The sequence below is a fragment of the Cupressus sempervirens genome, chromosome 5 (genome assembly GCF_028749045.1).
Source record: "Cupressus sempervirens isolate cs-2001-9-10 chromosome 5, ASM2874904v1, whole genome shotgun sequence".
Lineage (NCBI taxonomy): Eukaryota > Viridiplantae > Streptophyta > Pinopsida > Cupressales > Cupressaceae > Cupressus > Cupressus sempervirens.
Genome location: NC_143122.1, coordinates 612,320,079 through 612,392,167, shown reverse-complemented (window position 1 = coordinate 612,392,167; position 72,089 = coordinate 612,320,079).

Sequence of the window (72,089 nt, the reverse complement as noted above, 5' to 3'; positions counted from 1 at the left end):
AGGAGACTTTGCCAACAGTAGCAAATCTAAAAAAGATAAGAAGATTGAAGAAGGAATAACCCATTTGGTAAGAAGAGAAGAAGATGGTAAGTAAATCTTTAAATGTTGGACTTGTGATGAATATGGTCATTTTGCATCTAAATGTCCTAAGATAGAAAAAAAATTTAGAGGAAAATTTAAGCCTAGAAGAGACAAGGATAGAAATTTCTTATATGCTAATGAGAACGAAGAATCTGATGAAAAAAATCAGAGTGAAAGTGATGATGAATTAGCGTTTGTGGCTATTAAGGAAGATAACCTTGATAGAGAAGGAATATCTCTAGTTACCCAAGTCGAGAAGAAATCAAATTGGATAATTGATAGTGGATGTTCACATCACATGACTGGTGATATGAACAAATTCATTAAGTTTAGAAATCATGATGGAGGTATTGTTAGAGTTGGTAATAAAGCAACCTATCCTATTATAGGGATTGGATCTATCACTCTTGATGTTAAAACTAACACTAACAATGTTTAGTTTGTTGATGGGTTGAAACTTAATTTGTTAAGTGTTGGACAATTGGTAGAAAAGGAATATCTATTGTAGTTCACAGAGAAGACTTGCATTATCAAAAAAAAATATGGTAAGCTGATTGGCACTAGAACTAGATCCAGAGGTACTATATTTCAATTGAGTCCTAAAATAAAATGTATGGTTGCAAAGGTTGATAACCATTGGTTATGGCATAGAAGGTTCTATCATATAAACTTTGATAACATTGTGAAAGTTAGTAGTACATTTACAATGAGAGATTCACCTAAGATTGTCAAGCCCACTAATGTTGTCTACAAGGAATGTGTTTTGGCTAAGTAGAGGAAAGTGACTTTTCCTAGAAAGAAGTTCTCTACTAAAGAGAAACTGGAGATTGTCAACAAAGATCTAAGTGGTTCTACAAGAACTAGAGGATTCTATGGTGAAAGTTACTTTATGATTTTTTTGATGATTTCACTAGAATGATGTGGGTAGAATTTCTTAAAGAGAAGTCTAAAACTTTTGAGAAATTTAAGATATTCAAGAATAGAGTTGAAAATGAATCTAGTGTTAAGATTAAACGTTTAAGATCAGATTGAGGAGGAGAGTTCACTTCTACAGAGTTCAACATGTTCTGTGAAGAAAATGGAATCAAAAGATAGTTATCTTCACCTACAACACCTAAACAAAACGAGATTGCTGAAAGAAGGAACAAATTAGTAGCAAAAGCAACAAGAGCGATGTTATTTGAGAATGATGTCTCAAAGGCATTTTGGACACTGCAATATATACTTTAAATAAAGCACAAAATAGAAAAGTTATGAGCATGATACCTTATGAGTTATGGTATGGTCACTCATTTTCAATCAAGTGTTTGAGAATTTTTGGAAGTGTTACATAAAGAGAGCTGATGATATTGGTAAGTTTGATCCTAGAAGTGATGAAGCTATGTTTCTTGGTTATTAATTGAAAAGAAAAGCATGTAGATGTTTCAACTATAGAAATAAGACAATAGTTGAGTGTGGAAATGTAAGGATTGATGAAAAGTTTGGTACTAAAGAGAAAATAGTAGATTATAATTCTGATGAAGAAGATGATAATTGTAGAATTGTTAGATAGAATGTTGAAGGTTTTTTTTGAGACTAAGAATGATTTTCATTATAAAGTATCTATTATGAAAAAGAAGTATAAATCTATGATTGGAAGATTACAATATTTGACTCACACCAGACCAGATATAGAAAATGAAGTTGGGATTATGGAAAGATTCTAAGCCAATACAAAAGAGTATCATTATGCAATAGTAAAGAGGATATTCAAATATATGAAAGGTACATCTTATTATGGAATATGGTATGCTAGATTAAGTGATTTCACCTTGTGTGCACATACTAATGTAGATTGGGAAAGGAGTATAGATGATAGAAAGAGCACCAGTGGTGGAGCATTCTTTCTTAGAGGAAGATTGGTTTCTTGGTTGAGAAATAAATAGGACTATATATCTCAGAGCACAATTGAGGCAGAGTATTTTGTATTAGAAAATAACTGATATCATGTTATGCGGATGAAACAAATGTTGAAGGATATTAGAATTGAGTTTATAGAACATATTATCATTGACTATGATAACAAAAGTATAGTAAGTATGTCTAAGAATCCAATATTACATTCCAAGACTAAGCACATATCCATAAATTATCATGTTTTGAGACAGAAGGCAATAGAGAAAGAAATAAGGCTGGAGCATGTAAGCAATAAAGATCAGTTTGAAGATATCTTTATGAAGCCTTTTTCTTAAAGATACTTTTGAGTAACTAAGAGGTATGCTAGGGGTTATGCCCCTACCTACTTCAGAGTAGTTGATGCAAGGAGTGCATCACTCTAGTAGTATAGAGCACTATGATTAAATTGGATTTAATGTTGATGCTTCCTATATGAGGGAGTATCTAATATGTACTGAGTCATGAAGGACTCTAGGTATCTAGTATTGAATAGTGTCTCTAGAAACTCAAGTTGGTTTGATGATTTGAGTAGCTGATTAACAGTTGGTATTGTGTTTGACACCTTTGACATTGATGTCAATGAGGGAGAGAATGTACATGAAAAACATATTGAATGGATGTACATAAGAACACATGCACCTTTTGAGATGGCAATGGGGGAGAGTTATCTCTTTAGGGAGATTTAGAAATATTCATGTAAGTGTGTTGAAGGATGTGTAAGTGTGTAGATGCAGATAGAGAGTATTGGAAGTTGTTTACTATGAACAACTATTTCCAATCCTAAAAGAAGAAGAAGAACAATACAACGTTCCTGGAAGATCTCAGATTGATGAAGATGACTAGAGAAGAAGACAAAAGCATAATACAATTTGATATTCTTGGAACTTAGATGTTTTTCATCTATGTTGTCATCAATGAAAAAGGGGGAGATTGTTATCATGAATGCTGATGATACTACATTTGGGGAGTATCCTAAGCATTGAAGAGTATTACTCTATTTCATTCATGACTATATTTGTCACTAATGTCAACACAATAGTAATTCTATTAAAATTGAAAGAATAATAGTCAATAATCTTAGTATGTGTAGGAGTTGAGAAATTTTTAGATGATGCATAGTGGAGGAAATGTTCTTGAGGTTTTCCTAATGATGTGGTTCAATGGACTAAGTCTGATTCGATGTTATACAGAAGCTACATTTGTTTTACTAGAAGCAGTAAAGAAATAGAGCATTAGAAAATAGAGTTCAAATGATCTATCACTATCCTTCATCTAAGATGTAATAAAGATGATGTGTAGACATATGTGTTAGAAGACAGTAGCATGGTGACAGCAGTGCATGACATGGTTTCACATGTTTAAATTTTTGTATAGACTGTGAGCTAATAGTATTGTTGTAATTGTGAATTAATTAATTATCTTAGTTTAATTAACTGAGAAAGCTTCAAGGATGCCTCAAGGAATTATTATGAAGATATGGTATAAAGGAAAGTTATTTTCTTTTCTTGAAAAGAGACTTGGATTAAGAGGATTAAGTGGAATGCAAAGTATTAGAGCGCAACTTGAGAAGGAGTGAAATGCTTATTGAATGCATGTAAGCAATCCAAAGGATCATTGGATGCAAAATATGAGATCTGGTTACTGTAGGACAAGACTTTTTATGCAAAGAACATTAACAAATAAAGTAAACATTCACAAACCAAAAACTAAATTCACATATATGCTTAGACAAAGAAAGCAAACAAGAAGTGCAAACCTCACAAGAGAAAACACTCCATGCTTTCTTGATTCTATAGATGTGTCCTTTTGCTGTGGATGTATGCTCAAGATGCTCAAAAGCTGCTTCAATGGAGATGGGTAATGAAAAATTGGTAGCTTTGTGAGCTCTCAATTTGGCATTATAAGGGTAAGATTGATGGCTTTGGTTCTCAAAATAGCATGGTAACTTTAGCTCAAAGATTGTTGATGAAATGGCTTGGGATGAGATTCAATTTATAGGCTAAGGGGTAGAGGGATGGAGGGCTTAGATGCAAGGATGGATGAAGGCTTAAGGAGGGCTAAGATGCACTCAGAGGGGAGCACATGGATTGTGCTTGTTTAGCACCAATGGGAAGGTGACACTTGTCACAAGGAGGATGAGTGTGAGAGGGTAGGGTAAAGGGTTGGTTAAAGGCATGATGAGTGGGGTTGAGTATGTAAGAGGGATGTAAGAGGAATGAGTGTGGTATAGGGAAGAGTGTGGAAGATGGGTGTAAGAGTCATGAGTGGGCTTGTAAGAGTCTTTTATGTTTTGTAAGAGCACTCATGACTTAGTGGTTGGGCTTTTTGAGGGGAGACTTTGGTTTGAATTAGGAAAGTCTTAAACTCTTTTAGGGAATGTGACAACATTACGGGGTGGATTAGGCTTGGGTTTAGGATTAGATTAGGGATGTTAGAGATGTACAAGTGGATGGCATTAATGAGGGTGGGTGAGTTAGTGGCTAAGCTTGGTTAGTATGGGTAGATGGGGTGGATTAGGCTAAATGGAGGATTAGAGATAGGTTAGGGGTTTTTGAATTTGAGGATTTCATTTATCAAATAGATTTATTTAATAAATGGGGATTTTTGGAATTAGATAGAAGAATAGGATTTAATTGATAAATAATAGATTATTTGATTTATCAATTAGGACTATAGATGATTAATTAAATTAATCAACTAGGGATGGCAAAGGATTAATTAAATAGGAATTTAATTAATGATGCCTTTAGAGATGGCTAAATTAGATTACCAAAGTAGTGTAATCAAATTTAGGTGTCTACATTTTGCCCCTCTTTGACATAGTGTTGAGACAACACTATTTCAAAGAAGTTCGAATGAAGACGACACGAAGAAGATGTTTTAGCAACAAGGTTGCCCCAGTCTCGGATAAGAAGAGGAGAGACTAGACTTAGATGATGCCCCCCCCTCAAGAAGGTGGCAGGGAGAGAAATGAGGCTCGACAACTTCTTGAAAAGTACAAGAATTTGAGATGAGCTAAGACACAGATTGGAAAAGAGAAGGGGTTGAATTAGCTCAAACTCTCACTATGGGAGAATGATGAAGGGAAATCAAGGGCACAACAATAAAGCAAGCTTAAGACTTTCCAGGATTGGGGGGGGGGCGGGGGGAGGAGGAGCGGAGCACTATAAAGGAATCCATGGTAGGGAGATGGATGGTATAATAATAAAGCTGATGCAATAGGATTTCAAAGAGTCAGATTGGCAGAAGATGGGTTTCAAAGATCCCTAGGACTAGGATTGTGGATCTTGAAAGATGAGGCTTGGTGGATTGATTTGATTGGTGGATCCCTAAGACTAGGATTGTGGATCCCTAAAGCTAAGCGTGAGGAGTGATTCAAAGAGATACTGATGCATAAGCTGGGGTAGGAGCGAGAGGCGCAGGATATAGACGGGGGATAATGGAGATGAAGGGAATCCATTGGATCTTTTTGAGCGGGGGGATACTTCAAAGAGAAGTACCACCATGTAGTTGAGCACTAGATTTTCTATAGGACTATTGGTTAATTGCCAAGGTTACCAAGAACATCAAGGCCTTTTCACCAACCTTCTAGAGGACTAACGAACTGACTCGAAACAAACACGCAAGGATTGCCCCAGTATCACACATGAATCCCAGAGGAAGCAGCGTGGAAATGACACTAGGTAACCCACAAGAAGAAAAAGAAAATGAGCAAAAGACCTAATCAAGACCTTACGCTCTGATTGCCCCATTCGCAGCATACCATGATATGGAAGATCGTGGCAACCTTGAGGAGGGAACAAGGAGATTGCTTGGAAAAGATATTTCAAGACCCAAAAGGGAAGATCCCAAATCAAAAGAAAGAGAAAATCCAAAAGAGAACTGTTTGCCAACGAGATGGGTAGGACAAGGTACTAACGGACCAAGATCAGACATGAGGAAAGCTATATCCTGTAAGGATCTATCATAGAGCACCTAAGCTGATGGATCTAGATGAGTGATGTGTCTGGCAAGATGAACTAAGAAGGATAACACTTTGGTGACATGAGATCTAGCTAAAGGATGCATTGGAATAGCTAACCAAGGTGTGTGATGTGTGCAAGGTGTTGATCAAGGACAAACTGACACGAACGCTGGATAGATACAATGGTACTAAGCTAAAGAGGATTTACAAGCTGACAGACCAAGATATGTTACAAATGTACAAGTTTGTTCATGTTTTGGTCTTTTGTGAGATGGAAATATTTGTGAAGGATGGGATGTCTATAATAGTTGATAGGTGGATAGGTAGATGGTTTGTGAAAAGCTTAAGGAAAATGGGATTCTATGTGTGCATGTGATAGGATACAAGCTAGGATACAAGATTATTTATGAGCTGGAATATGGTACAAGCTTTGGACAAGATTCGGATATATACAAGGTATGGTACAAGATTTACAAGGTATAATACAAGCTTTGGTACAAGATTTACAAGCTGTATAGGAGGTATTTACAAGCTCCATCAGATTTTGGATATTTGATTGGAACACCAAGGGAACAAATAGGTGTTTTATGGGATGGTGGGTGGATGGATGAGGGATAGGATAGTGATAGATAATGGATTAGTCTCTAGTGCACAAGGCGCTTGAATTACCAGGTTTTCACCAAGGTACCTATCCAAGGCTCTTGAATTGCCAAGTTTTCACCATTGGACGCTTATTTCTCTTTACTATTTTTTTTTTTGTATTTTTCAAAAGTTGGGTATACCAAGGATCTTCAAGCATAGAACTTCTTGAGATGAATGATGTTAGTGGGATCATTCAAGAGTTCTCCTTCTAGTGTAGATAATGGATAGGCTCCGGAGCCAAAGGAGGCAGTAACCACATAGGGACCAAGCCATGTAGGTTCAAACTTGCCTTTCTTTTCTCGATCTGCTTGGACTTTCATATTTTCTTTGAGGACCATGTCACTTGGCTGAAAGTGTCATGGGAGCACCTTCTTGTTGAAATTCCTTTTGAGACGAGTTTGATAGACTATGAGATGGTCATAGGCTTGTTGTCTCTTCTTGTCTAAGAGATCTAGCTGGTTGAGTCAAGCTACTCTGTATTCTTCATCTGAGATTTTCCATCGCAAAGATAGGCATAGTGAGGGAAGTTCAACTTCTATAGGTAATACCGCTTCGGCACCATAGACTAGGGAGTATGGAGTTGTGCCTGTGGATGTACGAAAGGAAGTTCGATAGGCCCATAGAGTCGGATTTATTTGAAGGTGCCAATCACGACCAGAATCATTGACAACTTTCTTTAGGATTTTGAGGAGGGTTTTATTAGTTGCCTCTGCCTGGCCATTACCTTGTGGGAAATATGGGCTAGAAAAGCGGTGACGGATGCGGAGGGAAGTGCATAATTCTTCCATGTTGAGATTTTCAATGTTACCTCCGTGGTCAGTGAAGATGGTGGATGGGATGTCGAAGTGACAAACAATGTGGTACAAGATGAACTTGGAGACTTGAACTCCTGTAGCTAAGACTAGGGGGACTACTTCCACCCACTTAGTGAAATAGTCTGTAGCTGTTATTATCCATTTATGTCCATTAGATGAGAGAGGTGTGATAGTTCCAGCTAGATCAAGGCCCCAACAAGCAAAAGGCCAAGGTGGTGCAATAGGCTGTAGATCCTGTGCTGCGTGCACAAAATTTGCATGCTGCTGACATGGGAGACACTTTCTGACAAAGTCACAAGAGTCTTCTTCAATGGTAGGCCAATAGTAGCCTGCTCTAAGGATTTTTCGTGCTAGGATAATACCACTCGTTTGGGCACTGCAAAGTCCGAAATGTACTTCTTTCAATGCCATCATGACCTCATTTTCATCTAAACATCAAGAGAGGGTATGATGATAACCCTGACGATATAGGGTATTGGCTATGATAACATAGATGGATGATTTTTGAATAAGGTTCTGGCATTGTGTGTGTGTGAGGTGAGGGGATATGATACTATTGTTAAGGTAAGCGTGAATTTCATGGTACCAAGGGGATTGGGGACCAACCAAGATACAGAAGAGTTATCTTGTCTTCATAATCTACAAGGTACTTGTTTGGGGTTCGTGCTTGGGTTTTTGTGCTTCCTATTGCACTGAACTGCCCTTGTGAGGTGTAGTGTGGTTTGTGAGCATTCCTTGTTGTGGATGATGTTGCCTTATCGTTTGGGAGTGACTCAGTTCTTTGATGAGTCTACATTCTCCTTTCTGAATGTTGACCTTGGCACATCTCCGTATTCTTTCTCTCTTGAGAGAGTAGGCTAGTGTGGTTATGCCACTAGCTGAGTTAGTGTTCTCTTGTGAGTATGTTGATGGTTGGGGGAATTGTGAGTTCCCTAATGCATCTTGGGCTGATTTTGTGTAGAGGTTGAGAGCGACTCCCTCTCAGTCCTAATACTCTGTAGTATCCTTCTTCCTAAGCGTATATCTTCATCTAGGCTGTCTCAGTCAAGCTTTCTCTTAAATCATTTACTTGAGGCTGGAGATTGAGTTTAGTGGTAGTTTGGGTGTAGTTTTCCTAGCATGGTGCTAGAGGGACATGGTATCGTTGGACACATGTTACCATCTCGTGAGTTGGTATGCAGACATTTCGTGATTGTGTCCACTGACGAAAGTCTTTGAACCTTGTGAGAAGGTGATATCTTGTCTGGTTGGGTTATGCTACCCTAGTTTCTAGTGGTAGTTGAGCTTTTGTGCCTTGGTGAGGTGTTGTGCTCCTACGCTTGGTGGTGAGTAGTCTTTTGGAGTGTAACCTTTTGTTAGTAAACTTTCATCTTCTTTGTTCTAAAGGAAAGTTTACGTGGATTCCAGAATGATCATGTGTGACATGGTAAATTTTCTTGGGAGTTTGGGATGGTTATTCCCCATGATTCCAACTTTTGTTGGAAGTGCTTAGTGTTTTGACGTGGTTTTGTGGTCATGTGGTTGGTGCATGTTGTAGTTGGGCAACTGTTGACAAGGTAGAGAGGGATTTTCCTTACCTTGCATTGTTGACTCTATGGCTAGTTGGGTTCTTCCTAGCGCATAGAAGGTTACTTGTTGGAGGACCTTGTGTCTGTGTGACACCCATTCTCTCGTGGTTAACCTATTTGGGGGTTAACGTGATGGTTTGAGAATGTTGGAGTGATTTGGATTTGACTTGTACAGAGTTTCTTGAGTCATTCCTATTGCTCGCTTTTGATTTTGGTTCTTGTGTGTTTTGGTTTCTATTCTTGGATTGCAGGCTTCCAGGAGTAAGCCTAGTCTTTGGGGGGGATGATGTGGTGCCTCTCCCATTTGACTTTTGTAAGTCGTCCTGATGGATGCAACCTTGCTGATCTTTGAGATTATGTTGTGATTTTTGGTTCACTGAGGTTTGTGCCAGTGGTTACCAGGATCGATGTGGTATCATGAGGTTGTTCTATGATTACCTTGAGATGCATGCAGAGATTGCACTGTGTACTATTACCATGCTACACTGGACTAGGTTCCTGTAGCAGTGGTTAGTCATGTTTATGACTGCGTTTGCTTATGTGTTTTAAATGCCTTTTTAATGCAAAGTAATCAATCATTATTAAATGCTTAAGTAATTAGAATGGATTGTTCTTGTTGGATTATTTGGTTATGTGTTGCAGGCATTTACCTTGTTATATTTCTGATTAGAGAGATATTTGTTACTCATGTGATGTTTACATTTGAGAGGACCCGAGGGTCAAATGTTACTCTTTGATTCTAGTATCATAGATTTTAGACTACTATGTTGTTCAGTTAATCATATTGCATGATGATGCCATTTTGAGATGACAGTGTGTTTTATGATGTTATTTGGTATTTGGACATACCTCTGATTTGGTTATGTGATGGATTTAATGCTATGGTTATTTACTTCATTCCTGTGTTGCTATGCCTTTTGCGAACGTGAGTGATGTAAATAGATTATTTTAATATAATTAAATAAATGGTTAAATTAGGTGATTTAATGCATTTATTGCTTCGGCTATGTTATTATATGCAATTGCACTTGATCGTGTTGTTTAGTGTGCAGGATTTATATCCCTGGCAGTGGCACATGGAGTTAGTGATTCAACCGTTCATATTTTACCAATGTCACCCTTGTATGGTCGACGTATCCTTAATTAAATGTTTAATTTAAACCATTCGATGATTATTAAATCCAAACTCATTTGCATTATGTGATTAGACCAGTAAGCGTGTCTATGCATTTAGAGTTTCGCTTTGTCGTGAAAGTTGTTTAGGAGATTTATGTGTTTTTGGGTTTTCGGGCTTTTTAATTGATTTATTTTAATTTATGGCAGCTTTGCCATAGATGAATTCCTATTTATAGGAATAACCTATTTTCGTTTGGGTCGATTCGGGGTTTAGCTGGATTGGCTGGTTATTTGCCCTAATCAATTATTCACCCAAAAAGTGAATAACTATCCAATAAGGAATTTAATTCCTCACTTCTCACTTTCAAATTGGAAAGTTGGAGACTAAAACCCAAAATCCTCTTCATGAGGATTTACTGTTTTGTTCGTAGTGGGAGCTACGGGCGTGGGATCGTTGCGAGGTTGGGCTCATTGGATCCAGCTCGGGGAAACCTTAGATTGCCGCGATTTTCAGCTACTTCTGCGGGATATTTATTTTATGGTTCAGATTCCCGTTTTGTCCTTTTGGCTGTGAGGTAGGGCTTTCCCATTTTATTGTTTCTGCTCCGTTTGAGATTCTGTTTTTGGTAGCCATTTGTTTGGAGGCTGAGAACAAGTGTTCCCCTCTGTTTCTGTATGCTAGTTCTACCCGGTTGGGTGAGTATGAACATTTCTCTATTTTTTGAGATGAGGGTTTGGGATTTTACACCATTATGTTGGCCGTTTTTGCATACGGTGTCCGATTTCATTTATTTTTGGATTTTTGGGGTTTTTGAACCCAAACGCCAAATGGGTTTTAATTTTGAAGTTTTCCAATTTTTTTGGGGTTTTTACCTCGTTTTGCATGCCGCCCTATTTTCTCGAGTTTTCTTGGCACAATGTGGGTCATGGACCTTGATGATCTGTTTGGATATCAGTCAGACCACTTTTGCACTTTTATGTTGCATTGGGATGCATGTCACATCTGTACTCCTGACATTGTGTTCGGTTGAGTGATTTTATACTTGGTGTTATGGTTTCCTTTAGACCTTTGCTTTTGTTTCGTGAACGCTAGGATTCGGGTAGAATCCATACTCTCGGATTGAGGCCGATTGAGTGAGTTCATGATGTGTGGTCTTGTTACATCGTTGGGATTCATGTAGAATCCATACTCTCGGATTGAGGCCGATTGAGTGATTTTATGATGCATGGTTTTATTGGCTTTGGGATTCGTGTAGAATCCATCCTTCCCGTGTTGCTTTCAGTTGGGTGTTTTCTTTGCATTGTGTTCTCATTCCGTTCCTTGTGTTATGATCTTCGTGATGGTGGTGCGCCACACACGAGTATGTATGCGTACATTTTTTGGGTGACTTGCGAGGCTCGATCTTCCGTGGATTTGCCGAAAGTTATGATCATTGGGGTTGGGATGGGAGTATGCATGCCCACGGGCACTTGTCGTAGGATGAGCATGGGTAGGGTAGGGTAGCATATGGAGGGGGCTTCTATCTCGCAGCCTGGTGACCTTAGTCCCATAGGGTTGGCAGAGGAAGTTTTAAATAAGTGATAATTAAAGAAAATGTGTGACTGATAATAAAACTTAAGATAATAAAATGTGTGTGCGGGGCCCTCTGTTGAGGAGTTGAAACGCACGATCCAAGCTTGGGCTTGTCGATGCCAAGTGACTCTCCATGATGTTAGCCCCTACTTAGTAGCCTTTTGAGTGTCTGACCAGGACCTTTACTCCTTGCATTGTCTTAGGTTCTTGGTTCATCAATCATACTGTCTGGCGTGAGTGTTAGCCTTGGTTGTTATTTTGTGTGTTTTTGGTTGGTTCATTATCTCCATCAGCACAGTGGGTGTGGACCTATGGGTGCCATGTGGTTGGGAGGCATAGCTACCTTCACCACTGCTAGGGATCGGTGTACAGAGACGATCTCTTATCCTAGTGCGACCATTGCTGGATGTTTTCACTCGGTACTTTGGGTTCCGGAGTATGCTTTCTTGTGACTTATGCTTTCATTGGGAAGCTTGGATATCATGTTTAGATGATGTTAGTTTACTTGACGCATTCCCTTGTCATGATGTTTAGCATATGATTATATGACGTTATTTGATTTAGTAGTATATCTATTGCTTACTGCTGTTTAGCATGTGATAGGTGATGTTATCTAATGTAAGATTATCTTTATGCTTTACTACTAGCATGTTAGATTTCCTTATGCTTATTTTGTTGCATGTTTTAGTAGTGACATCCCTATTATGACAGTACTGACGATCTGGTCGGTGGCTTGGGATGTTACGCGCGGGGGATGGCTAGGACCCACGATGGTCTTATGATGCTATTGACGGTTGGGATGAACCACGCATTTATTTGGTTGTTTAGTTCTAAAATGTATTTTGTTCATTGCGATGTTTATTTTAGTATGTGCTTTGCTTTTATGCTTTTGATGGTTACATGTTCCTCTTTCCTTATTGTTAGTGCTCTCGAGTGTTCATTCCTCGATTTTCGTGGATCCGGTACTCCTCGGTGTGGAGGTTTTCTTGTTTTTTTAGCTTTTTGATTGTGTTTTGTGTCGCACTGATTTGTTTCCTCGCGCGAGATTGTATTTTCCTTGCGCGAGACTGTTTCTTCCTCGTGCGAGACTGTTTTCTCCTTGCGCGAGACTGTTTCTTCCTCGCGCAAAAGAATACACTTCCTGCACGAGAATGTAAATCTTCACGCAGCGCATAGGAATCCTCGTGCGAGAATGTGAATCCTCGCACTAAGCTCACTAGTCCTCGCGCGAAGTGCGCACTTTCTCTCGCGAAGCGGTGAAAGATCTCGCGCAAAACTCTAGATCTCTTTCTTTCTCGTGCGAGAAACAGGGGCTATCTAGGCTTGTCGGATGAAAGTTCGAAAGTTGGTTTTGGACACCCTTTTGGTTTTTACACCTTCTAGGTTCAAAACAGATTTCCTAGGGTTTTAAAATATATAGTTTAAGTATAAGTTGATGTAATTCCTTATACTTAAGATATATTTTAATATATGCGACAAATTGTTTGAGATAGGTTTCAGACCTCTCAGAGATAAGTTATGGATTCTAGGAAATTTCAGGGCTTCAAAAATCTAGACTTAGCCAATTTTCAGGGCTTCAGGATTTTAGGCTTAGCCAAATTTCGGGATTCTGCATATTACCCCAGCTTGGTGTTTTGTTGATGAGTGGTCATTTCTTATGCCCTCATCTTGTTGTTGTCGTTGTTGGCTTTGTTTGTGTGTGTCAGTTTGGTAGTGGCGTTCAAAGATTCATTGGTTGCCGAGATTGTGTTGAAGTCTTCCGTTGCGATCATTGTGATCCCTGTATGATGTTGTCTTGTGCATTCATACTTGTAAAAAAAAAAAATCTTGGCTTGATTTGAATCCTTGTTTCCAAGGATCTCCGGGCGGGGCATTACAGGTAGCTGATCTATTTTCTACACAAAATGTAACTTGTAATTGGGACTCTAGAACTATCTTAGGTCCTTGTGATTCGGGGGGCATTTGAGTCCAATCCTCCTATTGAGGTTGATTGGTTGGCGTAACTCTAATTTTGTCCCCAACTAATTTGGAACCCATGGGCATAAAGTCAAAATATGACATTTAGAAGACATTAGTGCCCTCCACATATTGCTCATCTATCCATTGCTACATTTCATCCTCTAAATTTGTAGTTTACAAGAGTTCATTTGGGATAGATGGTGGTGTAACCATAGAGCTTCTCCTTCATTCCTACTTTGTGGCTCTAGCTAGCCAAGTCCTTTGACTCAAGGGTAGATCATTCTCTTCATCCTCATCACCCTCTCCTTCTTCTTCTTCTAGAATGAGTTTGGGGATTGATGGAAAAGGGATCACTTTCTTGATCACCTTTTGTCTCCTCTTCACTAGAGTTTTAATTTTCCTTATTTTTTGGTGTTGAGGGGGAGGTTCGTTCTACTTGCCAAGGTGGGGAAACCTCTTTCACCTCAATTTCTATTTCTGTTTGTTCTAGTGCAATTGGCGGCACTTAAGGATCACCTTGGGCTTGTGCAGCTTCTGTATTCTTTAACCCTTGTATATTCTCCTCTCCTTTCTATGGAGGTACCACGTTTTATCCTTCTTTAGGTTCAATTCATTAAGGAGAATTCCTCTTTCTCCTACCTCTACCCTTTTGAGCTCGATAGTAACCAACTGGCCTATCAAGCTGGTGTAGGATTTCTGGCCTTACTGGTGACTGATCTGAAAAGGTAGGCATGGTGACCTTTTTCTCTCTACCTTTGGATGGACGAGCTTGCACATGGAAGATTACTATTTCTAGAATTGGATCAAGTTTGAATGGTTTCTTGATCCAATTTTGCATCATTTTAATGATTTGCCTCACCCTATGGTTAATATCTAATTTTTTTCCTCTATCAACCTCAACATTCATAATAGGTCATTCACAAATCTTATCCCTATTGAACAAAGGATCAAGAAACTCCTCTATATCTTGTTGAAGTATCTTCAACAAAATCTTTATCTTCAAGGCCTTTTCTACCAAATATAAAGTCATTCTACAATAATCCCTTATGCGGATATGATAGTCATATGTCACATTCATCCAATGATGTTGAATGGCTTCTTCATGTTGAAATGTTTTACCTACCAAATATTGTACTCTCCCAATATTATCAAAACATGGCTGAAGAGAATTGTATTCTTCCAAGGCATATTGATCCCATTCACATTTGAAAGAAGAGATATCTTGGTACTGATCCACTTGAAAAGGTCCTATAGTCATAGGCCACCTCCAACATGTTTTATGCTACTTTCTAATTCTATCATATGCATACAAGAGTTGTCAGGAGATCTCTAGGAGAATAAGTCTATCACTGGGATACCTTGGGAGCTTCTTAGGGTTAATGGTTGTACCCACCACCCTTAAATATGTGAATGTCTAGAATTGGATATAATAAGCCCTAACTAGTAATATCTGTGAAACTACATCATCTAACATTCTCTTCACATAATCTCCTTCGATGAATCAAATTATGGTGAAAATGAAGGCATCATTTACAATTCTATATTATTTTCTTTGCTTTGAAAACCTTTTCTTCACCAGTTGAGGATATACAATATATGGCCATGCATTCACATCCTGCATGCTACCCCTCTCATAGAGCCTTGGATAATCTGTCAACCTTGCAGCTAACAAGTACACCAAGTATGATGTCATGCATAATTTTTTGTTATTCTTCAGCACCACCAACTACTCACACAAATTATCACTAAGAGTAGAAACCCAATCTAGTGGCATTTATGCTTTCTTTATTGTTTCAATAAAGTTCACCATGAAAATGTTTAGGTGTTCAGCTACAGGTAAACCCATAACTCTACTCAAGAGTATGATCAAGTATCTAATATCCTCCTTCATATATCCTCTTGTCATGTCTACTTTTCTAGTTTTCTTTCCTAGAGGGGTCTTCTCTATGAGGTACGATGGTTGAATGATTTTAAAAGCCTCTTCAACATGTTCCCGATACCATCTTTCTACTTTCTCATAGGTTAGCCTAATGAATTGATCTGCCCATGGGAGATAGAACAGCTTTTCAATATTCTTAGGTTGGAGATCTAGAATGATCTTTCCCATTATGCTTTTGACAACCCTCTCTTTAAGAACAGAATGCTCTGCGAGCATCATGATCAGCTCTGAAGACTACACTGACATTAGGTGTGATGCTATATTGAGGAGCCCTAATCATATTAGTATAGAGATCATTTGGGACCTCTCAATCAATTTTTTGCATATCTTTAAAAATTCTCTCAAATTAGTGTGTCCCAAATTAGTATCTCAGATTTTTGAGCTGTCATCTTGAAAGTGTGATTTTGTTAGAATGCCCTGGAACTTGAATACTATTGGTTTTGGGGCCATTTTCTCACCAAGGGAAGATGAGGGAGACGTCATTGTATCTACACAAAAGGACACCCATTAGTTTAGAATTGAAGGAAACATGATTAATTTAGACCCTAAAACTATGTCTAATGAAAAAACTAAAAAATCAATTGCTGAAAAACTAAAAAGACAGTGAAAAACCTAGAAAATACTAAATTGGCACACCAGTTGCACCTAACAGGTGTGCCTGATGTGCATTCTTCTCAGGTTCTTTGCATTTTTTTTCTTAGGACTTAGGACAATTTTTAAAAGTTTTTGAAAATAACATTGGGTGCACATCAATGCACCCAAGCAGGTGCGTTGATGCGCACCCAATTTTGTTTTTTAAAGTTTTTTTTTAATATTTAGTTTTAGTTTTTTAGATGTGAATGGTGCACATCAACACACCCAAGGAGTTGTGTTGATGCACACCACAATTTTTTTTAACTTGTGTGTGTTTTTACAGGTCAGAGCAAGGAGGCAAAAGGTGCGAAGTATCGTACCTTGTGTGCTACAGTGGTGCATCTCAAAACAAAGGAGAGAAAAAATAAAGTAAGGAGGGAGAGGACCACCCCCCCCCTCTATATAGACTTGAGACTCTTCATGTGTAGCTACGCAACTACGCATAAACATGCACAATTAACAAGTTTTGGCACATTGGCGCACCTAGGGAGGTGCACCAGATGCACCAAAATTTGCAAAATGACTTGTTCCTTTAAAATTCTGATTCCTCAACCTCTAGGTTTCTTCGTCAGGACCTAGACATGAACTAGGGCACTAGGCAAGACCTCAAAATGACTTGGACCTCAGACTAGGGATCTGAAAAGCCCCAAAAAAGAAGTAAGGGGTCCCCATTTCTGATTGAAATGGGGTGTACATTGTGGAACGACAAAAAAAGATATAAGAATGCATTGAAGGAGAAAGAGATTTTTCATGTGTAAGATGAGAGTCTAAGAATCCCTAATGTCATCTCTTCCAAAGAAGCAATACAATCAGGTAAAGACATTTCAAACTTCTCATGAAATTTGGAAAGCATTAGAAGTTACTATTGAAGGTGATGATCATGAAAAAAGAATGAAATTACACAGTTGGGTTTGTGCATTTCAAGATGCCAAGATGATGGAAGACGAATCCGTCAGAAATTATATAAGAAGAATATCAAAAAATTTTGCAGGTATTCAATCTCTTGGTGGAACTAAACATGATGATGAGGTTATATGGAAGATATTGAAAAGTCTATCACCACCATTCAAGCAAAAAACTTAGATGATTCAGCTAGTAATGCCCTACACTAAAGATTTCAAAAAGGAAACTTTTCTTGGAAGATCAGAATCTGCAGAAGTAGAAATGAGACAGTCTGAGGAATTAGCCAAAGTTGAGATAGCTTTCAGTGCTATGCACATTTGATCTAATCTATCCAGAAGTACAAGTGCAAGAGGAGACTTTGTCAACAGTAGCAAATCTAAAAAAGATAAGAAGATTGAAGAAGGAATAACCCATTTGGTAAGAAGAGAAGAAGATGGTAAGTAAATCTTTAAATGTTGGACTTGTGATGAATATGGTCATTTTGCATCTAAATGTCCTAAGATAGAAAAAAAATTTAGAGGAAAATTTAAGCCTAGAAGAGACAAGGATAGGAAGTTCTTATATGCTAATGAGAACGAAGAATCTGATGAAAAAAATCAGAGTGAAAGTGATGATGAATTAGCGTTTGTGGCTATTAAGGAAGATAACCTTGATAGAGAAGGAATATCTCTAGTTACCCAAGTCGAGAAGAAATCAAATTGGATAATTGATAGTGGATGTTCACATCACATGACTGGTGATATGAACAAATTCATTAAGTTTAGAAATCATGATGGAGGTATTGTTAGAGTTGGTAATAATGCAACCTATCCTATTATAGGGATTGTATCTATCACTCTTGATGTTAAAACTAACACTAACAATGTTTAGTTTGTTGATGGGTTGAAACTTAATTTGTTAAGTGTTGGACAATTGGTAGAAAAGGAATATCTATTGTAGTTCATAGAGAAGACTTGCATTATCAAAGAAAAATATGGTAAGCTAATTGGCACTAGAACTAGATCTAGAGGTACTATATTTCAATTGAGTCCTAAAATAAAATGTATGGTTGCAAAGGTTGATAACCATTGGTTATGGCATAGAAGGTTCTGTCATATAAACTTTGATAACATTGTGAAAGTTAGTAGTACATTTACAATGAGAGATCCACCTAAGATTGTCGAGCCCACTAATGTTGTCTACAAGGAATGTGTTTTGGCTAAGTAGAGGAAAGTGACTTTTCCTAGAAAGAAGTTCTCTACTAAAGAGAAACTGGAGATTGTCAACAAAGATCTAAGTGGTTCTACAAGAACTAGAGGATTCTTTGGTGAAAGGTACTTTATGATTTTTTTGATGATTTCACTAGAATGATGTGGGTAGCATTTCTTAAAGAGAAGTCTAAAACTTTTGAGAAATTTAAGATATTCAAGAATAGAGTTGAAAATGAATCTAGTGTTAAGATTAAATGTTTAAGATTAGATTGAGGAGGAGAGTTCACTTCTACAGAGTTCAACATGTTCTGTGAAGAAAATGGAATCAAAAGATAGTTATCTTCACCTACAACACCTAAACAAAACGAGATTGCTGAAAGAAGGAACAAATTAGTAGCAAAAGAAACAAAAGCGATGTTATTTGAGAATGATGTCTCAAGGACATTTTGGACACTGCAATATATACTCTAAATAAAGCACAAAATAGAAAAGTTATGAGGATGATACCTCATGAGTTATGGTATGGTCACTCATTTTCAATCAAGTGTTTGAGAATTTTTGGAAGTAAGTGTTACATAAAGAGAGCTCATGATATTGGTAAGTTTGATCCTAGAAGCGATGAAGGTATGTTTCTTGGTTATTCATTGAAAAGAAAAGCATGTAGATGTTTCAACTATAGAAATAAGAAAATAGTTGAGTGTGCAAATGTAAGGATTGATGAAAAGTTTGGTACTAAAGAGAAAATAGTAGATTATAATTCTGATGAAGAAGATGATAATTGTAGAATTGTTAGATAGAATGTTGAAGGTTTTTTTTGAGACTAAGAATGATTTGCATTATAAAGTATCTATTGAGAAAAAGAAGTATAAATCTATGATTGGAGGATTACAATATTTGATTCACACCAGACCAGATATAGAAAATGAAGTTGGGATTATGGCAAGATTCTAAGCCAATACAAAAGAGTATCATTATGCAATAGTAAAGAGGATATTCAAATATATGAAAGGTACATTTGATTATGGAATATGGTATGATAGATTAAGTGATTTCACCTTGTGTGCACATACTAATGTAGATTGGGAAAGGAGTATAGATGATAGAAAGAGCACCAGTGGTGGAGCATTCTTTCTTAGAGGAAGATTGGTTTCTTGGTTGAGAAAGAAATAGGACTATATATCTCAGAGCACAATTGAGGCAGAGTATTTTGTATTAGAAAATAACTATAATCAAGTTATGTGGATGAAACAAATGTTGAAGGATATTAGAATTGAGTTTATAGAACATATTATCATTTACTATGATAACAAAAGTATAGTAAGTATGTCTAAGAATCCAGTATTACATTCCAAGACTAAGCACATATCCATAAAGTATCATGTTTTGAGACAGAAGGCAATAGAGAAAGAAATAAGGCTGGAGCATGTAAGCAATAAAGATCAATTTGAAGATATCTTTATGAAGCCTTTTTCTTAAAGATACTTTTGAGTACCTAAGAGGTATGCTAGGGGTTACGCCCCTACCTACTTCAGAGTAGTTGATGCAAGGAGTGCATCACTCTAGTAGTATAGAGCACTATGATTAAACTGGATTGAATGTTGATGCTTCCTATATGAGGGAGTATCTAATATGTACCGAGTCATGAAGGACTCTAGGTATCTGGTATTGAATAGTGGCTCTAGACACTCAAGTTGGTTTGATGATTTGAGCAGCTGATTAACAGTTGTTATTGTGTTTGACACCTTTGACATTGATGTCAATGAGGGAGAGAATGTACATGAAAAACATATTGAATGGATGTACATAAGAACTCATGCACCTTTTGAGATGGCAATGGGGGAGAGTTATCTCTTTAGGGAGATTTAGAAATATTCATGTAAGTGTGTTGAAGGATGTGTAAGTGTGTAGATGCAAATAGAGAGTATTGGAAGTTGTTTACTATGAACAACTATTTCCAATCCTAAAAGAAGAAGAAGAACAATACAACGTTCCTGGAAGATCTCAGATTGATGAAGATGATTAGAGAAGAAGACAAAAGCATAATACAATTTGATATTCTTGGAACTTAGATGTTTTTCATCTATGTTGTCATCAATGAAAAAGGGGGAGATTGTTATCATGAATGCTGCTGATACTACATTTGGGGAGTATCCTAAGCATTGAAGAGTATTACTCTATTTCATTCATGACTATATTTGTCACTAATGTCAACACAATAGTAATTCTATTAAAATTGAAAGAATAATAGTCAATAATCTTAGTATGTGTAGGAGTTGAGAAATTTTTAGATGATGCATAGTGGAGGAAATGTTCTTGAGGTTTTCCTAATGATGTGGTTCAATGGACTAAGTTTGATTCGATGTTTTACATAAGCTACATTTGTTTTACTAGAAGCAGTAAAGAAATAGAGCATTAGAAAATAGAGTTCAAATGATCTATCACTATCCTTCATCTAAGATGTAATAAAGATGATGTGTAGACATATGTGTTAGAAGACAGTAGCATGGTGACAGCAGTGCATGACATGGTTTCACATGTTTAAATTTTCTATAGACTGTGAGCTGATAGTATTGTTGTAATTGCAAATTAATTAATTATCTTAGTTTAATTAATTGAGAAAGCCTCAAGGATGCCTCAAGGAATTATTATGAAGATATGGTATAAAGGAAAGTTATTTTCTTTTCTTGAAAAGAGACTTGGATTAAGAGGATTAAGTGGAATGCAAAGTATTAGAGCGCAACTTGAGAAGGAGTGAAATGCTTATTGAATGCATGTAAGCAATCCAAAGGATCATTGGATGCACAATATGAGATCTGGTTACTGTAGAACAAGATTTTTTATGCAAAGAACATTAACAAATAAAGTAAACATTCACAAACCAAAAACTAAATTCACATATATGCTTAGACAAAGAAAGCAAACAAGAAGTGCAAACCTCACAAGAGAAAACACTCCATGCTTTCTTGATTCTGTAGATGTGTCCTTTTGCTGTGGATGTATGATCAAGATGCTCAAAAGCTGCTTCAATGGAGATGGGTAATGGCAAATTGGTAGCTTTGTGAGCTCTCAATTTGGCATTATAAGGGTAAGATTGATGGCTTTGGTTCTCAAAATAACATGGTAACTTTAGCTCAAAGATTGTTGATGAAATGGCTTGGGATGAGATTCAATTTATAGGCTAAGGGGTAGAGGGATGGAGGGCTTAGATGCAAGGATGGATGAAGGCTTAAGGAGGGCTAAGATGCACTCAGAGGGGAGCACATGGATTGTGATTGTTTAGCACCAATGGGAAGGTGACACTTGTCACAAGGAGGATGAGTGTGAGAGGGTAGGGTAAAGGTTTGGTTAAAGGCATGATGAGTGGGGTTGAGTATGTAAGAGGGATGTAAGAGGAATGAGTGTGGAAGAGGGAAGAGTGTGGAAGATGGGTGTAAGAGTCATGAGTGGGCTTGTAAGAGTCTTTTATGTTTTGTAAGAGCACTCATGACTTAGTGGTTGGGCTTTTTGAGGGGAGACTTTGGTTTGAATTAGGAAAGTCTTAAACTTGTTTAGGAAATGTGACAACATTATCGGGTGGATTAGGCTTGGGTTTAGGATTAGATTAGGGATGTTAGAGATGTACAAGTGGATGGCATTAATGAGGGTGGGTGAGTTAGTGGCTAAGCTTGGTTAGTATGTGTAGATGGGGTGGATTAGGCTAAATGGAGGATTAGAGATAGGTTAGGGGTTTTTGAATTTGAGGATTTCATTTATCAAATAGATTTATTTAATAAATGGGGATTTTTGGAATTAGATAGAAGAATAGGATTTAATTGATAAATAATAGATTATTTGATTTATCAATTAGGACTATAGATGATTAATTAAATTAATCAACTAGGAATGGCAAAGGATTAATTAAATAAGAATTTAATTAATGATGCCTTTAGAGATGGCTAAATTAGATTACCAAAGTAGTGTAATCAAATTTAGGTGTCTACATTTTGCCCCTCTTTGACATAGTGTTGAGACAACACTATTTCAAAGAAGTTTGAATGAAGACGACACGAAGAAGATGTTTTAGCAACAAGGTTGCCCCAGTCTCGGATAAGAAGAGGAGAGACTAGACTTAGATGATGCCCCCTCAAAAAGGTGGCGGGGAGACAAATGAGGCTCGACAACTTCTTGAAAAGTACAAGAATTTGAGATGAGCTAAGACACAGATTGGAAAAGAGAAGGGGCTGAATTAGCTCAAACTCTCACTATGGGAGAATGATGAAGGGAAATCAAGGGCACAACAGTAAAGCAAGCTTAAGACTTTCTAGGATTGGGGGGGGGGGGGGGGGGGAGAGGAGGAGCAGAGCGCTATAAAGGAATCCATGGTAGGGAGATGGATGGTAGAATGATAAAGTTGATGCAACAGGATTTCGAAGAGTCAGATTGGCAGAAGATGGGTTTCAGAGATCCCTAGGACTAGGATTGTGGATCTCGAAAGATGAGGCTTGGTGGATTGATTTGATTGGTGGATCCCTAAGACTAGGATTGTGGATCCCTAAAGCTAAGCGTGAGGAGTGATTCAAAGAGATACTGATGCATAAGCTGGGGTAGGAGCGAGAGGTGTAGGATATAGATGGGGGATAATGGAGATGAAGGGAATCCATTGGAGCTTTTTGAGCGGGGGGATACTTCAAAGAGAAGTACCACCATGTAGTTGAGCACTAGATTTGCTATAGGACTATTGGTTAATTGCCAAGGTTACCAAGAACATCAAGGCCTTTTCACCAACTGTCCAGAGGACTGACGAACTGACTTGAAACAAACACGCAAGGATTGCCCCACTATCACACATGAATCCTAGAGGAAGCAGCATGGAAACGACACTAGGTAACCCACAAGAAGAAAAAGAAAATGAGAAAAAGACCTGATCAAGACCTTACGCTCTGATTGCCCCATTCGCAGCATACCATGATATGGAAGATCGTGGCAACCTTGAGGAGGGAACAAGGAGATTGCTTGGAAAAGATATTTCAAGACCCAAAAGGGGAGATCCCAAATCAAAAGAAAGCAAAAATCCAAAAGAGAACTATTTGCCAATGAGATGGGTAGGATAAGGTACTAACAGACCAAGATCAGACATGAGGAAAGCTATATCCTGCAAGGATCTATCAGAGAGCACCTAAGCTGACGGATCTGGATGAGTGATGTGTCTGGCAAGCTGAACTAAGAAGGATAACACTTTGGTGACATGAGATCTAGCTAAAAGATGCATTGGAATAGCTAACCAAGGTGTGCGATGTGTGCAAGATGTTGGTCAAGGACAAACTGACACGAACGTTGGATAGATACAATGGTACTAAGCTAAAGAGGATGTACAAGCTGACAGACCAAGATATGTTACAAATGTACAAGTTTGTTCATGTTTTGGTTTTTTGTGAGATGGAAATGTTTGTGAAGGATGGGATGTCTATAATAGTTGATAGGTGGATAGGTAGATGGTTTGTGAAAAGCTTAAGGAAAATGGGATTCTGTGTGTGCATGTGATAGGATACAAGCTAGGATACAAGATTATTTACGAGCTGGAATATGGTACAAGCTTTGGACAAGATTCAGATATGTACAAGGTATGATACAAGATTTAAAAGGTATAATACAAGCTTTGGTACAAGATTTACAAGCTGTATAGGAGGTATTTACAAGCTCCATCAGAATTTTGATATTTGATTGGAACACCAAGGGAACAAGTAGGTGTTTTATGGGATGGTGGGTGGATGGATGAGGGATAGGATAGTGATAGATAATGGATTAGTCTTTAGTGCACAAGGCGCCTGAATTACCAGGTTTTCACCAAGGTACCTGTCCAAGGCGCTTGAATTGCCAAGTTTTCACCATTGGACACTTATTTCTCTTTACTATTTTTTTTTTTGTATTTTTCAAAAGTTGGGTATACCAAGGATCTTCAAGAATAGAACTTCTTGAGATGAATGATGTTAGTGGGATCATTCAAGAGTTCTCCTTCTGGTGTAGATAATTGATAGACTCTGGAGCCAAAGGAGGCAGTAACCACATAGGGACCAAGCCATGTAGGTTCAAACTTGCCTTTCTTTTCTTGATCTGCTTGGACTTTCATATTTTCTTTGAGGACCATGTCACCTGGCTGAAAGTGTCGTGGGAGCACCTTCTTGTTGAAATTCCTTTTGAGATGAGTTTGATAGACTGTGAGATGGTCATAGGATTTTGTCTCTTCTCGTCTAAGAGATCTAGCTAGGTAAGTCGAGCTACTCTGTATTCTTCATCTAAGATTTGCCCTCGCAAAGATAGGCATAGTGAGGGAAGTTCAACTTCTATAGGTAATACTGCTTCGGCACCATAGACTAGGGAGTATGGAGTTGTGCCTGTGGATGTATGAAAGGAAGTTCGATAGGCCCATAGAGCCGGATTTATTTGAAGGTGCCAATCATGGCCGGAATCATTGACAACTTTCTTTAGGATTTTGAGGAGGGTTTTATTAGTTGCCTCTGCCTGGCCGTTACCTTGTGGGAAATATGGGCTAGAAAAGCGGTGATGGATGCAGAGGGAAGTGCATAATTCTTCCATGTTGATATTTTCAATGTTACCTCCATGGTCAGTGAAGATGGTGGATGGGATGCCGAAGCGACAAACAATGTGGTACATGATGAACTTGGAGACTTGAACTCCTGTAGCTGAGACTAGGGGGACTGCTTCCACCCACTTAGTGAAATAGTCTGTAGCTGTTATTATCCATTTATGTCCATCAGATGAGAGAGGTGTGATAGTTCCAACTAGATCAAGGCCCCAAAAAGCAAAAGGCCAAGGTGGTGCAATAGGCTGTAGATCCTGTGCTGGAGCGTGCACAAGATTTGCATGCTGCTGACATGGGAGACACTTTCTGACAAAGTCACGAGAGTCTTCTTCAATGGTAGGCCAATAGTAGCTTGCTCTAAGGATCTGTCGTGCTAGGACAATACCACTCGTGTGGGCACTGCAAAGTCTGGAATGTACTTCTTTTAATGCCATCGCGACCTCATTTTCATCTAAACATCGAGAGAGGGTATCATGATAACCTCGACAATATAGGGTATTGGCTATGATAACATAGCTGGATGATTTTTGAATAAGGTTTTGGTGTTGGGTGCGTGTGAGGTGAGGGGATATGATACCATCATTAAGGTAAGTGTGAATTTCATGGTACCAAGGGGATTGGGGACCAACCAAGATACAAACATGGTTTGAATCCTCATTCTGCATTCGAGGCACTTGTGTAAACTGAAGCTTTGTAAAATGTTGGGTCAGCTGATCAACTAGCTCTTTGTAGGGTAATAGCTTTTCATCTTTGGTTTGATATTCATTTCAGACTTATTTGATGATGAGCTAGGAATTGCCAAAGATTTCTAACTCAGTGATATTCCATTCTGTAACTATCTTTAATCCTACTACAAGAGCTTCATATTCTCCTATATTGTTGGTGCTAGGGAATTGTAGCTTGAAGGTTTTTGGAATGTAATCTCCTTGAGGTGTAACTAATAATATTCCTGCCTCTGATCCATGAGAGGTGTATGAGCCATCAAAATAAAGCTTCCATGGGGGCTATTCTTCAATTAGGCAGATATGCTCATCTGGAAATTCTGTGAGCAAAGGATATGCATCTACTAGAGGTGCATCAGCTAGGTGATCTGCTATAGCTTGCCCTTTGATTGCCTTTCTGTCCACATATTGGATGTCAAACTCACTTAGTAGCATAACCCACTTTGCTAGCCGACCTGTGAGTGCTGTTCTAGAGAGCATATACTTGAGAGGATCAATCTTAGAGACTAGTTGGATGGTATGACTTAGCATGTAGTGGCAAAGCTTTTGAGTTGAGAAAACAACTGCCAAACAAGCTTTTTCCATAGGAGTGTAATTGAGTTCATAACCAACTAGGGTTCTACTGATATAGTAGATGGCTCTCTCTCTGCTATAATCATCATGTTGTGCTAGAAGTGCCCCTAGAGCAGTAGGTGTTGTTGATATATACAAGATCAAGGGACGACCAGGAACTGGTGGAACCAAGATAGGGGGATTGGTGAGATACTCCTTGAGCTGATCGAAGCTGCGCTGACATAAAAGATCCCACTTGAAGTTCTCATTCTTCTTTAGCAAGTGTGAAAATGGTGTACACTTATCTGCAAGTTGGGAGATGAAGCGCCAAACAGATTGAATTTTTCCCTGAAGAGAGCGAAGCTGTCGCAGTGTCTGGGGAGGAGGCATCTCTAAGATAGCCTTGACCTTTTTGGGGTCGATCTCTATACCTCGTTTAGAAACTATGAAGCCTAGAAGCTTGCCAGATGTGACCCCAAAGACACACTTCTTGGGATTTAGCATGAGATGATATTGGGCCAACCTATCAAAGACTTTTTCCAGGTCAACAAGATGATCCATGAAGGTGTGAGATTTGACTAGGATATCATCCACATAATCTTCCAAAATGCTATGGATAAGATCATGGAAAATGGCTATCATAGCTCTTTGATAGGTAGCCCCAACATTCTTTAGGCCAAAAGGCATCATGGTGTAGCAAAAGGTTCCCCAAGGGGTAGTGAATGCTATCTTATGCTGGTCCTCTTCTGCAATCTTGATCTGATTATACCCAGAAAATCCATCCATAAGGGACAAAATTTCATGTCCAGCTGTAAGATCTACAATCATATCTATGTTGGGCAAGGGAAAATCATCCTTTGGACAAGCTTTGTTAAGATCTCTAAAATCAGTGCAGATTCTGATGTCACCGGAAGGCTTAGTGATAGGGACCATGTTGGAGATCCATTCTGAGTAGTCGATAGGTTGGATAACCTTAGCAGCTAACATTCTTTCTAGTTCAGCTTGACTAGTAAGGCCACCTTGGGGTGCATTTTTCTAAGCTTTTGTCTTACGGGCTTGATCTTTGGATCGACTACAAGATGATGAACTACAAGCTTTGGATGCCCAAGCCCAAGCCAAGTCCTGACTTCGTTTCCCAATTATGTGCTTCGATGGGACATTGCATGCCCCTTTCTTCTGGTCCTAGTCCACCTCATTGATAGCTCCATTTTTCAGTGATGAGCTTATGTTGTTGGGGATACTTTTGGCTGAAGTGATTGAGGCGCGCTTGATTTTTTGGAGGTGCATCCTTATGTAACCAATTGTTGATATCTAGAGTGAGCTCTTCATGAAGAGGGGTTTCTGAGGACACAAAGGTGGTTGGGCAAAACTATTTGTATCGAGGAGGTGGAATCTCCCTAGCTTTGTGATATGTCGGTCGTCCATGGGTATGTGGATCAAGTGGGATTGCTCCGACAGCAAATGCATCTGACAAACTATATTCTCCACAACCTTTGTTGTTGATCTTTATGGTAGATAGGGTGGAGGCGAGGATGGTTTTTGCATCATTACAAGTGTGGGATGAGCTGGCGATGGATGTGCCGATGTCTATTCCAAGGAAATGGTTTGTATATGAAGCTTCAACCACATTACAGTAAGCAAAGGGTTCTGGATCGGCATGGATGGTTACCTTAGTGCCCTGATGTGGAAATTTGATGCACTGATGGTAGGTGGATGGAACGACCTTCATAGAATGAATCCATGGGCGACCGAGGAGGATGTTAAATGGTAGGTTTAGATCAACAACATGGCAAACTGTCTCTTGGATGACTGGCCCAACCTTGATTGGTAGCAAAATAGTCCCTTTTGTGGTTCTTTCCAAGTTGTCATAAGCTTTGATGGTGATAACTTCACTGATCATATCTACCTCAGTATACCTAGCTTGTTTTATGAATTTTAGGGTGCAAATGTTCAAGGCTGATCCATTATCTATCATTACTCTTTTCACGGCGAAATTGGATACCATGATGGCTATGCGAAGTGGAAGGGTGTGATCTGGCTCAACCACGGGTATGTCGGTGGGTTTGAAAGATAGGGCACATGAGGATGAAAGGTGTCCAACAAGATTACGAAAATCAGTAGTATTGATATCAGAAGGGACACAGGATTCTATGAGAGCACTGTCAAGGATGTCTTTGTACACAGGACTAGTGCAGAGAAGGTCTAAAATGGAGATTTGGGCTGGCATGTTCCCAAGGTGTTCTAAGATATTGTACCAGCTTTTTGATGGAGCTGATGGTGCTGATGAAACTGGTGGGCCTGCGATGTTAAATCACGCTCTTCAAGTGGTGACCGCACACTCATTGTCTGGTCCTTAGATATTGATAACATTGATAGAAGGCTCTTTCTCAGATATACAACCTATAAGGCTACCATAGTCTATATAGGATGAAGTGTGGTCATTGTTCTTCCCATGTTGTTGGTTTGGCTGGCGGTTGTTGGTGTTGTTTTGGATAGGTGCTTTTCCAAGATTTTGGTTGTTGTGTGGAGGAAAAGCATTTTGATAAATCTGTAAGCCTGCATTGGGAGAGGTTTGGGCACCAACAGTGATTTCCTTCCGATCAATAAGGTCCTGTACATAGTCTTTCAGTTTCATGCATCTGAGGGTGGTGTGACCGTTTACCCTATGGAACTTGCAATACTCATTGTCCTTGTACCATGCAACTTTGGATTGGCTTGGATCAATTTGCTGGGTAGGAGGAAATTTGATGAGGTTTTCCTTAGCCAATTTCTCAAAAATAACATCCAATGGCTCACCAAGGGGTGTATAGTTTCTAGGTGCAGGTTGGAATCTGGGCTTTTGCCCTGTAGCTACATTGATGGCATTAGCTTGATTGTTAGACCCTTGAAAGTTGGGTCTTGTATTGTGGTTTTGATAGCTTTGGTTATTTCATTGTTGGTAATTGATAGCTTGTTGGTTTTTTGTTTGATATGGTGGGTTAGACTAGTTTTGAGAAGGACCAACAATATTCACATGTCTGGTGTCAGTAACCCCATCTATTGCAACATGCTTTTTTTTGTTCCAATACCTAGACCTGTCATTGGAATGTGATTGATTTTGGTTGGCCTCTTTGTAAATTTTTACCACACCATCTTTGATGAGTCCTTGCTCAAGGATCATTCCTTTCTCTTTTTATCCTTATAGGTCTGCAAACAGTTCATGGTCATGTGGTGAGCCAAGCTCGGATGTATTATCAATAAACATTTTCACCACATGGCATTCTGGCAAGGTGCAGGATATGTGGGTGGTAAGGGTTTGCCATCTTTGCAGGTATTCGGCAAGGCTTTCTCCACCTTTTTGCTTGGTGTGGACAAGATCAACTATTGATAGCTCTATTTCAACAAGATGGGCATATTGGGCTACAAATGCCTCAGATAATTCAGCAAAGTTTTTAATTGTTCCATAGGGGATTCTATAAAACCATTCAAGAGCTGGTCCAGCCAAGCTTTTGGGAAAAAGGCACAAGAGGAAGACATCATTGTATGCCACGTCCTGGCAATGCATGTAAAATTCTTTGATATGTGTGACAGGGTCTCCTTTTCCTATGAATTTGTCAAATTTAGGTACCTCAAAGTGTTTGGGAAATGGTGTCATGGTAATGGCTCTGTCAAATGGGTAAGGACACACATTCTCAAACTTGAATGTCTTTGGATCATTCCCTTCTTGGATGGCTTTCAGAGCTGTCTTCATTTGCTCCCATTCTGAATTGATAGGTGATGGCTGGGGTGCCCCCAATGTAGGAGTGCCTTGAGGTAGGTATGTGCTGGATGGGGCCATTGAATATGGATGGTTATGAGGGATTTTCTGATAGGGATTGTACATTGTTTGGGCAGCTGCATGGTGGATGATGGGTTGTTGAGGGGGAGGTGGCACATATTGCTGCATGTGCTGCGAGGCTTGCTGTTGATATGGGATTTGAGGTTGGGATTGAGGAACATAAGCTGGCTGTGGGATAAATGGATTGCTTTGTGGAGGTAAGGTATAAGATGGTTGTGAGGCTTGAGGAAAGGATTGGGGGGCTTGTGGGGTTTGACCAATATATGTGGGTTGTGCCCCCATTTGGGATGGTATCTGAAAATAATTGGTGGTTGGCTGGGGTGGTGGATTACCTCCTAGAAGTGGCATTGAAAAGTAGTTGGTAATAGGAGGTAATGGATTAGTTGGTGGTGGAGGTGGTGGGAATTGAAAGCTTGGGAATGGAATTGATGGGGTTTGATAGCTTGGTGGCTAGATTTGGAAGCTTGGTATAGTGGTGGCGGGAGCTAGGGTCACTTGGGAGCTTGGTAGAAGATTGGCAGTAGCTTGTGGGATTTTATAGTTTTGTGGAGTGAAAGTAGTAGCTTTTGGATTTGTGGCTGGTGGTATTGAGCTCCCAAGACCTAATGGAAATGATGGGATTGTGCTTTGGGCTATGGTGAACAAGCTGGGGGCGATGAAAGGTTGATTACTTGGCCCCATGGGTGGCATTCCTGTTGTATATTGTTGAGGTTGGCCAAAGATGCTAGCACTGATTTGGGAGATGGGTGGATTTGGAAGGCTGGGTTGGGGAGCAGTAGCAATAGTGAAGGGGGTGAACGGTGAGGTGTTTTGGGTAAAGGGGGTTTGGAGCAGAGAGGTATGAACCAAGGATGGAGTGGTGGTGGCTGGGTTGGCTTGCGGCATGGAGGTTTCAACTTGGGTGGATGATGGTATGTTTGGGTCTATTGGGTCATATGGATTGGCTGGAGGCTCTTCTTTTGGAATATATTGAGGATAATTTGGATCATAAGAGCCTATGGGTGGTGGCAGCTGCCCAAACAACGGGTGAGATGGATATGATAATGGAGGGGGTCTTCCAAAGTCAAAGGTTCCTACATTGTCCCTTCGAAAATTAGCCATGATTGTTTCTTTTTTTTTGTCTATAATGGTGTTTACCAATACTGCATTTCCTGGTTGGTTCATGAAAGCTTCAATGTCAGTAGGTGATGGCATAGCTTGCTCTGGGCTGAAGGATGGCTGATTACTCAAGGGGGGTGAGGCTGTTCGATCCAAATGATAGGGCTCCATTGTTTCTTTCTTCTTGGCTAAGCGAGTGACGGGTGGCATGAAAAATGCTCCTAGGGATGAGATGGAATAATGCTGATGGATGCAAAAGGGGGAAGGCTTTTCTATACAAATGATTTCCTAGGTTGAGGCAAAAGCTATATGAAAAAACCTAAGGGGGATTGGGTTGGGGATTCTAACTTCAAAGATATGTTGTCAAAGCACAAAAGGTTTTCTTTCCTATGTGCAAGCTTGGTGGTGATTGTGTCAACTTAAGGATAGACTGATGATCCTTTAGGAAGAACACGAGATTGACCACTTGCGGATCCCAACCTTTAGCTCAAGGTGATGAGGGATAACAATTGAAAAAGCTAGATTACCCTAGACAAAGCTCTATCAAAGGGATAACCTTGGTGAGATTGGTGGATTTGGAAAATTTTAGGAATGGCAAACTTTTAGCAAGGTGACAACAATTTTGAAAGCTTAGATGTGCAGATTTTTGATTGCTGGCTAGATGGTTTGATTTTAAATGAGATGGATGAGCTAATAATGCTTAAGGGGATAACCTAAGATGGCTGGCTTTTCTACAAAGATGACTCTAAAGTGAAGCTTATCCAAGAAGATGTGGAGAAACAAGGGTGTCTAATCATAGAAATCATGCCTAGTTGGTAAGGCATAAGTAGTATTAACTCCTAGATGTTGGCTAAATTTGATGGTGTCCTCTAACCAGGCCTCTTGAAGTGCTTCGTCGGTAGCTTTGTCTTCTGCTTTGTAGAGTTTGGCAATTCGTGGGCTTGGTGTTATTTCTTTTCTCTTGGCTGAAAGTTCTTGGTATGCTAGAGATGGCTTGAGTTTGACTTTGTGAAACTTCTATTTGGGTTTGGGTTGTTCCGACATAAATTCCTGAATTTTCTTGGCTTTGGGAGATTCTAGTTGTTTTGCTTCAACCTATTCAACTTCTAAAATAGGCAGTGACTACGCTAAGTGTGCCCTAAGCTAGGATTGACCAAGTTTGGCAAACATTCATTCAATAAATAAAAACAAGCAATAGATAGGAACACCCAGATAGAAGTTTGTGGTTCTCAGAATGTGATACCTACGCCGAGGAGTGTGTATGTTCTACAAATGTTTCGATTAGTCACTCCAAACACATTAACATCCTAGATGGTTTTCTGCAAGGCTGACAATTGGTTTAGCTAGGGAGTCCTCGATATACACAAGGTACGTGAGGCCCAAATCCATAGATGAGACCAAAAGGATGTCACACAGCCGAGAGGAGCGGTAACCCACTTCTTCTCTTTCACTTCTCAAGGGTATAAAGTTCCTTGAGGCTTAGCCCGAATGACAAAATCTTCATCCCAAGAGAGGTGTCTTTCGATTCACCTCCCGATTCTTATACTCTGCCAGAACGCTGGAGTTGAGGTCATTCAAGGGGTGATGCAATCCCCAAGTAGGCCTCCTAAAAAGAAACAAGGTTTTGGATCCTAATCTTATGTACCCAATATGGCCTCGAAAGACAACAAGGAGAGAGAAGACTTGGATGACCTTGGGCTAAAAAACACGCTTGTTCTTTTACCAACTGACTCTTATGTGTGCTAATCTAGACTTTGCAAGCACTCATGTTTAAGAGACAATGTTCAATTCCAACTTGAAGCGCCAACAAAAGTAAATCGATCGAAGAATGCAAACAATAAGAAGAGTTAGGGTCAACAAAAGAAAACTTGCACGCCCGGAGGCCCTCCACGTCAAGTATCGATTAATTTTCTTTAAGGCATTCAAGATTGAGTGTGAGTTTGTTTTAAGCCCAAAACAAAAGTGTGTGAGATTCGATTTCAAGTGCGTGGTCAGAGGCTCTCCATGTCAGTTGTTGTTCAATTTTAGTGCCCAAACTTGAAGTGTGATCAATTTAATCTAGAGTTTTGGCCATTTAAGAATTTTGATAAAGTTAAAGCAAACGTTCAAAGACCAAGTGAGTGAGTTAGATTGTGGAACATTTAACACCTTTTTCAAGTAGACCCATCCCCATAAATGGCGCTGAGATTGCAACCAATGGTTAATATCTGATGGGTGATTAGAAAAGAGGTGAATCCAAGGAACTACTCAAATTGATTTTTTTAAATTTGTATTTTAACTTAACAAAGTTTCTTAAATGTCCAAAAATCAAACTTTACCTAGATTGCATGTGGAAAAGAGATTTGTTTTGTTCAATTTTAGAAGCTCCAAATGAAGTGTTTGATATTGCAATGGTTAATTGATCCTTGGCATTCAAGATTGGATTTTTTGTTTTAAGCATGCATTCCAAGGAAAGTTGATTTTAATCCATGACATTCAAGAGTGTGTTTTGAGCAACATTCATTCAATGGAAAATGTGTTTAACCATTCAAGTTCATTTTTTTAGCAACGTGCATTCAAAGACAAATGGTTAAACATTCAAGTTCATTTTTTAGCAACATGAAAACCTACAAGAAACATGTTTAGTGGTTCCATATGTGCTCCAACCTACAATGAGACAAAAAAAAAAAAAAAAAAATTAGTTAGTTAGCCAAAATCTTCAAAAATGAGAGCTTAACTATGGGAATTTTTTTTTAAAACTTTTTTTGCTATCTTTTCTACGCATAAAAATGCTTAAAATGGTCTAAATCCTACGGAACCACTAAAAGTCAAATTTTGATTTATACTCTTATTTTTTAGCTAGAAAGTGTAGAAATAAAGATTTAAAAACAGAAATGCAACATAAGCAGGCAGAGACGACAGTCTATCAAGCGGAGATGCCAAAATACGAAGACGCTAAAATACAAAGACGCTAGTATTCGAAGACGACAGAACAGATTTGCGACACAGAAAACAGGTGACAAGCAAAGACGCCGATTTGCGTAGATGCAGATTTTCGCAGACGACGATTTGGATTAGCGGTGGCGGAGACGTCGATTCGTGCAGATGCGGATTTTTGCAGATGACGATTTGGATTGGTGGCGGCGGAGACGACAGAACAGGTTGCAGACGCCAAAACTGCAGAGACGACACTGCGCGAAAAAAGTTGAAAAATGCAAATTTTTTTCAGAATTTCTTTATTTTTTTGCTATTTTTGGATTTTTAGATGGTATTTCTTCTTCCTAAGTGCGTTCTTTAACCTGCAAAAACAAGAAAAACACCCTACAACACACTCAAACAACAACAAACATTAGATGGTTAGAAAAAATGACATATAGATGAAAATAGATGATTAAATGACCCATAGTGGGGTCCCACCGGGCGTGCCAAAATGTAGAACAAGATTTTTTATGCAAAGAACATTAACAAATAAAGTAAACATTCACAAACCAAAAACTAAATTCACATATATGCTTAGACAAAGAAAGCAAACAAGAAGTGCAAACCTCACAAGAGAAAACACTCCATGCTTTCTTGATTCTGTAGATGTGTCCTTTTGCTATGGATGTATGCTCAAGATGCTCAAAAGCTGCTTCAATGGAGATGGGTAACGGAAAATTGGTAGCTTTGTGAGCTCTCAATTTGCAATTATAAGGGTAAGATTGATGGCTTTGGTTCTCAAAATAGCATGGTAACTTTAGCTCAAAGATTGTTGATGAAATGGCTTGGGATGAGATTCAATTTATAGGCTAAGGGGTAGAGGGATGGAGGGATTAGATGCAAGGATGGATGAAGGCTTAAGGAGGGCTAAGATGCACTCAGAGGGGAGCACATGGATTGTGCTTGTTTAGCACCAATGAGAAGGTGACACTTGTCACAAGGAGGATGAGTGTGAGAGGGTAGGGTAAAGGGTTGATTAAAGGCATGATGAGTGGGGTTGAGTATGTAAGAGGGATGTAAGAGGAATGAGTGTGGATGAGGGAAGAGTGTGGAAGATGGGTGTAAGAGTCATGAGTGGGCTTGTAAGAGTCTTTTATGTTTTGTAAGAGCACTCATGACTTAGTGGTTGGGCTTTTTGAGGGGAGACTTTGGTTTGAATTAGGAAAGTCTTAAACTTGTTTAGGGAATGTGACAACATTAGGGGGTGGATTAGGCTTGGGTTTAGGATTAGATTAGGGATGTTAGAGATGTACAAGTGGATGGCATTAATGAGGGTGGGTGAGTTAGTTGCTAAGCTTGGTTAGTATGGGTGGATGGGGTGGATTAGGCTAAATGGAGGATTAGAGATAGGTTAGGGGTTTTTGAATTTGAGGATTTCATTTATCAAATAGATTTATTTAATAAATGGGGATTTTTGGAATTAGATAGAAGAATAGGATTTAATTGATAAATAATAGATTATTTGATTTATCAATTATGACTATAGATGATTAATTAAAGTAATCAACTAGGGATGGCAAAGGATTAATTAAATAAGAAGTTAATTAATGATGCCTTTAGAGATGGCTAAATTAGATTACCAAAGTAGTGTAATCAAATTTAGGTGTCTCCATTTACAAGATCTGAAGGAGAAAAGTTTTAGTTGGTAGGATAGAGATAGAGGAAGAAGTATAGTTCAGTTCTATTATTCTGCAAGCAATAATACAAAGATCATTTGGACAGTGGGTTCTTTGATCTTAACCTTGAAGTTGTTTGGGTAGGGGGTCTAGCCATCTTCCACAACTCTTAATAGGGATTATAATTCTCGTAATGCGGACTCATATGTACTAAATGTTGTAACAGACTCCTAAAAGGGTCTATCCTCTAACAAGGAATATTTATATTATTACATCATCTTGTGGGTACCATCGCTACTAGGGTTTTCTCGTTGATCAAGGGTTTTCCTAGTTAACATATCTGGTCTTGATTGTGTATGAGTATCTTGTTGTGGTTTCTATTTAGATTACTCACATGGTTAAGTTTGTTTAAGGCTAACTCTTGTAATGATAATTGTATAATTGATTTACCCCCTCCCCCCTCTCAGTTATATCAGTGGCCTATATATTCTAACAATTTTAGGGCATGATGCTTTAATTTGGGATAATTCTTGTGATGGGCTCCCATCTCTAGATAGTGTAAATTTGCCTATAAACATAAAAAATACTCTATAATTCATGGGCAAGGCCACAATAATGGTTCCCACTTTACATCACAAAGAAATGAGATGAAAAGTGGAAACATCCTATTTTAGAGGCTTTGAATGAAGCTAGACCTTTGAAGGGGCCCTAGTTATATATAGGCTAAGAATGTGAGTGATTATAAAATTAAAATTAATGATAATTGGTATGGAGGATGGTAATAAAAACCCTTAGATGACACTCCACTTTCATCATAGGAAAAGTATATTTTTAATCAATTTTCAAAAATTAGGCAGATAAATCATAAATAAAGATAGATAAATTAATTTGGGGAGCCTCAAAAGACATAAATTATAAATTCAAACTAGGGTATGAAAAGATAATTAATTCTCTACAATGTGATAAGATTGATATTACTCTAAATCTATGTTGGGATGCTACATGTCTTCCAAAAGAAAGTATCTTCCTTTGGGCTTCTCTTCAAAAGAGAATTCTAAAAGCAGATAGGTTCACCAAGATGGGTTTTGATGGACCAACTAGATGTCCACTTTGTGAAAAAGAATATGAATTGTCTAAACACTTTCTTTATGATTTCCCTTTTTATAAGAAAGGATGGTATTTGTTATGTAAGAAATTAAATTGGAAAACCGCTTTCCTGGCTAACTTATTAATTTTTTTTAAAAAGTTGGCTGAACCATTGTTGTTCTAAGGTTTGTAGTAATTTATGGAAAATATCCCCTTCCATACTCCTATGGGAGTTATGGAAAGAAAGGAATAGAATAATTTTCTATAATGAAACTTGATGGATCTAAAATCCTTTTTTAATAAAGTGGAGGCTTGTATTATTGAGGTAACTAACAATAATATCAAAGTCATATAAGGAGAAAGGTTTATTTTAAATTTGAGATGTAGAAATGCATAGCAATTGGTTTAGATTAATTAACCCTCCAATGATATACACAAAGTACAACAAGATATCTAGGAAAGAATGTAAATGAGAACTTCCTCCTACAAGATGATCAAAGTTAAATTTTGATGGGGCATCTAGAGGTAATCTAGGCTCAATAGGCTTAGGATGTATTATTTGTTTAGATAATGGATCTTGCCTAATTAAATGTGTCAAACCTTTGGGAGTAATGTCCAATAACTTAGTCAAATCAATGACCCTAATAGAAGGCTTGAATCTAAATAGATAGATAAGATCAACAAATTAGTTATTGAAAGAGACTCAGAAATTATCCTAAATGCATTATGAAAAAGAAAGAACCCAAAATGGATCCTTAATTTGAAACTTGAATATACTTTAGCCATATTTGATCAATTCAAAGAAATAATCATAAAACATATCTATAGAGAAGGTAATAGAGAAGCATATAATTGCTTTAAAAAATGAGAGAATGGAGAAGAGATTCTAATAAGGCAAGCTAATATGATAAGTTGAAAAATTGGTTTAGAACTCTTATAGTCAAAATAAACAGGTTAATTTCTTTTGATAGGTTTTGTATGTCTATGAATAAGTTGTATGATTGATCACTTTAGCTGACATCATGAAAGTTTAATGTTAATAAGTGACCTATTTTTGGTCATTCTAAAATTTTCCTTATATACTAGTTGATTTTAAAGCTAAGTTAAAAGGAGATAAGTTCCATTATTTCTCTCTAACAACATGGTTATAGTGAAGATTAATTTTTAGTTATATTCATAAGAAATTATCAAGAGTAAAGCTATAAAGTTGGAAAAAAAGAAGGTGTTAATTGGTTAAATTTATTTGAGATATTTACGTAAGGGCTACCCCAAGGATACCTATCCATCTCTAATATTTGGTGTCCAATTGAGCTAGCAATACAACATTTGGGGTCAAATTGCGATGACAATTTGTGACGATGGTGTAATTTGTGGTGATTTTCATGTTTTTTTTTGCAATTGTCCTCGACGCCTTCACAATACCAATGTTGGCATCCTAATTACAACGCCCTCATGAATTTTTTTGTGCCCTCGTAATTGGTGCATTTTGTTGCTCTGATCTCTACATTTCATTTTTCTGCCCTTACTCTATGATTTCATTATTGTGATCTTTGCATTTTGTTGTTGTGCCCTTGATTTTCAATTTGATCATCATTTCATTATGATCTCTACATTTTTTTTCCATTGCCTTGCACTACAATTTCATTTATGTGCCCTTGCTTTGCAATTTTGGTGTCATGTTGTGCCCATGTGATCTTTGTGCCGTTTCTTTATGATTTTGTTGTCATGTCATGCACTTTCATTAACGTGGCCTAGATCTACAATTTTCTTTAGGGGATATGTAAATGTTTGTTTTATTTCCTCCTAAAAATGTATCTCTTTATATTTCCTTCTAAACATGTATATTTAGAGATCTTTTTTAAGGTGCTTATTACATCTTAGCACAATAGAAAAATTTATTTAGCTACATACATATTCTAGAATCCAAATAATAAAACAATAAAACTCACTCAACCCATGCTAAGTGAATTACCTCAAGATCCTCCACAAAAATAATGAAGACCAAGAAAAATGCATAGAGTTCACTTGAAATGTTTCAAAAACATATCATAGAAGATTTTTTAGAAAGAAACTAGCCATGACCTAGTTAAATGGGTCTAGTTGCGGATTAGTTGGGTTGATTACACATTCTTGTAGAATTGTCACTAGATTAGGTACAATAAAATGAGCAATCAACTATTCCCAGCTAGTAGGATCAAATACAATTTTGCAAGGTGATAAAATTGTATATGCAAGGAATTGAAGAATAAATTCAGTGAAGAGTTGAGTGTAACGAGTTGAAGAAGCAAGTTCTACTTTTGTATAAATGCCATAATTATGAGGCTCATTGCCTTGTAGAAGCCTCTTTTGCAAGATTGGTTTGATGATGATATGTTACATTCATGACTGAGATTGTCATTGATGTCAACATAGCATGTTTGATGTCTTCTGTAGTATCTAACAAACAAATAGTGGAAAGATCAAGTTGGTACAGATAGCTAGTTAAGCATGATAACCACCCAAGGTTATGGTAGACACTTCTAAATATCTAGCATATATAGTTAACATCAGAAGTAGAAAGGATAAGTCTAGAAGAAGTTATGTAAGTTTTTGTGCTATCTATTGTAAAATAGATTTTACAAAGGCATGTTCTAATAAATTTGTTATATCTCTTAACAGAGTTGATATCTTGAGGATCAAGGTTAAGGACATGGAGAAGACATGTTGAGGATGACATGGCTAAGTTGACTCATCATAAGATTGTGTGTACGAAAAGTTATTCAAGTTGTACAGTGGAGGATTTGTGTTATCACTAAGTGTAACATGTTCTTAACGTGGTCCTATAATAATTAATTGAGAAGCACTAACATCCAAATCAAGGAATTGTTTTATGGACTTGGTATAAAAGAAGGATATTTTCCTTTATCATGGCATGGATATATGAAAATTATGAATGTTCTAAAAGTAACAAAGAGTTTGGAATGTGAAGTTGAGTAGAGTAGTGTGGAAGTGAAGGAAACTTCATTGCCAAGTTTTTGCTGAGTCATATGAGATTTGGTATTCGGATTTGAGGTTCATAACCTTGTCTAAAAGGTCTGATAGTGATTGGTCCAGTTGATAGGATAGAGGAAAGATCAAGGAAAGAAGGGAAATAATAGTAAATTACTTTTTTGAGCAGTGAGCTCTTCTTGTAGTTAAAATTGCATGTTTGGGCAATGGGCTCTTCTTAATACATTATACAAACTCCTAATAGGGTTGGAATCTCCTAATAGGGATTTGAAGTCTCCTAACATGGAGTCATTGTACTAAATGTTGTAATAGACTCCTAAAAGGGTCCATCCTCTAACAAGGAATATTTATATTATTACATCATCTTGTGGGCATCATTCCCACCAGGGTTTTCCCTCTAATCAAGTGTTTACGTAGTCAACATATCAAGTGTAATTGTCTATGTGCATCTTCTATGGGTGCTACTTACTTTGGTTGAATGGTTAAGTTTGTTTGAAGAATATAAATGCTTTAATTTTTGGATAATTGGTTCACCCCCCTCTCAATTATATTGGTGGACTATTAATTCTAACAATTGGTATCAGAGCCTCAGGTCCTTGAAGAAAAAGTTTAACAGCTTTGGGAGATATTAACGACAACTAGAAGGAAAAGATAAAGATACATTTGTTATGTATTGGTCTAGGATATTGGATCTTGACAAAATTAGTAGAGAAAATCATTGAAGAAAAGGATTTGGAAACTTGCACCGAGGTAGAAAGAGATCTTTTCATGTGTGACATGAAAGCTAGAGAAGCACTATTGACTGTACTTCCTAAATTGAGTACAATTAGGTAAAAACACTTGCTACTTCACATTTGATTTGGAAAGCTTTTGAAAATAGTTTTGAAGGTGATGATCACTAAGAATTCGAGGCTACAAAATTGGATTTGTGCATTTCAAGATGCTAAGATGATGGAAAATGAATCTGTAAGAACATATATAGGCAGGATATCATAAATTACTACAAGTATTAAAGCTCGAGGAGGAACCAAACATGAAGTTATATGGAAGATATTGAAGACTCTAACACCACCATTCAAGTTAGCAGTTCAGATGATACAATTGTCAATATCATGTACCAAAGATTTCACAAAGGAGACATTTCTTGGAAGACTTGAAGTAATTGAGAATGAAATTAGAAAATCTGGAGAATTAACCAGAATAGAGGCACCTTTCAGTGCCTAAAGTATTCAACCTAACTTATCAAGGAGCACAAGTGCTAGAGAAGATTTTGATAGTCGTAGTAGATCCAAAGAAGGTAGAAAGACTGATGAAGCAGTAGCCCTTCTAGTAAGAAGAGAAAAAGGAGGTAAGAAAATCTTTAAATGTTGGACTTGTGATGAATATGGTCATTATGCATCTAAGTGTCCTAAAAGGGAGAAAAAGTATAAGGGAAATTATAAGCCTAGAAAAGATAGAGATTATTTGTATGAAAATGAAGATTATGATTATGATAAACAAGCATTAAGTGCTAGTGATGATGAAATTGGATTTGTGGCAATTAAAGAAGAAATTCTAAAGAAGGTCGCTTTGGTATCATAGGTTGAGAAGAAATCTAATTGGATAATTGATAATGGTTGTTCACATCATATGACTAGTGACATGAACAAGTTTGTTGACTTCAAAAGTTAGGATGGAGAAATTGTCAAAGTTGGAAACAATGTAGCATGGCAAGTAAAAGGTATTGGATCTATAACTCTTGATGGTAAAACTAATATTGAGGATGTATACTTTGTTGATGTTTTAAAGAAAAATATTTAGAGTGTTGGACAACTAGTAGACAAAGGTTATCAGTTGCAATTCTCATAAAAGACATGCATGATCAAAGATATACATGGAAAGGTAATTGGAATAGGAATCATATCTAGAGGTAATGTATTTCAATTGAATCCTATTGAAATGACATGTTTCGCTACAAAGGAAGATGATAGTTGGTTATGGCATAAGAGATTCTATCATATAAAATATGATAGTATTGTGAGGACAAGTATAATGTTTTCTATTAGAGATTTGCTAAAGATTGTAAAGCCTGCTAACACAATTTACAAGGGGTGTGTTTTTGCAAAGCATAATAGAACTTCTTTTCCTAGCAAGAAGTTTACCGCTACAACCAAGTTGGAGATTTATACACAGAACTCAATGGTCCTACCAAGACTAGAGGATCCTATGGTGAAAGGTATTTTATGATTCTAGTTGATGACTTTTCCAGAATGATGTGGGTTGCATTTCTTAAAGAGAAATCTAAGGCATTTCACAAGTTTAAGATCTTCAAGAATAGAGTTGAGAATGAATCTGGTATGAAGATTAAATGTTTAAGATTAGATAGAGGAGGAGAAATTACTTCAAATGAGTTTAACAAGTTTTGTGAAGAAAATGGAATTAAAAGACAACTATCAACTCCGAGAACCCCTAAACAGAATGACATTGTAGAGAGAAGGAACAAGTCTACTATAGAAGTTGCAAGATCTATGTTAGTAGATAATGATGTATCCAAGACATTTAGAGAGAAGCTATGAATACAAAAATCTACACTATGAATAGAGTGCAAGTCAGGAAGGACACAAACAAGACACCTTATGAATTCTAGTTTGGTCACTCACCTATAGTTAAAATTTTTAGAATATTTGGAAGTAAGTGTTACATAAAGAGATATGATGATATTGGTAAGTTTGATGCTAGAAGTGATGAAGGTATGTTTCTTGGTTATTCATTGAAAATAAAGGCTTATACATGTTATAATAAGAAAACTAAGACTATCATGGAAAGTGCAAATGTGAGAATTAATGAGAAGTTCATAATACAAGAGAGAATAGTTGATTAAAATTTAGATGATGATGTTGTTACTAAGCCAAGGAATGATGAGACATTTCTTGAGACTAACAATGATTTGAAAAATGAAGGATATCCAACTTAGGGACAAAGCTCAGAATCTTTAATAGAACCAAGAGTTGAGATAGAAACTCCTACTTTAGGAAAGCACATGATAAAGAATCACCCATTTGAATAGATCATCAAAAGTAAAGACAAAGGTGTAATGAAAAGGAGCAGAGTGAATGAATAACTATTCTTGATATCTCAAGTTGAACCAAAGAATGCAGATGAAGCATGTAACGATGACTACTAGAAACAAGCTATGAAAGAAGAACTGTATCAAATAGAAAAGAATGAAACATGGGAATTGGTCTCTAGACTAGTAGATAAGAATGTGATAGGAATCAAATGGGTATTCAGGAACAAAATGAATGAGCAAGGAGAAGTTATAAGAAACAAAGAAAGACTAGTATGTAAAGGTTATTCAGAACAAGAAGGAATAGATTATGAGGAGACTTATGCTCTAGTGGCTGGAATAGAATCAGTAAGACTACTTCTAGCCTATGAAGCACCAAAAAAAATTCAAAGTATGTTAGATGGATGTCAAGTTAGCATTTTTGAATGGAGAACTTGAAGGATAGGTATACATTGAGCAACCTAAAGGATATACTTTGACAAATGACAAGGACATAGTATGTAGATAGAGAAAAGCATTGTATGGATTGAAGCAAGCACCCAAAACCCAGTATGCAAGGTTAGACAAGCACTTGATAAAGCTCAGATATAAAAAAGTTAGGGTAAATATAAATCTGTATTAGAAAGAAACTGATGATGGTTTAATGATTTTGGTAATATTTTTTGATGACACTATATTTGGAGGTAATGATGAAGAAAGAAAGAAGTTTGCAAAAGAAATGAAGAAAGAATTTGAAATGAGTATGATAGGAGAAATGAAATATTTCCTAGGATTGTAGATAGTATAGAATAAAGAAGGAACCTTTATTTCTCAGACTAAGTACTTAAAGGACTTACTAAATAGGTTTGGTTTGGAAACATGTAAACCTGTTGGAACACCTATGGTAACTAGACACAAGTTATCTACAATAGATGAAACACCTACTATTGAGCAGAAGTACAGATCTATTATTGGAGGATTGCAATATCTAACTTACACAAGGCTAGATTTAAAAAATGTAGTTGTAATTGTTGCAAGATTCTAGGTTGATCCTAGAGAAGCACATTACACAACAGTAAAGAGGATATTCAAATATCTAAATGGAACTTCATAATTTGGATTATAGTATGATAGATCTAATTATTTTACTCTAAGTGCTTATTCTGATGCAGATTGGGTAGGCAGTATGGATGACAGAAGGAGCACTAGTGGAGGAGCTTTCTTTCTTGGAGGAAGATTGGTTTCTTGGTTAAGCAACAAGTAGGATTGTACAACTCAAAGTAGACAAAAAGTAGAATATGTTGTAGCAACAAATAATTTCAATCAAGTTATTTGGATGAAGCAGATGCTGAAGGATATAAGGATAGAAATTTGTGAACATATTGTTATACATTGTGAAAACATAAGAATAGTAAATATGTCTAAGAATATAGTATTGCATTCGAAGACTAAGAACATTTCTATTAAGTATCATATGTTGAGAGAAAAAGTTGCAGAAAAAGAAATTAGATTGGAGTATGTAAGCACAAAAGAGCAGATTCTAGATATATTCACTAAGCCTCTTCCCAAAGAAACTTTTGAGTATTTGTGAGGTATTATTGGGGTTATGCCCCTTCCTACATCAGAGTAGAAGATGCAAGAATGCATTAGTCCAAGGTAATAGAGCACCATGGTTTGTCTAGACTACATGCTAATGCTTCCTATATGGGGGAGTATCTATGAAGGACATAGTTATCTAGGACTCTTGATTGATATTTTTGTGAACAATGTCTTTTGACACTTGAGCTAAATAAGTATCAATTGCTATAGAGTTTGATGCAAAGATATTGGTTACAAAAACCTTCGACATTGATATCAATGGGGGAGAAGTTTGGCATGAAAAACATTATGCTAAAAAGGGAAAAGTATTGTAGGAAAATATTATGTTAAGAAGAAAAGTTTGGTAGCATGTTGAGGAAGATGTTTGACATAAGTATAATATGCAGAATAAAAATTTGGTATAAAGCACATTAAGGTATATAATTGGGGGAGTATAATTGATGAAGAGGATTTGAACATGGACAGTCCTTTGTTGGTATTCTTGGAACTAGATTTTTTCATTTATGTTGCCATCAATGCCAAAGGGGGAGATTTTTGTTGGAAGATTGGTTTGATGATGATATGTTATATTCATTACTGAGTTTGTCATTGATGTCAACATAGCATGTTTGATGTCTTCTCTGGTATCTGATAGAAGAACAACATAAAGATCAAGTTGGTACGGATGGCTAGTTGAGCATGATAACCAATCAAGGTTATGGGAGATGCTTCTGAGTATCTGTCATATATAGTTAATGAAAAAAGTAGAAAGGATAAGTCTAGAAGAAGTTATGTAAGTTTTGGTGATGTCTATTCTAAGATAGATTTTATAGATGCATGTTTTGGAAAACTTGTTATATCTCTTAGCAGAGTTGATATCTTGAGGATCGAGGTTAAGGATGTGGAGAAGACATGTTGAGGATGACATGGCTAAGCTCACTCATCATAATATTGTGTGTATGGAAAGTTATTCAAGTTGCAAGGTGGAAGATTTTTGTTATCGCTAAGCGTAACATGTTCTTAATGTAGTCCTATAATAATTAATTGAGAAGGACTAACAACCAACTCAAGGAATTTTTTTATGGACTTGGTATAAAAAAATGATATTTTCATTTATTGTGGCATGGATATATGCGAATTGTGAATCTTCTAAAAATAGTAAAGAGTGAGGAATGTAGAGTTGAGCATAGTAGTGTGGAGGTGAAAGAAATTTCATTGGCAAGGTTTTGCTGAGTGATTTGAGGTTTGGTATTTTGATCCAAGGTTCGTGACCTAGTCTACAAGATTTGATAGTGATTGGTCTAATTGATAGGATAGAGGAAAGATCAAGGAAAGAAGGAAAATAACAATAAATTACTTGTTTGAGTAGTGAGCTCTTCTTGTAGTTGAAATTGCATGTTTGGGCAGTGGGCTCTTCTTGTATACATTGTACCACAACTCCTAACAGGGTTGGAATCTCCTAATAGGGATTCAAAGTCTACTAATAGGGACTTATTGAACTAAATGTTGTAATATACTCCTAACAAGGTCCATCCTCTAACAAGGAATATTTATATTAGTACATCATCTTGTGGGCATCAATCCCATTGGGGTTTCCCCTTTGATCAAGGGTTTCCCTAGTCATTATATCTGGTGTAATTGTCTATGTGCATTTTGTATGGTTGCTACCAATGGTTAAGTTTGTTTGAAGAAGATAAATGTTTTAATTGTTGGATAACTGATTCACACTCCCCCTTGGCCACTCTTAGTTATCTTGGTGGACTATTGTTTCTAATAGCCTCTTCCACAATGACATTACCTCTAAACCATGCAAAGGAATTTGAAGTTGTTCCCAACCTTGAAACACTCGTATAATCATTTGATACTTGGGATCATCATAGGTAGACTATGCCAATACTTGAAACACTCCTATATGCATTTGATATTTGGACTATAAATTCTTAAAGACACTCGCAAGTGATTCCAATGTCATAGTACCTACCACAACACTTTCCTAGATTCTATCTAGTGCCTCCCATAGTATCCTCTATGTTGTGTAATTGTTGTTTCTATTGTGTAGTCTCTTTCTAAAGATGCTCCTTCTCCTTCATTCTCCTACCTTAAATTTTGATTATCAAACTTCTGAAAATCTACCTCCACCTTATCAAAAATAAACTTCACATTGTGTTGTAACTCTGGCATAGGTGTTTGGTCATTGATAGTTTTTATTCAGCGTTCAAGTTTTCAAGAGTGGTCAACACCACTTGTGGACCTCTCATGTAAAGCATTTTCTGTACTTTTTCAACACAATGTTCTTGCTTTTGAGCTAATAGTTCTTTAGGTGCATTTTCTTGTAAACAAAAATTTTGTTAAACAATTGTAAACTCTTCGAAAGTGCATTATTATTTTCATGTATGTGTGTATATATTTATGTATGTATGTATGTATATGTATATGTATATCTATCTATCTATCTATCTATAGTGCCTCTCATGTTTGTAGTTTGTACCCTATTATATTTTGGTTCATGAAATACTTGATACTATTTTTTATTCTTTTTGTATTTTGAGATGACTTGAGGGTCGGGTGTTATACTTTGATTTTAGTATCATAGATGCTAGACTGTTATGTTGTTTAGTTTATCATATTTGCATGTTGATGCCATTTTGATATGACAATAGGTTTATGATGATATCTTGTTATCTGCTATTTTGGACATATCTTTGATTTGGTTATATGTGGATTTATGCTATGATGATTTACTCCATTTTTGTTTCATTATGCTTTATTCAAATGTGAGTGATGTAAATGGGTTATTTCAGTATAATTGAGTAAATGGTTAAATTAGGTATTTCATGCATTTACTACTTCAACTATGATATTATATACAATTGCACTTGATCATGTGATTTAGTGTGTTGGATTTATATCCCTAGCAGTGGCACCTCAAGATAGTTATTCAATTGTTCATATTTTACCAATGTCATCCCTGTATGGTTGACGTAAACCTTCTGGTGATTGGATTAAATCCAAAATTGTTTGCATTATGCGACTAGAACTGTGAGAGTGTTTGTGCATTTAGCAGTTCGCATTGTCGCAAAATTTGTTAATGAATTTCTTTATTTTTTGGGTTTTTAATTTTATTGAATTTAATTTTTGGTAGCTTTGCTATAAACAAATTCTTATTACTAGGAATAGCTTGTTTTCATTTGGGTTGATTCAGGGTTTAAATAGGTTGGTTGGTTATTTTCCCTAATCAATTATTCACTCGAAAAGTGAATAAGTATAGAAAGAGGAAACTCATTCCTCACTTCTCACTTTTGTAGAATACAAAATTGAAATTTTTTTGAGAGTCCTCTTGTGGAGGATCACATTTATGTTCGTTGTGAGAGCTATGGCGTAGGATTTTTGCAAGGTCAGTCTCATTGCATCGAGCTCGAGGAGACCTTGTTGTGCCATGGATTTTAGCAACTACTACACGTTATTTATTTTATTGTGCTATTTCATGTTTCAACCCCTTTTTCTATCAGGTAGGGCTCTCCCATTTTCTTGTTTCAGCTCCATTTTTGGTATTGTTTCCTATAGCTATTTGTTTGGAGACTAAGAACTAGTGTTCCCCTCTATTTCTGTTTGCTGATTCTATTTGGTTGGTTGGGTATTGAGGTTCTCCCTATTTTCAAGATGAGGGTTTGGGATTTCATGCCATTATGTTAGTTGTTTTCACATACGGTGTCCGAATCTAAATTTGATTATATTTTTTGTGGCTTTTCTGCCCAAAGATCAAATGGGTTTTATTTTCAATGTTTTCGAGTTTTGGGTTTTTTAACTTGATTTGTTTGCCACCAAATTTTCTCAGGTTTTCTTGGCATGTTATTGATCATGGAATATGATCATCCGTAGGATGTTAGTTAGATTATTGTTTCACTTTTTAAGTTGCATTGGGATGCATGTCACATCTATCCTCCCGAGCTATTATTCGATTGAGTGTTATTTTTTCTTGTGTTTGATCTTCGTGATGGTGGTGCAATACATACAAGCACGTGTATGCACATTTTTTGGGTGACTTACGAGGCTCAATCTTTTGTTTATATTTTGGTGGAGTTATGTTCATTTAGGGTTGGGTTGGGAATATGCATGCCTACAAGCACTCATCGTGTGATGAGTATGGGTATGTAGGGTAAGGTCAGTGTAAAGGCTTCTAACACAACCATGGTATCCTAACCTAGGTTGGAGTTGAGGAGTTCTAATAAGTGATAACTTAATTAATGGATAGAAAATTTAAAAATGTAAGTATGGTCAGCCTCTCAAGGGTGGTGTAGAGGGGAACCATTATTTATTCTAGCACATTAGCCTACTGAGGGTGTATCGAGGGGAACAGTTATCATTATGCCATAGCTTGGGTAATTTTGATTTACCAACTCTCCACTAGAGTCCCTACATAGTTACCCTATAAGGTGTCGGGCCAGGATGTGTTATACTTGGATTGTTGCATGATCTTGATTTTAGTCATTGTTAACCAAAATGCCCTCCTACCAGAAAATCAAATTCAAATTTAATCCATATAATGGTCACCTAAGATTTTAATTTAGCATTGGCTATATTTCATATTATGCTTTAGAATGTCTTAAGTCATGACCATGTGATTTACATAGTCATAGTTGGTAAAGTGTTGACCAAGATCAAGATGGCGAGGGCATTATTGCTTTATTTTTGCCTAATCGTACGGTTATATTAATGCACTATGGTTTAAGTCATGATAACGTAAAAAGGGAAAGTCTTCAAATCCTCAATGTGCATGCTTTGCACTATTAGATCTTTTGGATCTATAGTTAGTGCATGATCATATCAGGTTAAGAAGTGTTCAAGCTTTGAGTTATGATCAAGCAACTTCTCTTATTTTGTTTGGTCACAAGGATTAAAAGGGAGCCTCAAGTTAAGATGGAGATGGTGTGGATGTGGCAAATCTAAGCCTTCATAAGGTCATGATGGTTAGTGAAGAATGTTAAGATTAAGTTGTGAAGTAACGATAACCAATGGGTCACGGTTTTGCTAGCAAGAATTGTTATCAAAGCAAGGTAGTGGTGAAGTTGCAATCAGGGGTGGTCAAACACAATGCATAAAGTTGAATTACTAACAGAGTATTAGATTGGTAGGAAATGATTGGTCCACATGGAAGGGCTTGATGGTTAACTCCTATTGACCAAATAATGTGACTAATTTGGCAAGATTAACAATGATAGAGGCAACACCTTGATTATGAATCCACTCTTTTCGATCTTCCACAACCACTTTCATCATTCTCTAGGTCTGAAAAATGCAAAGAGATGCTCCACCACCACCTATTGATCCATCCATTTAGTTAGAAGTTAATGAATGCCATTCCTAACCTCTTAGATCTTTTTTTCATGAAGAAGTGATCTTCTTCTGTATGGATTCACACTATGATCAGATCTTTCCAATTTTGTAGTTATTATTCTCTATAGATTTGATTGTAGTGATTGAATTTTGTGTTATAATATAAGTTATCTAAGTTATGCTTGTACTATAAAAGAAAATGTTGTACTCTTTTAGTATTGCCTTGGCATGCTACTATAAATTCCTTCTTTGCCTCTAAGTTATATGACATCCTATCTTATCTCTTTCAATCATTGATGTACTATGCTCTTCAATGTACTGTGAATATCTATAATTGGCATTTTTGTATCTCTTTTGGCCCTGAATGATAAGAAGTGAAACATTTTTTTCCTTGTTTCACTCATGTGGTTGTCTAATCTTTATGTGGTTAATAGATTAAAGAAATTGCAAATCCATATATCTTTGGACTATCATTATAATGGTATTGTGAATGTATGGGTAGATTTTTGATCTAAACACCCTATTTTGGTGCATCACCTTTTTAGAATAGATTAGGTAGTTGCTTTCATGACTTTCTTCTCCCTTTTCTCTTCAAAAATAGTTTAAGTGCATCCTAATCGTAGAGTAAACCAGCCTTCTCCAAAGACTTAGCCTCATAGTTCAAGTTCCACTTCTTGGAGGTTATTTCCATATTTCACAAGGTTGTCCTTAGGTAAAAACTTTGGACAAGGGTGCAAGCTTTTGTGACAATAGTTTTTGGCATGCCCAATGGGACCATATATTTAATCATTTAAATTTTAATAGCATTGAGAAATGATTCCATGTTCACGTCAAGGAGATAGTACTACCTTTAGTATAAAGCCTTCAAGAGGCTCATTGTTCAAAAGTGCTTAGCGACTCTAAGCTTCAAGCACAATCTAGTTTCTAGACCAAAGTTTTTGTAATTGATGCCCAAGAAATGCACAAGGGCATCTTCTAGAGGTAATTTCCAATACCAAGAGCTTTCTCTTTCTTATCCAAGAAGAAAGGCTAGAGTGTCTCTATCACTAGTTAGGAGTATGACAGTAACACATAACCCTACAAGATCTATCTCCACTCTTCCTATTGTTAGGTCTCAGCCTAGAATACCATCTACTCATATTGATAGAACACTTGCTTATAGGGCTAGAGCTCACACTTTTGTCACCTTTAATGGTGGGAGCTGCCTTCTATTAGTCTAAAGGCATGACATACCAACATCAACTCTCAAGAGTATACATGAGTTTATTAGGAAAACCTCTATCTCCCCCATTGAGCATAGTCAAGAGGTGTCTATTGTCTACAATATTCATAATATCATTGAGAATGATGTAGTAGCTAGGCTTATGGCCTCATCTTTGAAAGGAGAGACACTACAATGGTATATAGGTTTGCGTCATAACTCTATTACTGAGTGGGATAGGTTAGGGGCAGCCCTATGCAAGCATTTTGAGGACAAAAGTGATCACCTATCACTTTTAGAACAATTGATAACTATCAAGAGCCCCCCCCCCCCCCATGAATGTATGACTGATTTCAATTATAGATTTTAGAAGACATGGGATAGGATATCTACTGTAGTGAAGCCCTCTCCTAGTAATGCATTCTTGTATTATCTCAGAGCCTTCAATAGTGACATTGCTACCACTCTACAATCTATGGGAGGGGACACTCTACCAAATGCTTATGATATTTCTATAAGAGCTGAAAATATTTTGATACAAGGAGAGAAGTTAGCTCCAAGGCCCCCAATGCATTTTTTCCTTGACTTTCCCAATAATTAGCCTACTATAGCCCCTATTCATGTTTCCTCTGTAAGTCAGCCTCTTTCTATGGTCCCAATAACTTCTACATCCTTTAATAAAATTGATAGGATTGAGGGCATGATGCAAACATTGATGCAGAATGTAGAAAGGAGGATGCTAGATCAAGAAAAGAAGATGAACGACAATAGTGTAGTAGTACAAAAGATGTGAAATGAGTTGGTGACCGTGAAGAGGCAACAAGCTCTAAATAATAAGCCTCTCTAAGTCCAGAGTCAAGGTCCCATTCATGGTAGACCTCCAAACTAGAGTCATATCCCCTATAATCAGAATAGACCTATCGACAACCCTCATAATCAGAATAGACCTATCAACCACCCCCAGTCTTCAAACATGAACCTAAATAGGGCTTTAGTCCCTTAGAAAAATCTTTCCCAAGATCAATATTTTTGCTCTTCTTGTAACTACTCCTATGGATATTGCATGTGTCAGAAGGTAGAATCTTATTTGTCTTTAACTATACCAGAGCAAGCAGTTGTCCAGCAACACAATGCTAATCAATCTATTGATACTTTTTGGCAGGCTGAATGTTCTTTCATGAACTACCTAATGGAAGAGCATAGTAATGTAAACTAGGATTCCTATGCTTGCAATACAAGAAGCAAGAGAAGAGTTGTGGCAGAGGTTGCTTCTCAACCTCGTAATTAGACTTCAACTTCAAATGTAGCACTACATGTACAAATAGTTTCCTAGAAACACAATGTCATTCAACCCGCTAATGTCCCTCAATAGTAAAGCCAGTGTGAAAGTAGAGATAATGTGAATAAACCGAAAACTATCCCACCTCAAGCTTCTACATATAAGGCTTCTAGAAGAACATCTAATGCTTATTTTAGTGTGGTAGATCAAATGAGGAAGACCAATGTAAAAATTTCTATGTGGGATGTTGTAATTATGGTACCATCACAAAGGAGGCTACTGCAATAGGAGTTGGAAACCTAAATAAATTATTATTAAATTAAATAAATATAATTCCACATATATTAGAACTTTGATTAAATCTTTTAAATTTAATTCTTTTATTTAAATAATTTCTCAATTTATTATATATTGATATTTTTTTATAAATTTTTTGTTAAATTAAATGATTTAATAATATTTTATTTGATTTATTTATAATTGAAAATCACAACAGACCCACAAATCCAAATAGAAAACCCAATTGAAAGACAAAGTACAGATTTAAACTTCAGGGTTGACATCACAAATTCACATCACTTCATGAATTTGGATGGGTAAATAACTCAAATACTTGTCCTACCTTCTAGGACAATTGGCTTAAGGTTAGGATTTGGACAAAAGAATTATCTCCACTCTTTTACCATTGAGATATTGTGATAGGGCACGCTCATCCAAGTAATTCAGGGAAGGCAATGTTTGGTACCTATAATCTACATAAAAGCAGAGCATGCACACATATATAATCTAAACTAAATAAGCAATGGTGAGGAGTGGTGCATTGTATAGATCCTAACTAGTAGGTGACTACCACTCCCTCTGTCAAGCACATCAGAAAAATCAAACATAAATTCTATACACATGCAACTATGGGGTACACAACCATAGAAACTGCATATAAATCATCTATCTAATTATTGTAAAGAAATACCTAAAATCACTATATGAAAATACATATATTATCATCAAAATAATCATAACCACATGAAATAACTGAGTGTCGAGTAGCTCATCACATGTATAAATTGAGTTTGAAATAACATCCAATCAAATCCGATAACCAAGTACTGCTAATCATAAAACATAAACATAAAATTGGCCTAAAATAATTTGGATATAAAACATGAAAAGTAAACTAGCAGTAGGCATTATAGGAAGCATGGTGCATATCTTTAAATCTCTGGCATTTTTATGGCCATCAAAAAATCCCATTTTGAGTTGGTCTAGGTAGGATTTGTACATGTCATGTGCTTCCTCTGGAAATATTTCAACATTGAGGCAATCAATGAAATCTTTGTAGAGTAATAATGGTCTTGACCTCACTATTGGATTTTCATGGTGATGCCTACTGTAAGAGCTTGAAGATCTTGAACTATATTCATGGTAATTGAAATTTGTGTCAGTCATGGTTCAAATGGGTTTTTTGGACCATTTTTTAAATCCTGTGACCATCAAGATGAATAATGAGAGTAAGGATATTTGTGCATGCTCTTGTAATGGTGTTTCCCTCTCCGAGGAGGAGAAGGAAAAGCCATGGGATTTGTGTTCTCTTGTTTATCATCTTGGGGTAGATTTATGTTGGGATTTATGGTCTTCATGAGTTACATCTATTGGTATTCCATTTCCTAGTGATATGAATGGTGAAAACAAATAATAGTAAAATAGGATTTGGGTTGACCATTAACAATATCTAATTGAATGTAAGATAGATTTTTAAATCAAATGATAACCAATAGAGCCAAAATAGAAATCTAAAAAAGATTCTATTGGTATTTGTGACTTAGAATACTTTTTGTTGTAAATCCTTGATAGGCTCACGCTTAAAAGTGATCCAAAGAAGAGGATGCAATGGTCTTATTTGTGTGTGTGTGTGTGTGTGTGTGTGTGTATCATCAATGATAGAGATTAAGAGACAAAATGAACATTTGGGATGAAGTTTTTTTTATGTGCTTCATTCACATTTGATCAATGATAGGGATTAAGAGGAAAAATGAATGATTAGAAACAAAGATTTATTTATACACTTCATCTATGTGTTTGATCAATGGTAGAGATTAAGAGGCAAAATGAAAGGTTGGGGACGAAGGTCCTTTTTATACACTTCATGTACATTCCATCAATAATATGATTAAGAGGTCAACTTACCCATTGGAGATGAAGGTCATTTTTTTACACTTCATTACATTCCATCAATGATACGATTAAGAGGTAAAATTAATGGTTGGGAATAAAGATATTATTTACACACTTCATCTATGTTTCATCAATTGTACACTATATAAGGCAAAATAAATAGTTGATTTTTTTTTAAGAAGGTAGGATCTACGATGCACATGGATTTATAAGATGCGGGGATCAAGGGAGGTGTAAATGTATAGAGAAAATAAATAAAATATTAGTTTTATTTATTCAAAATGGAAAATTAAAGAAAATAATTGAATTTATTATTAAAAGAAATCATTATGATATTATTTTCACAATAAGTGTGTAGCTTTCAATTCTTTTCATAAGTTTAATATTCAAAAGTAAATTTAAAATATTGTTTTCACAATAAGTGTGTAGCTTTTACTTCTTAAGTTTAAAGTAATCCAGACATCTAATAAAGCCAAAAATAAGAAAATAATTCCCTTCCTTTCCTTTCTTTCATTGTTTCAATTTAATTTTCTTTAAAACAACTATGAAACAAAAAACAAAAAAAAAACCAATCCTCAGAGTCTGGAAGACTTTAGACCCATCAACCTTTGTAACACAATCTATAAGGTTCTTGCTAATGTTATGGTGAATTGTATCAAGCCCCTCCTAGACAAATTCATTGACCACTTTCAAAATGCTTTGTGCCTAGGAGGTAGATACTCAATTCAGTTATAACCACCCATGAGGTAATACACTCTATGGAAATGTCTAGGAACTAAGGTATGGCACTAAAATTGAATATTTCCGAAGCCTATGATAAGGTCATGCATGAATTCCTCTTTGCTATCCTTGCTAAACTCAATTTTAATGAGAAGGCTAATAGTATTATAGAAAATGTGGTTACCTCTTTTACATTCTTGATGATCATTAATGGAGCCTTTGGCAATTTCTTCTCTTCCTCCCAAGGTCTTCGCCAAGGTGACCCCCTATCTCCCTACTTTTCTATTATTATAGCAAGAGTTCAAAATAGAAATTTAGTTTCTTTGACTAACATTGGTAGAATTAAGGGCATTAAACCTATCTCCCGGTGCCCCCCACAAATCATCCACCAATTTTTGGATAATATTTCTTATTTGCCATCTCCTCCATCCTCTGCTCCATCCATGAAGACAAAGAATGGAAAGACACCCTGAATCAATATGTGCTGGCATCAAGTTGAAGCATAAATTACCAGAAAAGAAAAGTCTTTTTCTTTAATACCATTTCCAGTTTGAGAGAAAAGGTGATAGGTATTCTTAGTTGCCAGGAGGCATCCCTCCTAGATACTTATCTTGGCCTACTACTTACAATAAAGGAAGTCACTAATCATTTTTGGAATGATCTGGTTGAATGGTTCCAAACAAAGCTAGCGAGCTAGAAAGGAAAAATCTTGAGTAATGTTGGGAAACTCTAGCTTCTCTCCACCTCCCTATAGGGCATCTTGGTGTATTTCCTCTCCATTTTCAAAATCTCAGGCAGGCTCATAAATATTATTGAGAAAATCCAACAGAACTTCATATGGTCAGATATCGAAGAGAAGTCAAGAATGAATTTGGTTACCTGGGAGAAAGTCTTTCAACTAAAAGCTCTTGGATGTCTGAAGTTAAGAGGAATAGGACACTTGGATAAGGCCCTATTAACCAAAATTGGTTGGAATTTGGTGAGCTCCCAAGGTAGCTAGTGTAACATTATAAAGGCTAAATATTTTAGAAGATTGTCTCCCCACTAATTCCCTTAGGCATATGATCTCCCCCAAGCCTCCAAGATCTAGAATAATGTGGTTAACACTCGAAAGATCCTAAGAAAGGGATGTTATTGGATTATGAGGAATGGTAGTTCTATTGAGTTCTGGGAAGATCAATGGATTCATGATAACCCCCTCATGCATACTAAGTTCTTAACTCTACATGAGATGTGTACTAGATTGTATGGCCCTTAGATTGGAAACTTCATCACCCTTGATAGAAAATGGATTAATTTCTAGAACCTTGAGCAATTAGAGTAGGGGTTTGCTCAAAGCTAAAAAACCTTCTCCACAACTATAGGATCCCCCTCACTCTAGTTGAGGACTCCTTCATTTGGAAACTCACATCCCTAGGGGAGTTTATAGTTAAGTCTTCTTATCTTTGGTGTATGGGGGGGAGGTGGCCTAGACCGATTAGAGAAAAGCCGAGGACCCTTGGATCCTACCCAAGATAAACTGCTTTTGGTGGACAACTTTTTATGGGTCGATCTTCACTATTGATAACCTCCAGCATAGAGGGTGTCAACTTGCTAGCAGCTACATTTCATGTCTCCAAGATGTGGATTCTATTACACACATTCTTATCCACTCGTCCTTTCCATAGATGTTTGGAAGGAAGTTCTTTCCCTATGGGAGGTCTAGTGGTGAATGGGGAGTGAATTGAAGCAATTTATTCATTTGAACAATCTATTTTCTCACCCATACCTCATAAAATTTTGCTTGATTACCCCCCATAGGTTACTTGGCATATCTAGAAGGAGAGGAACAATAAGATTTTTAGGGAATAATCCACTAGTAGTTTGGGGGTGGCCTAGTAGATTATCAAGCTCCTAAAAGAATGCAACAAGATTTGGCATTGGAAGCCCACTGCCCCTGAACCCCCCTAGTGGACTAGATATGAAATGGGCTTCTACTTGGAATGTTGAATCAATTGTGGAAAAAATTGACAATTCAAAAGTCTTGGCTAGAAAGAAGATGGTGTGGCACCCACCCCTTATGTCTTGGTTCAAATTAAATTTTGATGGTTCATCCATGATGGGTAGCACCATGGTGGGTGGTGTCCTTCATAAAAATATGGGAAATATGGTGGTCGCTTATACTAGAAATTATGGAGGAGGCTATAATAGTGAAGCTGAAGCTTTGGCACTCCTGTGGGGGTTGAGAATTGTGAGAGCTTGTGGAATCATTAAGATTTCCATTGAGGGGGGGTCTATGCTTATTATTAAGGCTGTTAAGGGCGAGGGTCAATGCAACTGATCGATTAAAGTCATAATCACTGAAATCCAAAGGTTGATGGAAGATTACCATGAGATCCACGTGGCTCATATATATCGAGAGGGGAATGGTGTTGTAGATGAGCTGACCAAATTTGGGCATGGTGTCATGAGATTAGTCGAATGTGATGACTTCAAATTATTGCCATCATCAACACAAGTTGTGATGGAAAGGGAGCATACTTTCAATAATGTCATATGAATAATCAAAACAGGTGGCAAACCTTCATTTTTTCATGTGAGCATGAGGACAAGGCACTCCATAAAGGGATTATTTGGAAAGATTGTAGGATGATATGCATTAATGTTTCAATTGTTGTGAGTATTGATTACTACCAAAAAGGATGCAGATGGCAGATTTAGCGAGATATAGAGAATGTTCTACTAATGATGAAAATGACAAGTTGTTGAATTATCACACAAGCTACAACTGGCAGCGACCATTTATGGATGGAAAGAGATAGCTCACACTTTCCATAGAGGGTAGATATTGTTGGAATGTCTTAATGGGAAGAGTGCTTCTAAGAGTCGGGGGGGGGGTGTGAATCAGAAGTACTAGACTTTTTAACTACTTTTTAACCCTTAATAACACATAACTGAAATTAACATCCATGCATAAAAACATTAAACAATCATAAGAAACAAACATGCATCACCGCATTAACACTTGAGATTTTTGTGACCCAGAAACCCTCCAGGAATAAGAAGGTAAAACAAGGGTGGGGATGATGCCCACAAAATTACTACAGCAATTGATTTCAACCACTTCTGATGGTTTTCCCTATTAAAGGCCTGCCCTATTAAAGGCTACAACACACTGTTAAATGTGACCCTATTAAAGGATTTCAACACCTTGTTAGGAGTGTGCCTTGTTAGAGGACTTAAGAACATTCAACTTAGAATGCCACTCTATTAAAGGATTTATATAGAGCTGCTAAACCCACCTAACTCAATAGGATTTCCAAATTCCTAATACAATTGTGAGAGAGTATTAAGATAATACACCTGATCTAATGCACTCTCTAATGCTGATCTCAAGCTCTTGATCTGCTCTTCTATAACTGATCTCTGCTAGACCTGATCTGCTGATTATGTTCCTTGTTCTGTTCTGATCAACTAGATGTGTAAATGTTGTCCTATCCACTTAATATTTAACACCAAATGTTCTACAATGACCTTAATAATAGGTTATGCTTTTCCTTCTTTTTTTCAAACTTCTCACTTCTCTGTTCAATGGTGTCAAGACTCCCTTATAAAGATTAGTGGTTCGTTATGCATCTTTGGATAAAATGTTCCCGCTCAAATCCTAAAAATTCACCCATTGGCTGCATGCAATCTCTAATTTTTTGACTGGCTGCATGAGGATTGCATATATGGTTGTGAGGATTTGATCTTATCCTTTTGTCCTATCATGAGTCATGCATAACCATTTCACATCATGGTTTGTATTGGCACAAACTCTTATGCTAATCCAGTGTTGCTCGGCACATGAAGTAATACTGATGCTCAACATCATCTATTCTAAATTGCTCAGCATCCACTATGTTTCTGTGTTACTCAGCTCCTGTAGAATTACTGTGTCACTCAGCACCTATTAGTTTTCTTCATTGCTCAATGCATGTTGGATCCTGAGTTACTTGACACATATTTGTCTCATCTGCTCGACACCTACTATGACTTGCTTAGCACATACTATCTTCTGGTCTTCTTTGCACTATATGTAACTCGACATGTGCAGTGAAAATGGTTAAGTGTGTTGATACTCGATTGTCAATCTTACTTATTTGATCAAAAATCTCCCCCTTTGACATGAGTGTCAAAAAAACACTTAATTGATCATTCATCATCCAACCATTATATGTACATTCTTTTCTTGCAAAATTTCAAAAAAGATATTGTGAACAACAATATACCTTATAACTCCCCCTAAGTTGATTATGTCATGAATTCTGATGTCTTGTGCCATTGTGCCTGATGTACTTTATTCTTTGACCTGTTTCTGACCTATTCTTGCCTTTTGATCCTATTATCTCCTTATTGTACTATATGCATTTCTCCTCCTTTAATATATCTCCCCCTTTGAATATTATCTCCTACATTATCTCCTCCTTTGAATATTTTCTCCCTCTTTTCGCCACTTTATGTCAAACGGTCCTAACTAGTAATGCCATGCTTGGCAAAAAATGTTTTATTTACCTCAAGGAGTATTTTGAGAGCTGCATCCCAGTTATTCAATGCAACATCTAATGACTTGTGTTGGATTGCAAGCTCTATTGCTAGATCAACAAGTCCTTAATGTGTAGAAATATTTGGATCCTTCTTCAAGACTATTTCTGCATACATTTGCTCCTTATGTAATATCTCCAAATGGGGAGTGATAGAGGCTTGTATTTGAGTCATCTTTTCTATAATAGTGGCCTCTTCTGCTGATAATGCAGCTAATTCCCTCTGAGTGTGAAGCGTTTGAGAAAAATGCTTCTCATTGTATGCAAGATTTGAGGATAGTTGCATGCTAGAGAGCTTTAGTTTTCTCTCAAGGTTCATAATTTTTGGATTTATTTCTTGTGTGAACCTAGAAAAATCACACAATTTTCTATAAAGGGAAAAGATGTTCCCTAACACAATCTTACATTATCCAATTTCTTAGCTAGGTCAATCTATCCTAAAATTATGTTATTGGATATTTTTTGGTTGACCATGCCTAGAAAATTCTTTTCTAACCATTCCATGAGTTTTACATTTGTATCATGATCTTTATTATTCACTTGATCAACTATATCAGATAGTTGCTCAAGGATTGGCCTGCTTGAATCTAGAGGTTGTAGGTTGAATGCATCCATGAATATATTTTTGATCTCATTCATTTCTTGCTTGTATTTGTATTCTTTCCTCAATGCCTCTTGGCTCCTTCTCTTATCCAATGCACTCTATATTTTATTCATCTTTTCTTCAATTAATGTGCTTGAATAATAATAGGGTATTTTAATTTCTTCATCAAGCTTAGGAATACCATAATGAATGGTCCTGGTTCCTTAGTAGAACTTGAGCTTGGTATACTGACATGTAAGGTCATCTTTTTAATACTTGGCTACTAAACAGGTTTGGTAGGAGTTCCTAATTTTGGCACGTCAACCAAAGTTTTTATTGCAAACTCCTCCTTATCCTGTGTTTCTTATTTATCCTCTTCTTGTATCACTGCGACTAGGGGTGCACTTGCTATCTGTATTGTTATACTTGTATCTACCCCTGTTGTTGCACTTGGCTCTTGATGAGCTTGCATGGCTATTCTTGGTGGTGATGGAGATAGTAGAAATGGACATCCAGTAGTTTGAATGATCTGAGGTGGTTCTTGTGGTGACACTTTGGCTTCTTTGACTTTATCTACTGACTTTTGGAGTTCATCTACACACTAATACATTTGGCATCGATTTGTCACGGCTATGTGTCACAATTATGATAGCAATGTGTCGCCACTATGACAGTAATAGACATCGTTGTTTTTTAATCACAAATTACAACATCTATCCTTTACTGTCACAATTATGACACCTATCCATCACTATGCAACCACTTTATTGTGACATCAACCCCGTTACAATGCTTGTGGCTGACATCGCAATTATGATGGATACCTTGGCAATTGCGATGACAGTTGGCGTCGCAGCCACAAAAATCCCATCACAATGCTTTTGGTTAACATTGCAATTGTGACGATAGTTGGCATTGCCACCACAACAACCCCATTGAAATTCTTGTGGCGAATGTCGCAATTATGACGAAAAAACTGGCAATTACGATGGTAGTTGGTGTCACTGCCGCAGCAATCACATCGCAATGATTGTGGTGGACGTCGCAAGTGTAACAGACACCCTTGCAATTGCGATGACAGTTGGCATTACTGCCAGAGCAACCTCATCATAATGCTTGTGGTAGACATCACAATTGTGACGGATACAAAGTAAAACAAAAAAAAAACAAAATTGCTGGCTTCTAGCTATGTCAAACCAAATCAAACCTCCTAAACCCTTCATAACTTCATTTGGTCACATCTTATATTTGAGAAAGATGGTGTCTTATTGGTGCTCCTTCCATTATTTAATGATATATTATTATCAGGCCATCTAATCGGCTATAGGACAAAGATTATTCCTGAACAATCGAATTACCAATATGGTCGATCTGCATTGTATTAGGACAGTTGGTTTGAGGTTCATCTCATCAATTCTATGTGGAGTGAAGCCTACATGATTTTGGCTTGGGGCTCAGGAAATCTCAATGTTTTCTATCGACGTCTAATCAGATAAAGATCCTATAATAAATCAGAATCAATGAGATGAACCTCAAACCAAGTGTCCAAATGCAAAGCAAATTGACCGTATTGCTAATTCAATTGTTCAGGAATCATCTTTGTCCTATAGCCGATTGGATGGCATGATAATAATATATCATGAAATAATGGAAGGAGCACTAATACGACACCATCCTGCTCAAATATAAGATGTGACCAAATGAAGTTACTTAGGGTTTAGGAGTCTTGATTTGGTTTGATGTTGGAGGTAGTTGAGAATGACATAGCTGGAAGCTTCACCTCCCTTGTCACCTCCCTTTGTCTCACTCCTTCTCAGGCCTTAATATGTCATACTTATGTTGCTTAAATCATTGAGTAATGACATTTTTGCTAAAATTGATTCCTTACATTTGAAGATTGTATGCAAAATGTATAATGAAATGCCTCTGTTCAATCTATGAACATTTTTAATAAGGTATATCAGACAAGTTTTTGTGAAAATGTTGATGCTTAAAGCATAGTAACTTTGGTGAAGTTTATCTTGGGTGCTAAGTATTTGGGTTTATGTTTTCCTAATACAATTAAAATATCAGATTTCTATTTTTATGCAAGTGTTTGACATAAATCCTGTAAAAAGGATTTTTATTTTGTAATTTCTTTGGTGGATACTCAGTTTCAATTTAGACATTGCACCCCAATTGTTTGATGAAATGCCAATGAGACAAAACTAAAATTGAAGGACAAAACAGGAAGCTGTTCTTACATTAGGTATCCACTAGCAGCTTCTCTCTCTCTAACTCTATTAACCATTTGCATCTTCTCTGAGTACTTAGTTGGCTAGAGCTAACCTACTAAAAATAGCCCTTTGTTCAATCTATTCCAAACTTGGAAGGACTTCACCTTATTGTAATAGGTGAATGCTACCATAATTGATTTTTATTTCTCCCTTTACTAGTCTACACTTTAGCATAAATCTCTTCTTTTTATTTTTTGAACAAATGCACAACATCGTGAACTAACTTTCACCATTCAACAATATCAAAGGGTATAATTTCTACTCATATCATAACCATGTTTCTCTGCTAGCACCATTATTTTCTCATGGGTCATCTTGTGCATCATTGAAGCCATATTCACCACTTACTTTGAGAACTTGGACAAGCTTTTCTAGCTATGTCTTTTCTGTTGCTTTTGTTTATTGGCATGGATCATTTGTGCGATCTTTTTGCACAACACAAATATTTTCATTAAGGGTGGGAAATCTTTATTTGATGTTGAGTGTCATGAAACACATGTAGAGGGAAATAAATACACTTATGTGAATGTTGGCCATTTTCTCTTAATTTGGGGAATGTGAATGTGTAGCCTTGGTTATCCCTTCCATCTAGGCGCACAAAATGGTACTTGTGCATGTAGTTGGTAAGGTGCATAACGAGTGGTGCATGAATGATAGTATGAATTTGGTGTTGGTTATTGCAAACTATATTTCATCATTTTCTTTCCTTGGGATTCAAGAAATTCCTTTGCAACTCTACAAGTACATGTGCCATGCTTTGGATTCTCATACCTCATGCCAATATTTTAATAGTAGTGCCCTTCAACTTTAGTAATAGGGCACACAAAGAATTTCTATGTTTTCCAAAATTAAGTGTAGAACTTTGTAATAATGAAGGATGTTGGCCAATACTAATCACTCAAGCTCTCACCAACACACAGTCCTTTGCCTTATGCCCTTCTAGGTGGTATTGATACAACAAGTGCTATATTTAGTGCCTTGCACATCAACTATTTGTTCCATTCATGCAAGTATAGTGTTTATCTTCTCATCAAATCATATTGTGGTCCCATACTCTTAAGGTTTTTTCAAGAAATTCAAGGCACAACAAGTGCTATATTAAGTGCCTTGCACATCAACTATTTGTTCCAATCATGCAAGTATAGCATTTATCTTCTCATCAAGTCATATCGTGGCCCCATACTCATAAGGTTTTGTCAAAAAATTCAAGGCACAAAGAGCACCTCTATTGTTGCCTTCTAATTAGAGATATTTCTTTCCAAGAATTCCCATTGCATGTGTTTCATTGAGCCTCCACTAAACCATTCTTGCTATTAGGCAGGATCAATGATTTGACTTATTTTTGACACCAGTTCTTTGAGGTATCATAGCAACGATCTTGCCATCCTGTGAAAAACAACCTATTCAACTAATGAAATCTTATATTTTCCTATTGAATTGGAAACATGGGATTTTCTACAAGAAGGTACGCCAAATAACTGGCTAACACCATAGAGAAATCAATAAATGCTTATTCCTTCCTAGAGTCGAATGATGATCAAATGATCATATTTGTTGAATCTTACTTATTATCTTAAAGAATTATCCTATTTAACAATGCTTACTGCAATGTAGATTTAGGGTTATGGTGACAATGTCAAAATGATTATTACATTATCTACTATACTCAATTTTGTCAAATATAAGTTAATTGATTGCGCAAACAATCAATGTCTTACATATAAATGTGGTTGTTTATGATGAAGACACCATTATTTGCAAAGTCTAATGTACCTTCTACAATGATCTAGCCATTATCTCTTATTTATAATTATATGCTTGCAGCAAAGGGGTGGCTATGTCTAATGTAGTGATAAATATATGTGCAAAGAGATGCTTTTTATAGGCCTCATAGTATTAAGGTCAGTACGTTATCAAATGTGCAGTAGCTATAGATAGAAATTTGTAGAGCGATGAACAACTATTTTCAACATACACATTAATAGACCCTACAATAGACATCATATGAACTTTCCATATATTTTAATCAACTAAATAGATTGAGCATCAAATTGGAATAAATAATTTGGGAACATAAAGAAAAAGATTGGATGAAATGATCAAAGGAATATTATAGTCATTTGTGAATGACTATAGTAAATAGTCATTTTAATTTAATCATGAATTACATATTTATCACCACCCCACAAACAATTGATTAACCATTTATACAGACCCTATGACAATACAAGCATCAAAATTAACAAAGCATTTATGATGGGTCTGCAGCAAAGAACTAGAGATAATAGGAAGTTATATACTAAAGCATGATCTTTGAATACAATACAAAAGAAGAAATACCTAAAGCACAACCTACTTTGTAAATTTTAATAATAGTTTAGGATAGGAGGTTGAGTGGTGTTAGGAAGCCTTGTGTTGTACAAAACTGTTACAATCCTATAGTATCACTTGCTGAATCATACAAACTATTTACTTTCTATGCCTAATATTTGTGATGGAATACAACGATTTCCAGCTATAAAAGGTCATTCTATTATTATAAAGGATAGTTCAATAAATAATGGCAGACTCATAAAAGATAGAACATTGCTATGAGACATGTTATTGTATTGTTATATAAAAGATTGATTAGAGTTGATGACTCAGATTTCAAATATATATTTTTAAATATAGATCATTGTTGTTAGCATGATCAAAAACATATTGAATGCATTCCACATTGAGAATTAATATTGTGATTTTCTAACAAGGGTTATTGAAAATTTGTTTAGACTCAAAATTATTTAGAAGGGCATTGCTTATTCTAGTGAACAATCTCTACTCTCAAGAAACAAGTATATTCTTTTGAATTAGGCAGAAAATGGTTGTTGAGCACATGATGTTTTTAACAATCAAATGGTTGGCACTTCCATTTTGTGTAGTTGAGATCAGAAATTCTCGTTGCTCGACATCATTCATAAAATATATGTTTGTAATCACTAATTATTGTTGGAAGAAGACAACACATAGAGAGACACACTAAAATTTCTATAAGTTCAACTAATATTCATCATCGTGACATCAAAATCAAGATAGTGACAATAGTATAAAGGCAATATATACGGCATGACAGTAGTATAAGGTCAACAAAATTAATTGACAGAAGAAAATAGTATATTGGCAATAAACATTAAATCTATAAACACAAGATAGATAGGCAATGTCATGATCAATTCACCTCCAAAGTAACATCAGTAGGATCGCTTATATGGCCTTTACCATATGCAAGACCTGTACATACCCTGTAGTCTTTGGGTTGGTGGAAATATGAGCAAGAGATTAAGTTGTTTGCTAAATATAATCAAGGCTGATGGTTCTAGAATCTATTCTATGCAATTGCCAAAAGTGTAACATAAGCTTCAAGTATTTCTATATGTGCTATAAGATTTGCAAGATCTTGACATTATGCACTTTTACACTTCTTTGTTCTAGCATCGCGCCTAAAAATCAAATATATCTGAGATCTTATGACATGCAATGGATGGTAATTTGGTATCATGTTACTCCACACACACACAAGATTTAAAATTTAAAGATGAAGAGAATCACAAACTCATATACGAATGTCCATATTTTACATCTTTCCTAATTCATACAAGAGCATCCAAATTTTACATCCTTCCTATCTCCACTATAGTGAATATCATCATGGATGTTTTATGAAATTCTAAATCCCAATAAATTGAAAAAGTTTTGATATTTCTTTGATTATTTCTTTAAGGTTTTATAATATCAACAGATATTTATTCTCAACCATATAGATAGCCATGATGCCTACAAGATAACTTAGTTGATTTGCCAAGGTTTGAAGTTGAAATCAAGCAGTCCTTTCTTCATAATTCTTTTAATCTTCTTTGGTGCCCCTTATTCTAAGCATAGACTTAGAACTAATATCAAAGTGTGAAAACTGGACAACATGAGCCCACCCTCAACAACTAGGGTAACAATTAACTAGCCCTCAAAAATCTTTGGCTATGGTAAGACAATTGTCCTTCATGGTCCAGTTTGTGGTATTACTTCTCCATAGTGTTGCTAATTAAAAGTAAGTTTGCAAATCAAAACTATATCAGGAGTGTTATTCCTATTATTTCTAGAAGAGAAGATTCAAATAGTACATAATCATCTGGAGAGTTCAGTGTAATATAGAAGAGTTTAGTGACTACTCAAACCTACATACACAAAACAAATACCAGAGATAACACCCCAGATTGCATTGAAAATTCTAGCATATTCTCTTGTATTGGTATGTTGTGTGTGATTCTAGACTAAGTCTTAGATATCTCCCAGACATCAGTGTTATTAGCACTGTCGTATTCTTCTAAGACCGTCGATGCTCCTATAACTAGAAGTATTGACAGTTGGAGACATATTTGTAGCAACAGGATATTAGTTGTTATTTCATATTCATCCTGCAAGGTATGAGGATACTAAGAGTTTGAGAAAGCAATTAAAGAAATTTCAAAGGCACTTTTTGAAAGAAACATCACTTTTGGAAGATATTAGAGACACTTGTACATGCGGATTGCTTCTGATTTTTGAATGCCATCTGGAATTTTGCTATGGCATGTGGTTGGAGGTTTGGTCAAGGCTTTAGTATTGTTGGAATGAGTCAGTTGATGGAAACTATTCATTTAGATCATATGGAAAAAAATATGATAATATTAAATGTAACTTGATCAGTCTGTTCGTAAAATCAATAGTACATCTTCATCTGTTGTTGTTTTCCTCCAAACTATGTTTATGATCTCTTCTGTCCAATTAGGATGACACCAAGGTTGGAGTTTTAGGTGTGTCTAGGATCCCTCTTAATAGGGAGCAGTTTCCTTTAATAAGAAGAAAGTATTGATCAACTAGGATCTCTACTTTACCAGTTCATCAACTAAAATCATCAATATGAAACCTATGATATGATGTGAAACCTACTTTAGAAGGATATCCTTAATAACAAAACTTCAAAGATTTGACAAAAAATGCATTCTCTTGAATATATGAACAAACCTGTGTGCTAAGTCTATAGTTCATAAGATCAAAAGTCCCATTAGGAGGTATGAAGGATATAGTTCTATCATTTTCAAAATGAGCAAGACGAACACACCTAATAGAAGAAATAGAAATTAACATATGCCTTTTCAAGGGAAAAAAAGACCAAGTACAACATCAAGGAATTTGCAAGCACTTTAATATAAGATAAAATTGATAGTTTAAGGAATTGAATAAGAAAATGAGCTTGATTGCATACTGATGAAACTTGATGTCATCCAAATCAATCGCTTTACCCTTTGACGCTTTTCCTTGAGCTTCTAGTAGCACCCTATCATTGAGTCCAAGTTTGCATTTTGGCATTCCCCTGAAAAAAAGTGAATCAAAATACAGTTGTCATTAAAAGCTAGCTATGTAACATTTCAGCAATCATGCTAAAAGTACATTATAAATAAATAAAAATTAGAAACAACCACATTTTGCACAAAAAAAGCTAAATTAACCATGAAACACAATCAATAATTCAATGCCAAATATTAAATCAAAAGTTATAAAGGTTTAATACTTATGGCATATGTATAAAACAAAGAAATCATTAGTGGTCAAACTACTTCCAACACTCAATAATTATATAAAATGTCTAAAGGTATATACATATCAGTATTTTATTCTTTTTTTTGTAATTTTTCATACTATTTTATTTCCAAGACCGGCTGCGGCGATCTAGCTTCAGCCTTGATATGGCAAGGGCAAGGGTGTCCTAACCAAATTATTCTAGATACATCTATTACAGACCTGGGGAAGGCCTACAAACTATATGAATTGGACTCGGTCTGGGTATGGGACCCAATGCAACATAATCTAAACTTCAACATTTAGTCATTATAATTTGACTTTTAATCTATCACTCTAAACTCTCCAAGAAATTGGACTCTATTCAATCATCCACCACAGTTCATTATTCTTCTATATTTGTTTTATTCTCTCTGAAGCATGTAATATGTTGAAATGCAAGTATCCAACACCAAAGTTGGTTGTCTCATGACCAAAAAATTGTTATTTATTAAATCTTAACAATGAATATGAATATAATATTTGTACTTATAAAAGTTAAAAAATTTGTAGATTCTTTGTCTGATGGTAATTCATAATTCTACCACGTAAAAATAAACACAAGATGTTTATTATCTGAACTCTCATGCGCCAATCCCATTCTCATAATATATGTCTATTTGTTTAGTTGTGTATAAGCATACATGGGCCTTTTAGTTTAGAAAATTGGGTTTGTCCTATTTCAAGGCGTTCTACAAGTAGGGTACATATTTAAGAAAATAGGTGTGCAGTAACATTATAATGTTCTCCATGAACCTAGCTGGAGTTTACAGTGTTTCAATTTAGAAAAGATTATGGGAAACAGTTCCATATTGTAATATCTTGGACTCTCTTGGCACAAGCAGGAATTTTTCTTAGTGAACTGACAAAGGGCCCATTCGATATAAAATTCAGAGAGAATGGGTGGGAAGATTTGAAACTTGGAGGTAAGCTTTGTATTTGACCATGAACTCATGGATACAATTGATTTGAAGCCCAAGAGTTAGATATATTTTTCAGGAAAGCTATCTAATATGATGAAATCCTAATTCCCTTTGCTTAAAATAACCTCTTCCAAGCAGCAGCATATTCAGATAACACAGTCCCAATACAATGTTGATCAAGGGTTTCCCTAGTTAATTATGATAATCAGATCATTGGTGACACAGTCCCAAGATAGTGCTGAGATCCAAGGATGCAATAAAAAAGCTACAAGTTTAGAACTTCATGATAGTTCAAAGCATTAAGCCTTAGATGCATAGGACAACAGTCTAAACATATGACAAAATAGAGAAATATTTAGTATCTTATTGAGCTTCACTTTGTTTCGAGAATAGTTTAATATTCTCTACTAAACAGTGCCAACCACGTGAAGGTGGAAGCTCATTTGGCCCCACCCCCCTCCCCCTAACATCAATCTACATTCCCCATTAACATCTAACATTCATTCATTCTTTCAACCATTACTAAAATGTAACATTAATCAATATCACATGATAACATTCATTAATACATTAGATTCATTAACATGTAACATTCATCAATATTTTGCATTAACACACAATTCATGAACATTCATTAGCACATAATTAAATTCATTGAGACATAAAATTCAGTCATTATCAATTAAGGTATGTAGATGACAATCATTTTTTTTTTCTTTCAATTTCTTTTTTCTATGTAAGCTCTAAGAGGAGCATCAATGTCATCATCAATTCCCCCCTCATCAGTTGTTTAGTTCTCTATTCTTGATGATCTCAAATTCCTATATTGTTGCAAAGGGGGGTCCTCTGCAATAACAAATAAAAGAGTTAAATTAAAAATAATTTATTATAATTGTTACAAGTATTTAATTATTTTAAATAACATAACTGTGGTGCTCTTTACCTGATCTAATCACATCATTTTTTCTGGACTCAACATCAACACGCTCATGAACATCGACCCCTCGATCCTCTATAGCTGCTATACAAAATGTTACGTTAATCCAAACACCCATTGCAATTACATATAAATTCTTTAATAGAAAATGTATACCTCCACAATTGGGATGCACATCATGTGAACCTTTAGCATCCGCAGATTGTGTAGAAGGATTGTCAGGCTGCATTCCAACATCCTACGCATTGTTATCATTGCTTGCTTAAAACAAATATACTCACTTTATATTGGAACTTAACATCAAATAGACTAATTGGTAAAGTATTTAGTTTGAAATAAATTTCATTTAGCTTATTTACCTGTGGCTTAGATGCATCATTATTAGAACCTTCCACACTAATTTCAGCTCGTAGTCATTCAGCCATGGCTCTATAGCCTTGTTGGAAGCCAATTCTCTTATCCTCTTCTATGAGGCATCTCTTGAACTCTGAGCCCTGCATTTTTGTGTGGTATGGTGAATTTTACTTGCATTGTTTCATCAACCAATGGAGGGTAGTTAAAATATCAAAAGGAAATACAAAAGTTGCAAAACTTGAGGATCAAGAGCATAGACAAGCTAGTCTATCCTATCGTTTCCAATCACAATATAAAAAAAATTTGATACAATTTTTCATTTACTAATACTTACAACTCGTGCTTGAAGTTTCAAAAAACCACTAGAGTCAAGCTTGTGTGTCCCGTGCTTTTCTAGTCTTGCCTTTGTTGCCTTTGATGTGTCAAGCAATCTATGAAAAGTTTGAAATATGATAGATAGTATAAATATAGAGGTTAATTAGTATCACATACCTTGTTGTACCCTCTACTAGTGTAATATTATTTTTCTTGTTAGCTTTATACTTTCCATCCAAAATCAGAGCTTGCCACTCAGCCTTAGGAACATAGGGCAGATGCTCATACCTAGGGTTATCCTGTAAACTTTTTCTATACTGGTCCCTAATATACTTCAAACATGAGCTAGCTTTTCCAAGGAGCTTGTTTCTCTCGAATGCATGAGGTCCAAAGAGTTGGGTCATGCTCTCTATAAGATCATCCTTCAATGGTTTGTCTTGGTTATTCCACCTTTTAAGTAAAAAAAAACATGTTAGACTCATAAATGAAGTGAAGCTACCTTTAATATAGTTCAAGAAATGGATGAAGAGGAAAACTATTCTAGCAATGATATGAAATCAAAATAGTGGTTTGGGGTTTTAGTTAGGATATGATGTTCCACCAGGTACATAGGGTGGGATGGAATATTCACAAACACTCATCACCAAGTTTTTTTCCAAAAAACATCATTCCCTACAAAACAATCATGGGATCATTAGTGAATGAAGAGTGATCAAAAACTAAATTACTATTATATCACTATAGAATAATAATAACTTTAAAGTACCTGGAACTTTGGCTACTTTTAATGGAATGCCTTCATTGTCGCTGATGATCAATAGGACATCCTTCACCATTCCCGTACTAGGAACATAGGAACGTCTAGGAAATGATGCTATAGCTCCTATTGCAAAAAGTTTCATAAGTTTCATAAATCTTTGTCACGAAGTATAAAAGAACAAATGATAATTGATGTTAAAAAGTTGTAAAAAAAAAAACTATTTGTTGCTATCATAAGATAGTTATGAAGGGCAGTTGGCATCCAAGGAGTCTTTGTTCAGTTTGATGAGTCAGTTAGATGGGAAAAAGGCTCAAAAAGAAAGGTCTTTATAAGACACAAGTATTGTAGTCGAGAAAAGGGGTGTGTGTGTATGAAGAAAAGATATAAATAAAAGAATTTTGCACTTCACTGTCACAGGGACAGTTTTCTAATTTGCAAGATTGAGACTAGTAACTCAATAAGGTTCTTGCCATTCAAAAGTTACTATTTTTCTTCTTGAAGATATTTTCATGTTTGGTTAACTTTGTGCAAGGGTTTTGTAAGTTATTCTCAAGAAAAACTACTTTTTAGATCTCTGCTATAACAGGAAACATGACAATCTATTACTATTTTGAAGTAATTTGGGAAAATGTGCCTCTCCCACTTTCTATGATTAAAATGTAACTTGTGGGAGAGGTACTAAGGCTTTTAAATATGATGACTTT